The sequence below is a fragment of the Micropterus dolomieu genome, linkage group LG03, assembly GCF_021292245.1.
Source record: "Micropterus dolomieu isolate WLL.071019.BEF.003 ecotype Adirondacks linkage group LG03, ASM2129224v1, whole genome shotgun sequence".
NCBI lineage: Eukaryota > Metazoa > Chordata > Actinopteri > Centrarchiformes > Centrarchidae > Micropterus > Micropterus dolomieu.
Genome location: NC_060152.1, coordinates 18,034,108 through 18,106,196, shown reverse-complemented (window position 1 = coordinate 18,106,196; position 72,089 = coordinate 18,034,108). Strand labels below are relative to the sequence as shown.

The window sequence follows — 72,089 nt, the reverse complement described above, 5'->3', positions numbered from 1 at the left end:
AAATGGGGGACTGATGTTTATTTGACATATATGTACCAAGTTACTCTGTATTTGCACTATGTCTCCGTGCAAAGGACCAAGCTGTTTATTTCTCTATGGAGTCTTTATGAGGACCATTCCTCTTTTGCATAACAGATGTGTGCACAGAAATACACATACACTGTTTTATCAAATACTCAAACTGTCGCTCTGTTAAATAAGACTGGCATATGTCACATAAAAATGAAAGAAGTTTGATGGTCAGAGGTACAAAATAAATACACAGAATTAGTCCAAAAATAAAACTACAGGGAGTAAAAACCACCAACATCCATAAAAGGAAAAATACCAAAAAAGGCCATTCATCATGACCTCAGGGTGCTACATGTTGTCCCAACCTAACTGCTAACTTCCACCTAACTCTATCAAAACTAAATAAACACAACCCCTCCAAACCACTTTATCTTCTTTCGTTTGCTTCAGTATGTCTGTAATGTTTTTAACATTTCTCTGTAAGAGAAATAATAGGTGCTTTCTTTCTTTAATTTGCACATTGTCTATAAGGGGGATACATACTTCTCCGCTTGACCTCAGTTTAGTGGATGTGTTAAACTTGTAGGCTCCCAACATCTTGTGTTGTGACTGTCCAAACAAAAACTGAGCTGTTTAGTAAATTAATCTTGGGAGTTGCAAAATAGTAAGGTGCACTGTGGATAAACAGACCATGATGATGACTCTCTTGAAAAATAATGGTCCATAAAAGTCTCTTTCAGAAACTTTTCTCAGAAAACAAATCAGGAAATATAGCTCAATAAATGACAACTTCAGTATGTAATTCATCCATGCTCCAGACAAATTTGTAAGCATGTATGACTGAGATGTATCGTAAGCCATCATAGCTGCTTTTGCTTTAGTACCAGTGTTAAGGCTTTATGGTGGGATGTTAAGGAAGGTGGTGGGACTCTAAGCCAACTGTCCTAATGTTTTGATAGCTGTGTGTCTGTGTGTGTGTGTGCGTGTGTGTGTGTGTCTGTGTGTGTGTGAGAGAGAGAGAGAGAGAGAGAGAGCACATACTGGACATACAGGCTAAGGGCTCCCATGCTGACAGTTAACTGAGTAGACAGAGAGGAACCATAATTAGATTCATCTACTGGTATTGGCAGATGCAACAAGACTCCAGTCTAATCAATACACACACTCACCATATTGTTCTAAATACCAATAACTGTGAATATCCATCTTAACTGCATTAGTTACAGTCAAATAATTAAATGTGCCCTCTTAAACATGGATGGTCCCACGCGTCAAACGTATCTAAATACATCGGTTTTTTGGTTCACATGAAGAAAAGATCCTTATATCTGAAACAAATTACTTTTTCATTGTAATTGCACCATGATACACACAACTAATCAAAACATTCCTCAACAAACAGATCATTGTAAATTTTAACATTAATACATTTTCACCAGTTTAATTGAATGTACTGCCTAAATAAAAAATACAAAGAATCCTTAAGAGAATCAGGTGCAACAATCACTTGTGGTGATTGTGCCCAGTCGTGCAGTATTGAAGTGATTTGGACATTGTGGTTTTTACACCCCTACAAACACACACACACACACACACACACACACACACACACACACACACACACCACCAAGATAGTTGATTTTGTAAAAAAATAAACAGACGCTCACTTTTGTTTTTGCTTCACCTAATTCCACAGAGGGAATTTTCACATCTTAATCATGTGTTTGCTCTGCTTCATCAGTATGTACATTATATAGTGTTCTTGCATGAATGACTTTGGCTCTTCATATCCAACAAAAGCTTTTCTCTGTGAATGGCCCACACCCAAACAGAGAATCCATTATTGACAGAAACACTCTCCTACTCCCGCCATTGACGTTTGACCTCCTGGGTATTTTTTTTATCTATTCAGAACCACTGATGATTTTTTGTTTGCCATAACTGCCCCACTTATATTTCCACAGACGTATTAACGAATTGACTGCCTGGGAGCAATGCAGATAGCCACCATCTTTTTGCCTTTAATAATGCAGTTAAAATCAGCTCAATGGTGACATCTTAGCCGTCAAAGACACCAATACATACTTTGTGCAAGTCGAGGCAGAATTTAAATGAGAGACATGTGATAATTGATACAAATTAACCAATGATAAGCATTGTCCTTGCAAGCCATGTTAGACATGTTTCTATTTCTACTCAGTGATTATTTGTGCCTTAACTAAGGACTGAGATGTGCACCACCACATCTCCACACTGACAAACCGGATTCTGTTGAGAGGATTTCACTTCCACTTTTCTGCATGTAGGACTGAGCCACTCTTTATCCTAGCTGTCAAACAACACTACAACTTCATGAAAGAAATACAATACGTGATACTTGAGCGATTGACAAACAATTATGTGCTCATTTGTGATTTAAAAAGGTTGGGAGATCAGTGTGAAGAAAATAGATTAAAAGCAAGATATTAAGCAAGTCTATGGCTCAAGAGAAGAATATGAGTGAATGTAGTCATCGATAACAAACTTGGGAGCTTGATGGTTCACAAGTTGTGACAGGTAATTACTCACTCTAAGCGGTCGCTGAGAACAGGAGACACGCTCATATTTGATGAATGATTCACGTGTATTTTAATTTTGTCTGTCCTTTGACCTCCAGGGCAGGCTAATGTCTTTTGGGTCACCCCCTGCACACTTACAGACAGACACTGTCTCCTTGGTTTACACACACACACACACACACACACACACACACACACACACACACACACACACAGGGAGAGAGGGCTACAGGAGTCACAGTTAATGGGATTACCCCAGCAGTCCTGAGCCATCCCTAACCTCACCTCCAGGTCCTACTGTGGCAATCAGAGGCATCAGCATCCTTAACGCATCATGGAGAGTGCTTGTGATACCACGCTGTGGGGACCTCTGCTCTCTAACCTCTTAACACAGCAGCACTCTAACTGAAGTGACCTCTGCTGCTTTATAGAGCTACCCCCAGAGGAGACCTAAACGCTGCCACCACAGTCTAAGACACCATTAACCCGAAGCCTCCAGGCCGGACTCAGTGTGTTTAAATATCTCTCCTCCGGCAATCACAGCAGCATCAACACCTTGTAGGTTGACCCTGTCACACAGCAGATACTTGATCTTTAATGCGAGGGGTCACATCTCTAATGGATCTGTACTCACGCGGCTGTGATATGTGTAGCTGACAATAAAAAGACATGCTAATTTTTTATGCTGCTTTGATACTGATAACACAGGAACGGGTACACATTCCTTCCTATCCACACTCCCAACACGATTACTTAGACATGAAGCGGAAAATGGAAGCGATTTATTAACGAGACATTAGAGGCACTTTTAATAACCTTCCCATCCTGCTCAGCAGGGAGCTGCGGATTACACCACACAGGTTTCGGTGACACCAGAAAGGAAGTACCCCGCCGGGTGTGTGAAGAGCGCAGAGGGACACAATACCCAGCCTGGGGTTCTCACATCCCGCTCTGGGCCCTCACCCCAGGGGGAAGGACAATGGGTTAAAAAGGCATGAATGTCCTGCCTATCCAGGATATAATGTAGGTGGCTGCCACTGGGTTTGAATGGCCTGACAGAGCAGCGGAGGGAGAGGCACAAAGAGCCCATAATAAAAGAGATTCCTCGGGTCAGTAAAGCATTGCATTCACTTTGGCCTCCATAGCTCACAGCCTCTTCTCTCACATTCACCTTTAGTCTAAACTGAAGCAGCTATGGGATCTATTTAAAATAGCAAATACATCTGTGAAGTGTAACTTGTTCTTTTGTGTAGATATAAAGTAATATAAACAACATTTAAATTAAAGCCATCATTTATCACCCTTTCTTTCAAACTGAGGAAAGAGAAATCTGTTCCCAAAAAATATAAATTTTATTGCTACTTTTTTTCTTTGTTACTATTGTAAGCAACCGAAGTTGTACTGGTACAAATTGGACATGATATATTTAAGAAGAAATGCAAGGTGTTCATTTGAGCTTGTTTGAGTGAACTTAAGAAAAAAGGATCCAGTTTAAAAGGAAAAGTGTCACTCCCACGAAAAGTAGGGGAAGGATTAGATGAATTCCACAGTATCAGGTGACAAATGTTCGTGCAGAAGTGTGAGAAATCAACAGCTTGATTTTGTCCTTCTAAACATCTGCACATTTACAATTTGTAGTTGGCTATGTGCTCAGGTTGCCTTCCTCAGGCATGCTTATAGTGAAAAAGTTCACATTGATCTTTTATGCTGCAAAAAAAAAGCTACACAAAACCACCCACTTATCTAATATATGCAAGTGTCTCCATTGACTGCATGGAGTGAACAATCATTAAAATGCGTAACCGTCCAATTCACTGGCTGGGACAATCAGATAATGCAAGGAGACAAGGGATGATGCCCACACAGACACATGCCTTTACTGCACCCTTAATCTAATTAAGGTAAATAAACTTATAACTGATCTCCTTGGTGACAAAACACTGCTGAGGAAGCTAATTTGCTTCCTTGTTGTGGCTCCAGAAACAGATAATACTGTTTTATTACACAAAGGTCACCAGGGAAATTAACTTCTGGGCCAGCAAATAAAAGAAAGGCCCAGCACTCAGAATAACAAGTACATACTGATTACATTCAATCATGAGAGTCCCAGATGGATAGGATGCTGACCTTTCTGCTGTCTTGTCAGGAAATAAGATATGTAAACCGGGGTGGACCACTTACACAGGAGCATCTCTATGTTGTATTGTGGAAACAATCTAGCAAGGCAGCCACTACAAGTGAGATTGCGCAAGTTATCCGTTTGAAAGAAGTTTAATTTTAACAGTTGAATAGAAATTCGTGGCTTTTTTCAGACACGAAGAGTACTAAATGGATTAAGAGCACACCACTGAATTCACAATGAGTGAACAAAAAAGTTTCTTTGTCTCCCATTAAATGCAGCTGAAGTCTCAGGGTATTATTAGTCACCCTCCATCAATTAAGACGATTTTTCATGATTTACCACAAATCCACAAACTAGCAATCATTTGATGATTATTTAAATTAATTTCTGGCATTATTTATTGCAGTTTCTTTACCAAACACCAAGCTGGATGTTTCTTTTATTGTACACTTTCATTTAATTCCTTCCCTCTCCTGCTGGCGCAGTTAGTCACTGTCTGGCTGTTTCTCCATGATTGATGTTTACAGGTCATAGCAATACTCTTAACTCATTAGTTAGAAAGGGAAAGATGGGAGCACTTGCTGGAGTGAGATATTGCAGAGGAAAAGAGGGAGCTATTTCAGTGGGGAGACAGAGAAACTTAGCGTCAGTGTGATAATAGCCCCTGAACTATTGCATGTTTCAATCAATGGAGACAGAAGTAAATAAAAACCAGAGGGGAAGATTCACCGGCATCGATCCCTGCTCAACACAGACCTTGCTGACAATCTATGATCTGGGCCAGTAATGCTCCCAGTCATCCACAAAATCAATGAAACTCATCCTTTCAATAGCATCCAATTATTAGCACAAAGTAAAGGCAGCCTTCCACAATCAATCAGAAAACTTTATTGAAAAGCGACACAGACAAGATAAATGCTAATTGGAATGTGAATAATGTGCAATACTAAAAACAATACTATTAAAACAGTCTTCTAGATGGTCAGCTTGGACATTTCCAACTTGGGCTGCATTTGATTGGACAATTCTTGGATGGGAGTTTGTGTCCACCAAATGATCAGGGTCAATTTGGGTCTAAAGAGAAATCTGGTATTTAAAACTTGCCATGGATTTAATACAATACCCATTTCAAACTCATCAGTTAGTAAGCATAAGCGCAGCATATAAGAAATGCCGTAGCTCACACATGTTAGAGAAGTGCACTTGCAGTTTTAGAACATGCACAGATGGATAATTAAAGGGTAATTTCACCCAAATTCGGCGGTAGAAGAAGTATTCAAATACCACACTATTAAATACTACATTACAAGTAAAAGTCCTGCAATCAAAATTGAAAAGTAAAACTTGAAGTACCAAAAGTAAAAGTACTCATGATGCAGAATGGCTTCTCTCAGTGTTATATTATTGGACCATTATGATTGATGTATTAAAATTAACATATGAGTGGTACTAATTTTAACATTCATATAATGTTGGCTAGATGAATCTATAATAATAGCCTACATGATATTTTATAAATTGATTATTGTGTTTTGTACACACAACTCAATCTGAAAAGTAACTAACTTTTAAATAAATTTATTGGAGTAAAAATGTACAATATTTCTCTCTGAAATTTAGTACAGTAGTAAAGTATAAAGTAGCATAAAATGAAACCACTAAAGTATAGCCTACCTCAAAATTATACTTTTTTCCAGTTACCAAAAACATATTTTATCACTTACCTCTGGTGGTATCTAGTTACAAATAAATCAGATATAACTGGAAAAGTAAAACACAGCTTGGGATTTATTTGCCCAGGTTTTAAGATATGTGTCTTGCTGAGATTTCTGCCTTCACCCCACAGGATTATCTGGAGTAATATGGGTATTGTTTTGGGAAAGAGAGGTGACTGTTGAATTTGTAACCATACTTTTTCAGTGCTGTGAGAGAGACAAATTAAATTCTCAGATCTCAAAACTTGGACAAATAAAACCAAAACTATCTGCAAGATACTGCTAGAGTTAAATCAAATGATCCACAGGGTTTCTTTGTCATTTCATGAACTGTATCATAGCTTACAAATAAAAATGTGTTATTTAGTAATTTTAGGTAAACTGACCATTTAAGTTTGACATCACGACCAGCATATATGTGAACCTCTCAGGACAGTTTTATTTTTGCTCTTGCTCAGTGTGGTTTACATTAGGTGATGGGAATAGCCAATGTTCCCCTCTGCTGGCCCCCAAGTAATAACCATTAATTTCCCATCATAGTTTGTGTTAATTAAAAAAGCTACAGGTTTAATTGCCGTTAAATGTAATGATGTTAGATCTCATGTTCATGTGTTCAGCTCCACCCATCACCAGCTCGTTACTCAGACTTGCAGAATTTAATCAGACAGAGAAGGAAGACTTGTCTCTAATTATCTGCTCCATTTCATCATTTAATCTTACTAAAACAGCTCCTCACATGTGCTGCAGCCTCAGCTTCTAATGTGTTCTAGTGTTGATGATGAAACACTGGTGCCATAATAATGAGTTGTTTATTCTTTATTGTGTGTTTATTTACATCCACTGGTTGTTTCTTTTATATATTTGATAATCCGAGTGAGTACAAAGTTGGGTGGGAAAAGCAGTAAATTAGCTTAGTATACATAAAAACATGATTTGTGTGTGCTGTTGTGCAATCGTACACTAAACAGGACAGTTCCTGTTCTGAGTGTGGGAGGATCATAGGATAGGATTATCTATAACTAACTAACTAACTATGTATTCTCTGCTCTGTTCAACTGTTCATCAACACCACTGCTGTAATAGAGTAGTAGCAGCAGTAGCTGGTAACTGTGCACACAAGATCAATCAACACTTCATCCAACAATACTTTTGGGTTATGTCACCAAGCTATCAGAGAGATGTCAATCATATGTTTCTCGTTCACTACAACAGTTAGTTTTTCTCACTCGCTTTGGCACATTTCTTGAATCATCCTTAACATTTGCAAAACAGTAAGTGCATTTCTTGAAACATATCTAACAAACAGCACAACACAGTGGATTACCTTAGTCTATCTCTCAAAAGTACATATTTAGGTCAGTGAACATGTCAGTGCCATCAGAATGACCTTGAAAGTCCTTGAGTCATTGTTTACGAACAAGATAGTCAAAATGTTTAGTCATGTTATCAATATAACAGTGTACTCTGTAAGTGTTTTCTGATGTAAACTATGGCTAACGTTTTGATGACAATGATTGAAAAAGCACAAGGCTGCACTATCTCAATAAGTTATATCAATTTCAACAGTATAAAGTTATACATTGCAAGAGATTGGACAGGATTCACAGTTACGTTTTTACTGTTCGTACTATAATTTGTTGCCAGAGCCTCATTGTGATGCAGAAAAGAAAAATAACTGTATAGCACAACGGAAGAAATTCCAAAATTAAAAATGTAAGCATGTGAAACACTCCTTAGGTTGATGTTCCTGGCTGACATACATATATATATATATATATATATGGTCTGGGGGCTGTGTTGTATGTTGTTGTCTGTTCTTTATGCGCCATGGTCTGTACGAAAGAACATTTCATTCAGTTTCATTCAGGGGCTAGGTTTGACTTTATTAAACTTTGATTTTGACACTGTGTTCAGCCATTTTGCATGTAGTGACATATGCAATGAACTTGCAATGCCTATGTTTTGGGGGTAAGTCTATTCAACAGAGAACCAGTATATTTCATTGTGATCGGCATGACATAACCAATTGATAATGTAGGACACAGCAGACAATTGTACATAATCATGTGCTTCAATGTGTCAAAACATTTGCAATTTGTTCAAAACAATGAGAAATTGCTTTTATGATATGCACAAGTGACGAGATGATGTGGAGGCTGAACAAGTAGTTTTGAGAATTTCAATTCTGATCAGAGAAATGTACTAAAGCGAGTGAGAAAAACTATAATAGTCCTATGTGAAGGGATCAATGAAACATAAAAAAGTCAAATTCCACATCAAAAACTGGAGTAAAATACATGCGTGTATTTCTTGTAGTCATGTTACTAAACAACATCACATGACAGTTTGCAGCATTTGAAAAGATATCCTAAAACAACTTCTAGATGCCCTACCATCCCCAATCCCCCTCAACAATCTCATATCAAGAGCGTGGGCTTCTTTCACTGCATTGTTGGATGAGGTGCTGGTAGAGCACACTTGCTTGCAGTATGGAGGGGAAGAAAATCTGATTAAACAATTAGTGTCAATTAGCCCCGACCAAATCATTCTACAAACAATTGGTCTCTAGTGCCCGGCTTAATTACAGGCGACTTTCAGCTCCTTATCACGAGCCCCGTCGTCCGTGATTCATGTCCGACTCACGTCTGTCCCTCAAGCACCATCAATTATCCACCAGTAAACAAATCCACCAGGACTAGAAAAAAAAAACACATCTCCAGGTCCCAGGCCTGATTAGCATACCACTATGTATGCTTGTCAGCTGCTGTGCAACTACAACTGATGAGATGAACAGTGGGCTGATAAAAGTATAAGAAGAGATGATGATCAGGATTTTAAAAAACAGGGTCTTGTTAAAGTCTGATTTGAGTAAAAATCCCAATGTCTTTTGGAAGAAACTGCCCTGATTCTTAAGGGGTTCCCCTCCAGGAAAATGCTTGGCTGAATACTGGCACATGGATTAAAAAAAACACGTGCAATGCTTATATTATGCACTCATATCACATAAGGTATTCATCGCTGGAGAGATGTGCTGTGTAGGTTACAGTGACAACAGGGGGAATTTTGAAGTTTGATCATACAGACACAAAGGCATACAGGCACAATCACATCTCAAAAGGTCAAGAGGTCAGAGCTCTTGATTTCAACACATATACACCCGACGTACACAATGCACAAAACGTGTGAAGGGGAGCGACAGCAGGCGCGATGACATGTTAAATTACCCTGGTGATGTATAGCTTAATGAACCCCTTGTGTTGATCACGCTCCACATTAATCAACAGCCATGAACAGATTCCCTTATTTTCTCAATGCTGCCTTGATAAACTGCAATTTCATTTAACCTTGGACAGCAACTTTAATAGCTTCCACAGGACAACTGTCAATACTTCCCTGGGTATACAGTGATTAAATTGCAAGGCGAGAAGTGTGTCCCAGCTTCCTCCATGCTCATCCTGCGTCTCCCTCTCTTCAGCCCCCATCCCCCCAACCCACTACCACTCAACCCCCCCTTATACTTCAAATCACAATTTGTACTTTCACACATCACACAGTCTGCACTTAAAAACCAAAGTCAAAACAGACATTTTTGGACTCGCACCTGAATAATCTGTTGCTGAGTGTTGTGGTTTTATTTTATCACAGAAAGAAAGTGTAGCAACTGACTTCTACATTATATGAATACATTTTTATTTTGAAGTATAACCTGTTGATTCTATTAATTCACATTGTAAAAGTTGAGTATTGATTTCTTTTTCACCCGTAACTTGCTGTCTGTGTGTTGTTTATCATTTAGGTAATGAACACATGCCCTCAATCTAAAATACCATGTCATCTCAATAGCTACCGTGCAACTTTTATATAATGTATAAAATATATTCTCAATTATTATTTTGAAGATTTGAGGTAATAGGTCTCCGAAGTTAATATTACAATCACATGTATTTGCCATTTCTGAATTTCTTGTTTTTCCGTTAGCTCAGTGGACAGGATAAAACAAGATGGTGACAGGCAGTGACCTGAGCCCTGTCATAATGATTTTCTGTGATATCCTCCACCCTTGTCAATTTAGCATAAATTACCAACCATGAAAGACTGCTGGCTGATTAAAACCAATTGTCTGGGTAGGGAAGGACAAGGCACCCTCTTTATTATATGATAAACTAAGTTAATGGAAGAAGACAATCTCCCCTCTGGGAAATCGGACTGACTCTTAATTAAAGCATTGTGTTGTGTCTGCCTTCCTGTTATTCCAACATGCACTTGAAGGAAACTTTAAGGATAATGTGATAAACTGAAGCAGCACGTCAGGCCTGGAAAACAAGCACAAAGTTATTTCTTCTTGTGTGAATATCTGACGGGAGGGAAGAAAAAGGATCACATATTTGTGCAGCTTGGAAATGTAATCAACACCAATCAGATGATACTCACAAATAATGCAACTGTGTGTTTTAACAGATTTGTTTATCAAAAACACATGTCTGCCACTTGCTAATTACGCTGGATCTCAGAACACATTATCACCTTTGGAGAACATGTTTCATTATCACACCCACAGCTGAAAAGATTCCAAGTTGTGTGTCACATGTTAAGGAGAAGAAAATCAGTGTTGTTGCGCCGCTTATTCTCCATTCTGGAAACAATACAAGTTTGCCTTACTGTTGTGCTCCTCCGATGACATAACAGAAAAGCAAACATTTCTCTGTCCTGTGCCTCTCGTTGGCTTCCTCCACCCACACTTGAGAGGTGACAGGCATACACCCGGACTTCCATTATTATACAACACAGCAAGAATGCCTCCAGGAGGATAATTACTGAAACTTGAAGAGCCAGGGCTAATCCTAAGTACTTCACTTTGTATGACTGCCTTGCCCGCCTGTCTCTTAGGCTGCCGCTCACATTGACAAAGTGCAATGTTGGGCTCAGTGAAAGTCAATAAGAAGACCTCATGGCCCACAGATGTAGCAGTCAAGCCAAATGGCGGCGAAATACACTCTTATCTCTGTTTATCATAAACAACCTGTGTTTGAAACACTTAATCTATCACCTCAGCCAGGCAAACAAGTGGCTTTGGAAATACAGACCATACCATCCAACAGGGCTATCCAACAAATGCCTAAATTCAACAATTCCACTAACTTTATTTTGATAATAAACAGGTGTTTGGTGAGAGAAGAGCAATCAAGCCAGATAGATTGTGGTACCAGGAGGGAAGCACTGGCAGTCATTATATAACTGGACTATAACGTCCTGGACAGAGAATGTCACTGCTGCTGTCCTTTGACTGACAGGTGCTGAGACGGATCATTAGCACCCTGTCTTGACATATTCGCGTGACAACTCCCCACATGGCGCCCACTGCAATTCTGAGGATGTTCGTTATTTAACATACAATTATCTTAATATAGGAAGACAATTTTGCCCATCCAAATTACCATTTACATGGTTTCCATGTAAACCAACAACATGGCAACTGTGAACAAAGAAGCCTGTACCTGGGTTGTTAAATATAATAAGCCACTTCAATTTAAAGCTCTTAAACAGCCTGAAGAGCCTAGCAAGCTCATTTTATGATTTTATTTTATGCGCATGCAATGCATATATATTTGTTGACGTACAGGACTTGACGAACAGCTTTTTGTTTAGATTTTTTTGCAGACCCAACTTGAAAATCAGAGGAGAATTTTTTGGCCGCTCTCTTCATTCATCCCAGGAGGAACCAGAAGCGCCCGTCCTGCCAGACAAAGCCAGGAACAGCTGGCTGATCGATACCCGACAAAGGCTCAGAGGTTAGAGCAGTCAAAAGATTGTTAACTAGCCATTTTATTTGCCAGTCATTTATATCATTGTTTATGGTTCAGTGCACCCCTTCAGCACAGGCCATGCTGCACACCTGTGCTTGGAACACTTTCAGGGCCTCTTCACACACTTTTCATAACCTCATGGACAACGGAACAATGGCACACCCTCTCATAGATAGATAGATAGATAGTTTTAGAAAAAGTATTAATGTGTGTATGTTTTCGGCTAAGTGCAATGTGCAGGTGTGCATGTGCACTGATGGCAGTGGAGGATAGGATCGGATTGCATTTGCACATTCCTGCATATGCATGTGCATTTATGTTTGTGTGAATATGAGTGCTAGTGTACCATGCATCGCAGCCTGTAACACATGGCTTTGCTGCCACCACTCTGGCTCCTGTTGTGAGTGTCCCTGCAGGCTGGCAAAGTGGGGAGACCCTCTCTGTGGCTCACCCAGGCGGAGAGGGGCTTCCTGCACATCTTTTGTCACACCATTTGGGCCCTTGTGTCTGTGGCTGCCCCGCTCCGGACCCACTTGGCAGCTCCCAGTGCAGACGGACATCTGCTCTTTCCAACCTCCTGGTGAACAGAGAAAACAACAACCAACAACAGACCCTGCTCTCTGCCTGCTTTACTGCATACAGTTACACAGTGTCTGTAAGGACAGCAACAATATTTTGATGCAAATGTCCCATCTATCTAGCTAGCTAGCTATTTAGCTATCTAGTGTCTTAAAATTTTATGGAGGATGGCATGTTCTTAATTGTTATAAGTTAATACCAGAGTTTTTATTATGTACCATATATATTTCCATTTTTAAAATAACTGCCGAGAAATTGATGCGTAATGAGGCTATGACATTGTGCACCCTGAGCAACAGCGGCTTTCTAATTGCTGGTGAAAGCTACAAGTGATCAGTTTTCTTCCAGATATATCTTTGATAGGAGGCCTACAGATTATCGCGCTGCTTTGTAAACCTGCACATTAAAGTATATTTCTGCAATCTGGCTTGACTCCTTTCTCCCGGTTCTCTAAGCGGAGTGATTCTGGAGCACGCAATATTGAACACACTTTGTTCGTGCTCAGCGGCCCAGAATAACTCGGTCATTATGGTGGCGAAAGGGACAGGTTTTGAGTTTGATTTCATGATGGTAATATAGCCCATGTGTGCTGGAGAAGAAAGCATTCAATGGGGACATCTGTTCAATGCGGCTTACAGTTACAGCCGCGCGTAAAGAACAACCTGTGCACACCATATGAACTAGGACCGACCCCTAGATGCTGAACGCAACAGGCAACAAAATACTTTTTAAAAGAGGTAGTGCGAAAGAAGAATAAATTACAAAATCAGATTTTAACGTGCACATGGATTAAATAGATCTTGTACCTCTGTCGCTTCAGCAGGAAGACAGTTTCCTGTTGAGGAGTTATCACACTGACCTCTGACATCAGTCTTGCTGGTGTGATCACTTGGTAATTTGTCACCAGAGGCCAACAAGTCCGCTGCAGCTGTAGCCCATACCTTGCTCTCCGAATGCGTAAAATTCCTATTGCGCACAACATTATGAATGGCCATCCCCTTTAGGAGGAAAAAGAAATGGATAAAACCAGTTTGATCACAGATGTTTAATTGTTGTGTGCTGAAATAAAAACTGGAACAATATGTACAAATAATGTGTGTATCTTTATACACCTTATAACTTTGGGTGCATGTAGAGTAAAAAGGGGTCGCGGCATTTTTCCAGGTTATTCCTAATTGAATTGCCAGTGTAACATTTATCTGGCATGGTCCACAGTCACACCGGCAGCAAGAGATGTTGTGTTTTACTCCGCTGAGAGCAAACGTCGAGGGTCAATCAATGCACTACGGAGCGGAGGAGCACGGTATGTAGCTTTTATTCTCCTCATTACTTTGTCACATTTTATTCGCCTTTGAACGTTGTTACATAATGTCCACAGTTTGCTATGATTTTTGACAGTCTGTATGAGTGGCTAGTTTGACGGAAATAAAATAATGGAAGAGCAGAAAACGGATCGATAAATCCTTTCTTATATCCAACGTCAATAAGCCAAGTTATCGTGTGTGTTTGTGGGGGTTTTTTGTCTGATTATCTAAAATCTGTCCTTGCTTACATATAAAGTCGTGGCTTATCGTGGGTTCTCATTTTCCCTAAAATAATACTAGAAGCGTACACAGAATAGGTTCAAATAAAGATAGTGAGCCGATTTAAAAAATGTCAGAAAATTGTTGACATTGCCTCTAAATATAGGCACTAATTAACACATGTGCTGTTAGAAAAACACTTAAAATAACTATATGTTGCTCCATCTATTTCAGAGGGTTTTTTTAACTGTGAAACATTTTGAATAATTTTTGCAAGTTTTATTTTTTTTCGCTCGTTCTTTTTTTTTTTTTTTTACACCTGAAGGTAAAGCAGTGAAATTAATCCAAAAAGCTGTTGTCCAATCCTAGAAACACAAGAATTAATCAGATAGTCCATCTATCACGCTGTGTAATAAAGGAAGCGACATGGGTTAGGCAGATGATGTGATGAATAATCCCTGGTCGTTTTAATTAACTTTTCCCTGTCCTGTAATGACCAAGCTGGTCAACAGACTCGGTCAATAAGCATGTTAATATCAAACAAATAAAACTGCCGATGATTAAAAACCTCCTGCGTTATTAAATTTGAAATTCAAATGAAATTTATGCTTCCAGTGCACACTGCATGCTAATAGCGCCCACAGAGAGTCCCAGGGTTCAACACACGTTTTGCCTACAAGTTCTTATTATGTAACAGGAGCTTCCCCTATAGATTTAACAAAATGTCAGTGGGAAAAGTGATGAACCTATTCAATTTAACCAGCTTATCATTTTATTGTCAGTCTGACACAGAGTGCAATCACTTACTTTAATAAATAATCTCAGTTAACCTGCGGCACCGACATTCTCTATAATAACCCGTCTTGAGAATTTTTTACTTTTTTATTTTCTAATTTTAAGACTGAAAATGTTCTAAAGTCAACCACATCGACCCCTCATCATCTTCTTCATCATCATCTGTTGTTTCAGACTAATACAGAGCATAATAAAATGAATAATCCTCTGCTGGAATGCGCCATCTACCACTTTTAATCAAAACTGTTAAGATAATTGAACACAATTACAGTAATGTGAAAGTTTGAGAGGGTGTAATATAGGTCCGCGGCCTGAACAATGCAGCCTTTGTTTCGTGTGTAATAGTTTGTGTATATTAACTCCTAAGAAGTTAAAACATGCAAAATCCCGAGGGATAATTTGTGCCAGAACCAGAATAAGTTTCTAATATAAGGAAGACGAACACACAAAAAAAAAACCGAAACAAAACATGGGGAGGCTTTTATAAAATCAAACACCTGGGCAGCTTAAAAAGATCCTGCACTGAAACCTGTAAATTCACACGTAGGCCTGTGCACAGGATGAAATGGAGTTGACCCACTTAAACTTTTATTCACGTTTATGCCTGAGGGAAAGAGTTTGAGGATATACATCAAAACTTTTGGAGCTGAGAACATTAAAGCAGCACACAGTAAGGAACATTGAAGTCATTTAAAAAAGCGGGGAAAGCATCTTTAAATGGGAGATTAAATTTATTTTCACGGAGGCTGTTTTGCTTTTTGGAGGTGGTGTGCTTATAGTTTGCCAACCTTTTTATTTACCCCCAGTTACATCGCCGAGCACGGCTCATCATGCCGCTTTCTTTAAATTTATGGAACGTGATGTTCTGTAAAATTTCAATAAGTGGCCCCCTAATTCCTCCTTCCTAATTCACTCTCATTTAACTTTACCTTCCTTCCGCTGTCTTTTATTATGGAGGGGGCGGTGGGGGGTGGAGGAGGGTGGAGAGCTGTCTGAGGCGCTCTATTGATGACCTCATGGTAGTATGTGGCAGTGCGGCGGGACGGAGCCTCTGATTGGTCGCCCGTGTCACAGCGGCACTTCAAAGCCGGAGAGAAGCCTACAATTGTGGAAGAATGGGCGGAACACATCATTGTATTGCACACCTCTAAAAAAAACAGTGCTCTGATTCATAAATATAAAAAGATCCTCTGAGGAGGGCAGTGTTTTGTGTGATGGCAACTTCACTTCTAGGGGTGAGTCGAAAGGACTTTCTTACTGGTTTAATTAGTTCTTGTCATTGTCCAGCGGAGGGGGATTAAACTTACAGCAGCCGCAAAGAAGCAGCAAAGGCAGTGCGTCGCTTATATTTTCAGCAAGCGGTTCGCATGAGAAAGCTGCGGCTCTGTAGACTGGATAGAAGTTTGTCCTGGTGCTCAAAACACGCATGTTTTCCTTGGTTTCCTGTTTGGCATGCATTTGTAAGCGCTGTGTGTCGCATTTCAGTTGTCTGCTTTCTGTTCGTCCAGGTAGGAGGTGATAATAATCTACTGTAATCACACAAAAAAAGCAAACCAACCGCTAAAACTGGGAAAACAATTTACTAATTTACCATTATCTTTCGAGCTGAAACTGCATATCCTACAGATGTGTGTAATTAACCTGTTAAACTTGTTAGACTGAAGTCACTTACAGCTTTTCTTGTCCTTTCAGGAGGAGCCGAGGTTAGGATCGACTCCTTTAGCCATGTTAGCTGCAACATGCAACAAAATAGGGAGTCCGAGCCCTTCACCGTCGGCAATATCGGATAATTCCTCGTCATTTGGAAAAGGCTTCCACCCGTGGAAAAGAGCCGCTGCCAGCAGCTGCAGCCTCGGATCCGGCCTGTCCGGCTTCGGTGTGTCCCGGAATGGAGCCGGCATCTCGGACTCTTTCGGCACCAACAGCTCCCCTGGATCCAGTGCTTTTTCCCTCACGTCTGGTACCTCATCTAGTTCACACTTTGGAAACGATTATTCTGTTTTCCAAGCCTCGGTTTCGAACAACTCTCAAGAATCCAGCCACCAGCCGGTTTTCATCTCGAAGGTGCACACCTCAGTGGACAGTTTGCAGGGCATCTATCCGAGGATGAGCGTTGCGCATCCCTACGAGTCCTGGTTCAAATCGTCTCATCCCGGTATCCCCACAGGGGAGGTTGGAACCACCGGAGCCTCTGCGTGGTGGGATGTGGGAGCTGGATGGATTGATGTTCAAAACCCTAATGGAGCAGCACTACAAACGTCCTTACATTCCGGTGGACTCCAGACCTCCTTACACTCTCCTCTGGGCGGATATAATTCTGATTACTCGAGTTTAAGTCACTCTGCTTTCAGTACAAGTCCCTCTCCACACCTGTTGACAACCGGCCAGCACCTGATGGACGGTTTCAAGCCGGTGTTATCCTCTTATCCGGACACAACCCCCTCTCCCTTAGCCGGGGCAGGGGGTACTATGCTCTCCGGGGGTCCACCTGCATCTTTAGCGGGGTCTCCGAGGTCCTCTGCCCGACGGTACTCGGGCAGAGCCACCTGCGACTGTCCAAACTGCCAGGAGGCGGAGAGACTGGGACCGGCGGGCGCCAGCCTCCGGAGAAAAGGTCTCCACAGCTGTCACATCCCCGGCTGTGGGAAGGTTTACGGGAAAACGTCACACCTCAAGGCGCATTTGAGGTGGCACACCGGCGAGAGGCCGTTTGTGTGCAACTGGCTCTTTTGCGGGAAGAGGTTCACGCGCTCCGACGAGCTCCAGCGACATTTACGCACACACACCGGGGAGAAAAGATTCGCCTGTCCGGTGTGCAACAAGAGATTTATGCGTAGCGATCACCTGAGTAAACATGTAAAAACTCACAGCGCCGGGGGATCCGCCGGCTCTGGCTCCGGGGGGAGCGGAGGGAAGAGGGGGAGTGATACCGACAGCGAGCACAGCGCGCCGGGAAGCCCCCCGTGCCATTCCCCCGACCTGTTGCACCCACCTGAGTCAACCCAGGGAGTTGGCATGAACGGCCTCTAAAACTCCCCTCAGTGAAGTAAAACTGTAAAACAACAAAGTGCTGTGATGGAATTGCCCGAGAGGACATGAAAGTGGACATACTTTGGTGTATGCGAAGTGCTTCATCATGAGTGTTGTCATTTAATGAGAAAATAGGCCTATACGTTTATTTGACTTTTTCCAAGTGTTTAAGACTACTAATTGCATAATTCCATAGCTGTACCATCAGAAACTTCTCATTATCTGCGGTGTGAAAGTGTAATCAACTTATTGTGGGCACACTGGGACAGGGCACAACAACAGAACCTTTTTCTGCGGCCTCGTCCTGAATTCCTCCTTGATGTTGTATTTCCCAGGGTATGAGAGGAGAAGATATAAAAACACTGCTGTGAAAATAGGCTTGCAAAGTTGTGCTACTGCTGTCACACATATTGTTCAAAACCAAACTGTGGCACTTTATTATCGAGCAGGAGAGATTGTTCATTTTTGTCCCCGTGGGTGGACTGCTCGGTACAGAACAAATACCTGTAGTGTGTGGTAAGGTAGGCCTATGGGATGAGATAGTTTCGTTATATCTGTCTGATCCCATCAACCGTTTGATAATGGAGGAGCAGTTGTAGGTTTATATCACATATTGCTATTCACTCCACAGCCTACAGTGTGTGCGCCAATATTGTAAGTAGGCCAGTTGAGGTTACTTACAACTTCGCTGCAAAATGTGTTGTACATAAAGAGAAATGTAGGTTAGAATAATTACAGACCAATGTAAAGGTGAGTAATGTATTTGTCCAGGAGACGATTTTGTATAGGTATTTCTAGTTGTATATGGACTCTAGTAAATATTTGAAAATATACGGAAATGTACTTGGATTTTTCTTTGACATGATATGAAATGTATTGTGGGGAGTTATATTTAACCACGAGTTTTCTTGTATTTAGGGGTCTATCATTAGGCGCACTTTGAATTTATTTGTAAGGTTTGGAAATCATTTACTGTTTACCCACTCATTTAATTTAAGTAAGCATGTTGTAAAGTGATTTTAATTTTACAATGATATTTTTTTCTTCCCTCCGAGAATGGCTTTTTATGTGAGCCACTCAATAAAGTCGGTATGAATTCAGAAGCAGTTGATCGACTCATTTTGTTTGATTGTTGAGTCGATAAAATCTAATCTTTTTAACGGCACACAAGATAGTTTGGAATTATTAGATTGCATATAATTTATTCATTTATATTATAACATAATGATGTATTTTTAGCCTAATTGATGTGAATGAATACAGATATTGCGTTTCATGACCCCGAGTAGAGCTGGTGGTTTATAGCCTACACGTTTTTCAGGCCAAGGTGGGAAAAGGGCCTGCAGCAAGATCAAGGCCTCACCCAGAAATTCATTACAATATCAATAATAAAATCAACAATTAATTGGAGCGCATGCTTTAATAAAAAAGATAGGTACACGTCAGTGTTGTGGGAATTTAAATTCACGCTGAATTCAACTATTTCCGGTCTATGTCTGCTTTTCTGTTGAGTGTGAAAATTAAATTTGCCTGAGGCCGAAGTTAACACAGGTCAAACACACCTAATTGTATTAACCCACCGCTTTATTTAATAGTTGCATGATAAACATCATGTAATTTACTGTATTTCCAAATATAGCCTGCATACTGTAACTTTTCTTTAAAATGTATATTTTTTTTTCCCAAATTCCAAAAAATATTAATTCAGAAGTTGTTGTTTTTTTCTTCAAACTTTCTTCCTCAACAGACCTCCTTCCAAAACAACCTTTTCCTTTACTCCGAATTGTGTTGTTAATAATGCGCAGTGGCTTCAGTGTGTACAGATAAATGCTTTTATTATTTACAGTAGTCTGTAAACATTTAAACAGTGAAATACAATTTAAGAACACATCATCCTGTGGCAAGGATTCTAGTTCCCCGTTAGGTTGGGGCTTAATTTGACTTAATCTCAAATTGGACAAAATCTTTCCCTTTTTAGTAAAATTCCAAATTATCAGTAGGCCTATAGGCTTTCAGAAACTACAACTTGAATTATTTTTTTCATGATCCAATTTGGCCTATTTATCTTTATTTGTTGTTTATTTTATCTTTTATAGGCTAATAATGTAGGCCTATATTTAGACTTAAATACCTGTTTGAGGTCACACAATTTGGCATTTATTTCCATTTAGGCAACCTGGATGTTTGATAATGTTGTATTTAACTGATAACAGAGATAACGCCAGTTTTTCATATTTATATTCTGGTTTCCGGGGGATTTCCGCATCAAAGGGCCTCCTCTAAAAACTCATAGTGTGCGCGTTGACGTCTAAATCAGCCTCTAAACTGAGTAACAAAAATGAAAAGCATGGAAATTATTTTTACTGTGTTTTCTGTGTCTTGGGCTTACCGTGACGGGCAAACGCAAACCGGTAGGCTATCTTTCAAACGTCTGGTAGACTGCTTTTTGTGCACAGCGTTGTAGCGCCATCTAGCGTTTCCCCGTTCAATAACAGTAATTCAAAGTCCAACCGTGATCCACTTATCCTAAGCAATGGGTTTGGGTTCTTGTGTTATTTCAGGTAGATGAGAAAGCTTATCCTTATTATTTAAGTATGTTCTCTTGACGTCTTGCTGCGTCATACCAATTTTAATTTAAAATTTTCAGAGATGAACACATTTCCACATCATGAGATGTGTATGTTGGATGAGGACAACATAAGGTGATCACAAGTTCACCCATCTGACCATCTTGAATCACCCATGCTGCACGTCTGGCTTACTGTAGATGTGTGTCAGTCAGGGTGGATGCACAGTCTTAGGATAGAAGCTCATTAGAATGAAATGTACTCAAAATGTTTGAAACAATAAGCAACTTGAAACTCTCCAGTTCAGAGGATGCCTCATTTTGTTGCAGTTCATGAGGACATCTCATCAAAGCTATGTCCATCACCCACACTCTTCAACTGTTTTGTGTTGGAATTCCTGGGAAAGATCCACAATGAGCATTTGGCGGTCTGTTTTCTTTCTTTCTCTCTTCCTTTCTCAATTGTATTTTATATTTAGTGCAGACACATACATACAGGAATACAGGACGTTGCAGCTAGGTCCACCTTCGTTTCCTCTTCTCCTATTTCCTCTCTTGTGTACATGCTTTTCTTGCGAGGGTGCAGTCAAGCAGAAAATGCTGCAGGGACAATAGCCAAAGTTAGAAGTGAAACCAAGTTTCAGGGGGGGACTAAAATAGCAGAGCAGAAGGGCTTTGGCTGAAGAAATTCTGCCTTTGCTGGGTCACAGAAGCACTCTGGCATTTGGGATTTAATTATAGAGACATTTAAGGCCTGCAGCATAGTTACACTCTGTAGGACGTGGATTCCTCAGAGCTCAATTTAAAAAAATAAAATTTGATTCCTTTATTTTTAATATTCACAAAATAATTAAACTCAAGGTTATAGTTGTTAGATGCCATGTGTACTTACAGGCTTTATTTTGTCTTTGTTGTAACACAAAATACAGTTCAAATTTCTGTGTCTGCTGCATTTATTTCAATAAAGTCAGAGACGAGAAAAATATTTCTCACCACTCAAGGGAGCAAATATACTGTGGGGAAACATTACTACTTGCTTATGTAGTCAAGTTCTTTTAGTATAAGGTTTGACATATTAGGTTTAATGTGTATTTTAGGACCCCCTCGAAAACGTGATGGTTCATCTCAAGGGATTTGTCCTATTTCATAAACTTGTATAATTTATTTCTGGTTTATTTATGATTTAGGGGAAACGTTTTCAAATTCTAGGCGAGAGCAAACCTGGGTTTAAGATTAATTTGACAATGTTATTTCCTGATTTATCATATTACCATAAACTGCTATTAAAATGTGTGAAATTATAAATCCTTTACTGTTTTTCTCAAACTGGCCTTGAACATCTGAGAGAGAAAAACAGTCCTGAAGTTTTCAACTGCCTCAACAGATGACTCAAATATAAACAGTCAAAAAACAATAAATGAATAAAACAATTCAAACGAACATAGTCATTTCAGCCTGACATCTCAGAGTGCACGGCTCTGTGTTGACATGCTATTAACACCTTCCCAGACTGTTGCAGCATCACCTGGTCCTCAAAGGAATTTGAATTACGTTGGCCCCAGCACACGTGCCAGGATGAAGACGGTGAGTTGCCAACTGTGGATGAAGGCCACAGCAACAGCTATAGTCAGAGCACACAGTGTTGGCAGCCAAACCCAGCTTTGAGCCAGTCACTTAGAAAGCATGAAAGAGAAATAATATTATTCTACAGTGGATAATAGAATATTTTGAGGTTAATAAAAATTTAAGCTGAATCACAGTCTTGACTGAGGCATCATGGAAATGCCAGCTGTTACTGATATTACGAGATATGTTGGGTTTTTCTAGCTCTACCAGCAAATCATAGTGTTGTGGTAACACCTCTCACCGATGATGCATCTGTGGCCAATTTTGTGGTTAAAACCACCAACCGCACTGTCATTGTCATCAAACCAACCAATCTCATGGGAAAGGCAATTTGACAAGGTTAGGAGGTTAGTCAAAATAATTAACAGTAATTGCTGCAACACTAACAGGGGTGCCCTTATACAATGCCTTCAGCAATTTAGATTCATTTAAGTCACAGGTGGTGTTTCACCTGTTTCATCAGTGAGTGGAATGCAGACTGAATCTCAGTGGGAGAAGCTCAGTTGGTTTTCAATTTATAAGCGTCATTACATCAGTGTCTATAAAATAAATAAGTTCACAACAGCATCAAAGTGCATACTGTTCTACCTGAAAACAAACTTCTGAGAGAACACGTTCAATGAAACAGAGACAAAAACATGAAACAGACTGCTGCACTCAAGATGTAGGTTCCCACAGCAGGTTAGGCCTGAGCCAGCATCCTGTCAAAGGTGATACAAGCTAAAACAAACAGGTTTACCAAATCCTTCCTATCACTATGACACTGATGGACTGTGAACACTATACTGCAATATAAATCTGAAGATCTGTAACAGCAAATATCACAGTGAGAGCTGCAACAGTTAGTCGATTAATCAAGTCGATTTTCAAAAAAATACATTTGAAGACATCAGCATGGACACTTTTCACTGTTTTCTGGTGTTTTATAGACCCAAACATTGATTGATTTACATTTACAATTACATTTACGCTTTTATCCAAAGCAACTTACATCTGAGGAACAATCATCTACAAGAGATCTACAAGTAACAACAGACACTAGTAAGAGCAGCAATAATACTAGTAAGAGCTATAAATGCATACGGCATCAATGGGATAGATACCTAGGGGAAGCAATAGGAGTTAACAAAAAGTGCAATCGAGACAAGCAAGTAAGAGACAGAGGATGAAGAGCACAGGAAACGCGTGTTAGAGGTTATGGGTTAAAGGTGTTGTGTTATAAGAGAAACTGTACTTGGATTGTAAAAATAAACAGCTGATTAATCAATCAATAATAGTTGCAGCCCTAATCACTAGGCTTGTGTACCTTTTTATACCTGCTGTTGTGTTTGTATTTCATCCTCTCATAGCTACAGCATATAACAAGTTTTAAATATTTATTTTGGCCTTTGATTTTTCTAAATCTTGTAATTTTCTGAATCACTGCGTCTGCTTTGTTGTACGTAGACAATTCCTGACTTGTTGGATTGGTAAAAAATCTTAAACAGACATCCGCTCACTGGTTTTAGAATAAAAAACTAACAAATGAATGGTAGAGAAATGGCTCCACATAGTGGTAAAAACATATCAGTGACAGACAGCGTGTCTAAATTGGAGCTTTAAATTTCATTTGTCTTACTATTAACTTGATGACAATGCATTTCGTTATCCAGGGAAAGTAGGAGCAAGGTAGGTTGGCTTTTTTTCTCATTTCTCTCATGTTAACCTTCACCTCCAGTGAAATGTGAACATCACCAGCATTCGTTTCTATGCAAAAAGTGAGATTAGCGGGCTTTGACAGAGGAAATTACACAATTGTGAATTACAAAGTGATAAATCTAATCTGTATGAGATATTTAAAATAGAGCAGAATAGTTCTTTAGATGCAAAGTGCACCCACACAAAAATGTACTTTTAGCCTAAAAAATACATTTTCCAAAGTATAAATACTAAATTAGCCGCAGGGAAGTGGCATTAACGTTATACTGTTGTTGCAACCCACTCTATAAAATAATCTGTTCCTTGATTTTTTATCTCAGTTGGATGTAGTAACAGCATCAACATGAAAGTTGAAAAATTAAATTCTTTTAAGAAATAAAGGACAATGGCTCGTTGTTGTGAAGAGATTAAAGTAATTTTAAAAAACACGTTTCACTATTGTTGATAGGCCCTTTTCCCACCAGACATTTTGACCTGTGACAGAGGAAAAGCACAGTTTTTACTAATAACGTTAACGATGGTAAGTCATGACAGTGCAACAGTGGGTTATGCACAATACCAGAATCCATCCATCCATCCATCGTCAACTGCTTATCCTGCATACAGGGTCGCGGGGAATACCAGAATCCTGAAATTTAAACAGCTAAATGGAATTCATTCCTCATTCATTTTATCATTTCACCCCTGCTTTTCCTACTTTGATGGAAACTGTCTAGTTTATTAAATTATGAATCTGGAGTTATTCTAAACTTTTTTGGTGTCAATGAATTTTATGAAAACAGCAACAACAATAACAATGTGTTTATCTGTGCATCTGACTTTCTACCTTCTCCACTCTACTTTTAAAAAAGTAAATAATTTCCTAAAACAGTTGGGCACAGTTTTTAGCAAAAAATATTCAGGGAGGAGTAAATAGCCACCTTTTATGTGGCACAAAAGAATAAGCTATATCAGGCTTTGGATACACAGGCAATACTTGTTTATAGGATTAATTAATTCATTCATGTTTGTCTTTTCATGGGATTTGTTGAAAGTTAAAATGAATCAAAAAAATAGAGCATGCCAACAAGCTACTTATCCCGTCAATATTCTAAAAACAGCCACAAGGGAGCAGAATTTGCACACAGATCAGTCCTCTGTTTTAGCAAATTGATACACATTGATCTGACTCAGAGCTGATAAGGAAATTATTGTGTTTTGGTGTAATGCGGGAAATATGCAGATTTAGTATGCTTCATATTTAATTACTTAACACCATGCATGAATGACATAAAACAATGCTACAAATTAAAAATGGTCACATTTCAACATTCAGTGGGTCCTACGCTTGACCATACATTTTACAAAATCATTTTGCCTGTAGGGGATGTTAATTAGTCACGCTGAGATCCAGGATACTGCAGCCACTGACCATATCTGCAACATGAAAATTCATAATCTCCTCAGGAGTGATTAGTTACATTCCTTGGATGCCAGGGCCTGCATCCGAACAGTTCTGATAGGCCATTTCAACTTTAGCTTGGATATTATTCATCAGCGAAGATAACAGCTACAATACAAACAGAAAGCATCTCCCAAAGATATAACTGAATGTATAACTTTTCATACACTTTGGTATGCGACTGTTACATTTTAGAGGTAATCTGTGAGCTGTTGAAATAGTGGTTTCCTATTATATAATATCTATAAAGATTAAATATGATCTAACATACGAACAACAAGAATTTGTGATCTGTTCAGGCATTTACCAGAGTAAATGTGTTACCTGTTCACTGAGACGACATGAATTGTGTCCTTGATGAGATTAAGTTCTGTTGACAGTTCATTTTTGGCTTTGATCTGCGGTCACTCACAAGGGCAGTGATAATGTCACACAGTAGGAAATCAATAAAGCCCAACAATCTCTGTCTCTTAAATAAGTATCAAATGACCAAGCCAGAAGAAGATATACTGTTATGACACTTGGCTTTCTATTGTTATATCCGGCTTATTACTACACTGCAACAATCAGAGAAACGCCTGCTTTTGTCGCCAAATCCTCCCAATGATGTGTGGACTGCAGAAGCCGTATCAGTGTTAATATAGGCTAGCCTATTTAAATAATAAATCATCTTTAGGCTAACTGTCCACTGGGTGGATAAACTTTGCTTTTTGTGGGTCTCCCCGTCGAACTAGCGTAATAACCTCCCTCCTGGCAGGTATCCATCGTGCTTATCACTGAACTCATACTTCTGTCGAAACTACAGGTATCGCTCAGTTTCAGGTGTTGTAAGTCTCACGCGTAAACAGAGGGGTGCATTGTGGGTACTGTAGTTAACCAACACCCGAGAAGCCACTCCTCCGCCGGGCTGCCTGTATTGTTTGAAACTTCCAGTCCCAAAATGCTCCGTGTCTGAGAGCAAACAGAGCAAAGAGCTGGAAAAGCGAGGAGGAGTGCTTAGATCCGCCCTAGAAAAGAAGTGTAAATGACAGTGGATCGGCCTCTTTTCCTGCCAGCGCACTGATTGAAAACTACAACCATCTCATGACAACGGTGAGATCAAACTTTGTTTACTTTTCACGTAGGCTATTTGTTGTTTTTTCTTCTGGTATTTTCATTATATGAAGTAGCCTGTAAGCTATAGGATATGCTTTATTAATGGGTAACTACTGTGTGCCTGCGCACACACAAACGCGCACACACACACCTGTTCAGACGCTGATACTTGTCAGTGTGGTTGTTGGATGTTAGATGTGGTGAGTGAAGCTAGAGCTGAGGCAATTTATATTTGAAACTGTGCTGCAGAGTGTTTGCTCTGTTTGGATTATTTATGAATGTAAGATTTGTTTGAGAATATTTTCTGCTGTTTTAAATCTGAAAAATAAATGAAACACGCACAAGATTACGGTATCAGAATAATTTGCATAGGCTATGAGTTAATCTACTGTACTACAGCAATCACAGAATACAGTGTATAGCAAATAACCTGCCATATTTCATCAGAATAGCAGTTTTTACTGTCAGTAGGACAGTGTCACTGCACTTCAAAGTGAGAAGCGCTTAGACTACTGTCTACTGTGTCAAGGCTTGACAAGACCAACCTGTTTTTGTGCACTCGTGTAAGAAACCACATTATTAATGACTGACTCACTGTGACAAGTCATGAATGGGCAGTGTCCTTTTACCAAACAAGTGACAGTCAGAAGAGTTCAGGCTTTATTCCGGGCTTTAGAACAGTTTCCCATAACAAGCAGAAGCCCTGAAAAAGAGCCTGCGGCTTTGATATTTTTAATGTATATGAAAGCTGTAACCAGAAAAGTTAGCTGATTTAAAAATGACTGATAAGATGCAGATTCTTTTTTCCATTGATCAACTAATCAATTAATTTACTAATTATTTATAACAATAAATAAGGAATACAATATTTATTTAATATATTACCTATGACGTTTGTTTCACTTCAGGACCCCTGGTTGCAGCATTTAAGGAATAATATAAGTATCAAAGTAAAGGTTTATAGACAAGTAAAATTTGCAGGTAAAATGGCAAACATTTTGGAGAAATTAGAACAATACAGTTTTTTTATGCTTACAGATGAAAATATGGCAGCTGGAACGGTAAAGACTTTCAGTCGTGTTGGGAGTCTTATGCGGAGTAAATCTGAGGGGACGCTGATTGATCTGGATGACAGTGCCTCAGCCAGTGACAACCTGAATGGTAAAATTTTAAAATTTCGAGAATATGAATCTAAGTCTGCTCTCTAAATCTGTAAACGTATTTTTAATTTTAAAAGACTTGCTTCCAGAGTTCCTAATCAAACTCTAATATTTTTTACAGGTGGGTATACAACACAAATTACACAAAACTCCAAGTGGCCACTTTTACAGCCAGAAGTCGCACTTTCATCTCAGCCAAAAAATCCCTTTTGGGACAAACTGTCTGGATCAAATCCTTTCTTAGATGACATCGTCCACAACAGCTCCGACAACCACAGTTCCAACACATCAAATGTAAAACAAGACAACAAAAAACATTTGGACGCAAATATCTATGACAACATTAGCACATCTTCTGATGAAGGCAATGTGGGGAACTTTTTGGAGAACAAACACAAAGTCAGTCACAGATCTGGGAGATGGAGAAGTGCTTCAGACATCCTGGATGATCTGGAGAGAAAAGTGCCAAAACGGGAGAATAGTTTCAGACCACCAGGACCGGTGCTGAATCCAGATTTTGAGTGGCTAAAGAATGACAGAGAGGCCTATAAGATGGCCTGGCTGAGCCACAGGCAGCTCACACGCTCATGTCTGGACTTAAATGTGATGAGCCAGAGTCCAGGGTGGGCTCAGACCCAGGCCACTGACTTTCAGGTTATCTGCAAGATTGGCCACACCGGAGGCTCTGTAAAGTTACCAGACTCAAAAATTAGCATCCAAATCCCAGAGGGCCATGTTCCTCCTGGAGAAGTCCAGGAAGTTACACTGAAAGCAATGCTAGACCCTCCTCCTGGACTCAATAACAACTATATGACAACCATGAGTCCACTTCTAGAGGTGGTCCTCAGCAACATCAACACAAAAGAGCGTATCTGTCTGGAGATTAAAATGTCTGGAGAGGTGAAGAGTGACCCCTTAAGTCAGGTGATGACAACTGTGAGCGGGCTGGTGTCCAACAAAAGAGAGGGACCTTATCTTAAAGTGAACGACTGTAACATTTACAAGAACATGATGCAGATGAAACTGCAGGACCTGAAGACACATTTTTATGTGATTGCAGTCGCAGAAGCCTCTGCAATCCAGTGCCCTGCCACATCAGTGTGGGATTACCTTGACCGCCAAATCACAGTAGCAGTTTACGGCCCCAGGTACATCCATCCATCATTCATGGTTGTAATAGTGGTTTGCTGTCATGAGGACGTTCCATCAAAACTTCCATTTTCAGTTATCTGCAGAGGAAACAAAAACCTGCCTCCGCTTGTGCTGCAGCTTTGGGGAAAACATGGGTTTAAACCAGACAAAGTGAATGACCTGCACATCGGAATTAGCCTCACAGACCCGATGTTCAGAATCAAACCTGAGGACAAACTGAAAGAAGTGAGACAAAGTCAGCTCAAAATAGGGACAGTTTTGCATCTGCCAGTTGCGTTATCTTGTCCTAGTAACGCAGTAATGACTCCTTTTAAATTAGATATACAAGTAAAGGAATCAAACGCAACTGTTGCACATTTCCAAGTGTCTTCCCCCCCAACAGCTCCCATCAGATCAGAAAAGCGAGTGCCAAGGCACACAGAGAAGAGGATTGAAATGGCGAGATCCTCACCTATTCCTGAGGAAAGTGTTCCATATCTCCCCAAATTCACAGACAGACCTGTGAACCTACAGTGGTATGGTGTAGCCCTAAAGTCAGTCCTCCGTCAGCCACGTGTAGAGTACCTTCTAGAGTATTTCAAGGGCGACACTGTTGCTCTCCTATCCAGAGAGAGTGTTAAATCAGTGGGTAACTCAAAAGTAAAGGAGTGGTATATCGGATTCCTCCGAGGCAGGACCGGTTTGATTCACTGCAAAAACGTCAGAGTCATAACTAGAGACCAAGTGATCGACTTCACTGGCATCCAAATCACCACAGAGGTTCTCTTGGACAACATGACGCTGCCCTTCAAGAAGCTTACTTACATGTACTCCGCCATCCAGACGCTGGTCATCCAACACATAAGCAGCTGGAGAGGTTTTGCTGATGCATTAGGGTACAGCAACCTGTCATTAGACACCATCACACGGAGGTACGCTGAAACTGAGGCTGACAAAGTGGCCTGCGTACTGGAAAAGCTGAAGGAAGACTGCCATACTGGGAAGACCAGGAAAAAGTTTCTGCATGAGCTCTTGCTGGTAAGTAGGGAAAACAATATATTGGCATTCCTGATTAATTCATACTGTTAATGAAAGAGTTTATTTTTATTTAACGTTCAACATCCAATCTTTGTGTGCAGTGTATACCATAAAAATGTCTTGTTGCAGTACATCTTAAATTTCCCAGCCTATATGTTTTGATTTCCTGTGCTGTCCATGGTTTTGTGACCGTTTATCTCCGTGATTATCACCCTAGGGTCTGTTGAAGATGGACTCTGTGAATCCCATGGCCCAGCTGATTCAGAACACTGTCATTCTGTCCACTGCTGTGGAGCTGGGAGTTCGATGGCGGGAGCTCGCTGAGAAGATGGGAAAACTCTCCAGTACTCAGATAGCGGGCTATGAGGCACCACACCGAGGGAAGAGCGGAGAAATCTGTCCCCAGGTCAGTTTAACAGTATACACTGACACAACGAAGTAGTAGATGTATAGACTCGTGGAATTCATTACCTGCTGCGAATATGCTATTTCATTCTGCAAATCCAGCGTTTACTGTTCTGTTTCAGTCAATGTGGAAGCCTGCCTATGACTTCCTGTACTCTTGGAGTCTGCGTTATGGAGACAGCTACAGGGACATGATCCAGGATCTGCACTTGGTCCTCGACAAAATGAAAAACCCCGTCACCAGAAGTTGGAGGCAGCTGACTGGTGCCCTCATCACAGTGAACTGTCTCGATGTCTTTCGAGCCTCTGCAAACCCACATTCCTAAACCTTATGCAAACGCACTCTGGTGGTGACATTAACCTCCACGCACTTGGGCAAAACAGAGACAGAGAGCTTTTTGTTACACAGTTTTTTTGTTTCCATATTGTTTTGCTTGCTTTGATATCACACAAAACAACTTTATTGAAATTCAATCAAGTACTTGCACTATATCTCTACATTTACTGTAGTTCTCATTTAGCGAGTGTAAAATATATTTCTCACGATGTGTGAGCTGTGAAGGTCACTAGATCTTGAAAACAGAAGAAAATGCAGTGTAGTTTGTTACTTTTCTCTATATGTCTGTGCACGTGTGATGAAGCCTTAAAGTGAAAATTCATTTTGGTAGGTCATTTTCAGTCAAATGTTAAGAGGTCAGTAGTTCAGCTTTCTCAGGTGTCAATAATCTCAATTGTTTTATTGGCATTTTTTTTCATCCTTTACTCATTTGCCTTTCAACAATAGGCTAATATTATGCAATTTAGATAACTCTTCATTTTTTTAATTAATACATTTACTGGTTCTGCAAATCTTCATTACCTAAAGAGAAGATTTTTTAATTATTATTTATGTATACTTAAATCAATAAATATATACATTTTTTATTAGGATCCATGCATCCTGTGAACATTTGTGTCAGTGGTATTTTAAAGTTTTAGTTTTCTGTAGTATGTTTTTTAAGAAATAGAATGGATAGCCAGCAAACCAATAAATGTGAACACTGTTGCTGTACTGACAATACATTGATCGTTATTGAAGTGTGTGTGCCAAATTAAGAATGTTGTACCAAAGTGAAAAGTTTTCTGATGCCAGTAAACAAACCATAAAGATGCTACTATACAGGGGTCATAAACTTACGTCGTCTTAAATATTAATGTATTTGCTATTTTTGTAATGTAATTTTGTGGATATGTACAAAGCAGATCATTTCACAAGGTAGAGGATGTAATGTTACGTATTCATTGTGTTGATGTTTGTATGATCATGTTTTTGTTGCCAAACAGAAACCTCAGTGTTTAGAGTGTTGCAATATACAGGACGCTGGGCCTTCAGTCACTGACATTTTAGACAGCAATTTATATCTTGGATACTGGAATGGAAATATGTTTCAAGTACACTTTCTGATCTGTTAACCTTTTAATGAAGACACTAATAAATGGGGAGATGAAATAACTAATAGCTAATTAGATTGAGAGCAGTCTGTCTGTAAACATGCATGTAGGACAACAACAGAAAGTGCTATATGTGTTATTTAGATCATATTTTAAAAATTGTATCAGTTTCCAAGTTAATAATAGTGTTAAATGACTCTTCCCTGAAGTGTTTTCCACAGATTTCCTCTGACTGTTTGCTTTTCCCCACACTGTTTGTTTAAGCTAGTTTCAGCTGAGAGCATTGTGTGCTGCTTCTCTAACAAACAGAGAGCTCAGACTGCTGAAGTGACATTACTTTGGCTCATTGAATGCCCCTTAGGGAAAGGAACTCAAATAAGGAAAATGATATCAGGAAACAGAGTGAACTGATTTAATCTAGAAGCTGAGAGTGATTATTGTATAAAGTTGAACTTGGGAGGGTTTTGTTGTGTGTAAAGGCTGATGATACACAGAGTTCACAGGGAACATCAAAGACAGTATCAGGGATATGAAACGTTGGATTTGATGTGTATTTGCACATCACTCCTGAGTTTTTTTCTCTCAATAAAATAACTAATTTTGTATAAACATCCTTTAGACAAACTAGTCATATGCTTATGCTGAATTATGTCACTTCTCTAGCAGCAAAGTAAGGGAATATCAAGGGACGGTACCTCATAACATAGTTTTAAGTTTAGTGCTCGGAATGATATAATTTCCTGATCATGGCAAACTCTTCTAGATCAATTGGACATTTTATTAAAACATAGAGGAATTTTTCAGTAGGCGAAGCACAGAGTTGCTGTGATACTGACTAAATAAAAACTTTATACAAGCTGTAAAGAGCATTCAAAACATACCACACAGAGAAAATCAAAAAGTCTTTTGTCCTGACTTTCAAAACAAATGAATTTACCTAATTGTTAAGCATTTAATAGAAGACTCCCTCCGGCATACATTATGTACAACACTGGTCTCTCATGGCATCCTGTTAAAGGGAACACAGAAAACAAAGGTTTATTGTTTTAGTGAGAGTTGAATAGGAGTGAGTGTCAGTTCAGAGGAAGGATTCTCCCGTCAGTTTATCTACCTGAAGTTCTGGCTCAAACAAGTGAGTCATGATAGATAAATAACCCACAATGAGTAACAGAACCAAACATTAATGATTAACTATAAATACTAAACATTGTTGCGGATAGCAGTGAATATCTAAGATTATGACCCCAGCATCATGTGCTAAGTTAAGGAAAACAAAAAACAAAAAAGGTATATATATATTAGAGGGAGCGAAAGAGAAAGAAACAATGATAATAAGTGTTGGGTTAGTAAGTAAGTTTTTTAAATATATTGTAAAGGATGTAGCTTTTGCAGTGAAGCACTAATAGTATTACAGTGAAATGAGGGAAACAAATTAAAGATTTTGAGGCATAAATGGCCACTGCCTGTTTAGGCCCCCATTTTTCAGATGCAGTGAGGCGTTCAACGTTGTGACTAATGAAATGTGACCACTTTTGTTTTGGGAGCCTTTTATAGCAGCACTGTGAGAATGCAGATAGCGGTTAACTATTATGAAAATTGCTGCCCGTCTGGGGCTTTTTGTAAGATAGACAATATGTCACCTCTTGTCATTTAGTTATCCTTAGTAAGCACATTAGTAAGTGCATTGCTGTGCAGAACTGACAACATCTTTCACATTGATTTTAGTGTGAGAGGATAAACAACACTGTTCAATATGTATTTGTCCTTTACAGCCCTTCAAATGTCCATGAGGGTGACGCTAGATAGCCTTAGTATTGGAAACTGCTTACCATCACCCCAGTTCACCTGCTGACAAGCCACTACTAAACATCAGAAGATGCTCGCCACAAAAACAGAAAAAACTATAAATGGTTTTTGCACATATACAAAACATACTGGCCTTTATGTAATTCAACAATACAATAATCTTCATCGGATGTTTTAATGTTGGGGGTGTAAAATTGTTCAAAATATTTTACCCCTTCAGTCTCAAGTTGTTTTAAAATTAGGTTCTCTTTTGTTTTATTAGATAAGCCTTTGTTCACTATAAGTATGGGCATTGTTATTCTGAATGACTCAGTTCCCATTAGGACAAAACTATTTTTGCTTTGAATGTTCTGGTGTTTACCCAGTCTATGGACCAGGAAATATACCCCAGGAAAATTAAGTCTGTACCACAACAGAGCCACCACAATGCTTAAGCAATAGTTTCTGACATACCACATTTACTCATCCACTGTTTGAGAGTAGGCTGAAGTTTGACTCATCTTACCGTAATTTTTTGTCCACTTCTCAGTTGACTGCTGTCTGTTTTTATTTTTACTGCTTTGCTCACAGAATAACGTTTTTAGCTGTAAGAAAGGCTGACTGTAGCATCTCTCCTCTGAACAAAATGGTCTCAGTGAAACGATATGATCAAAAAAGATCATATACAGTATAATAGTCACCACAGAATGTGTGATTATAGCTGTACAGCTGTAGCTTCTCCAGACTACTGCTGTGTTTCACTCAGAACTCTGTGCCATGCATCCATGAGCCCACTGCTGTTCCTCATAACACATCAACAAATGAACACATTAAGTAGTCCCTCTCACTAAGACTTCTGCCAAACCTGTGCCAACACAGAGTCCTGCTTTTAGTTTGTGAATATTTAACATATGACAGAAAATGCAGGTCTGAAATATCTTCTCTCTGCTGTGGATTCTTTGCAGAATAAAATGTTACACTGAAAATGTTCTCATACACTCTGAAGTGCATCCCTTGACTTGCAGAATTAAAATTCCCAAAATACTCCCCACAGATTGCATTAATTTCAAGAAGTGTCCCCGACAGACCCTATTTATCATCAGGACAATAGACAAGGTGAGACCTCACAAACAAAGCCCATCTAAGATCAATCTGCTGTAGTGATCCAGTTGGGATTAGGGAGAGGTTGGCAGTATTTTATTTTCTTTAAGAGAAGAAAAAAAATGAAATTGCTGTTTCATCTGGCTCTTATCCCAGCTAACTGCCAAGAAAAATGTAGTCCATTAGTGCATTTATTTTCATAGAAATTTGGATGAAGCACTAACTGAGAAGATGTACTTTACATTTTGCACAGGAGAGGTTTAGGCCTGTTGCAATAAACAGCTGCTCTAAAATACTAAATTTCCAACCTTTTCTTAACACTGACTTTTCATTCTGGCTTATTCACATTTGCAGTTGGTGTGACCAATAAAAAATATCTTTACAATGTAGAAGCTTGCGTTGTACATCTGCAATTCAGTAACGCCAACTTTGTTTTTTCATTCAACACCTTTCAGCGTCACAGACCCTGACGGTGTCGATCCAGTGGGTGGCGCCATTGTATTGATGTTGAGTTCAAGCAGGTCTTGTCCATAGTTGCATATATGTATCAACACAAACAGCAACACAAATAAAGAGTTTCTTCAAAATGCTAGAATTGCAGTGTTTCATACACTTTTTAAGTGTATTTTAAAAAGGAGAAGGATAAATAAAGAGATAAACTGTTGGATAAGTGTTTTTCCTAATAAACTAATTTCAATATGCTGATAAATATATATGATATACATAACCATGCTGCTATAAGGTAAGAATGCTCAAAGTCCAAACAGTTTGACTCTGATTTCTGAAGCCAACAGCCATGGGAGCCATTCACAAATCACTGTTATGAACAGAAGCATTCCTCTGTCCTCTAGGGTATATAAGGCTTCATTTGGTTTGCCTCTATGATATATGTAGGGGCCAAGAAGTCATTTAGCTTTCAATTTATTAGGCTAGTGATTTATGCATGCTGCAAAGGTGCTGTTGGTGTCTCCAAGACCACCATCCTTCTCTTTACCCTCCTCCTCATTCTCATTGCACCATAATAATTTGGTAATAGATGATGTGAGAGAGGAGGAAGTTCAGAAATTAGAAAAGTAAGGAAAAAAAGGACAAGGGTATACAGTTTCAATGGCTGCACTTCATTTATCACTGGTGTTCTAACCACTCAGTAAAGGATTAAATGCTGAGACCACAGCAACCTGTACTATGGTTGGAGTTCACATACATTAAGAAAAAGAAACCCTAGCACCGACAACACAATTCTTGCTGAAAATCAGATGGTGATTTGATTTAGTCCATCAACTACAACAGCTTTTTAAAATAAGAAATATAATTTGCCTTTGTCACACATACTAATGCATAATATGCCTGAAAACAAAGTTGTTCCAAATTGTTCATATCACACTGTTGCCATTTTGTAAACCTGTTCTGGTCTGTATGTTTCCAGTTTTAGCTGAAAATGTTTGTGGTGTGTTACAAGGTGTCGATTGTTGCCCAGAGTTCAATGCCTTTCTGCTGACTAACAGCCTGCCTGGAGCCTCTTCCCTTGGCCACCGCTGGGAAGGAGGAAGCTCTGTTACTAAATGACTCACAGGGAAAAAAACAACCTGAAGTGTTTGGCAGCATTTGGACCGACTTTGTGAGTAATCACATCCACATCCTTGGACACCTCGCTTTGCTCTCACTCTCACTTTTTCCATCAACCAACCTCACAGAAACTAAGTTTCGTCATGGCACAACACTGCGATAGAGATTAAGGAAAATGGGACACAAATAAGCCCCAATATTCTTGATAAACATCTGAGAAAGCATCTGCACCTCAGACCACAACAAAGTCCCTGAGTTACTTAGATTACTTGCAGTGGAATGATGGTAATGTCTTTCTCCAGCTCCCCCTGTTAGGAGACTGGTTTATTTTTGTTGATGTGATCACATCCTATTTGCGTAAGAAGTTTTGTCAGGTGTACCATGATGGTGTGGGGGAGGTGCAAAGACCGGGTCTGCTGACAGGTCAGATGTACCAACCATGACACTCCCAGTTCTTCAGTAATCTAAAAAACAGATGGAAGAGGGCTGGGAACGAGACTTGGGAATGGATTGCAGCCCAACATTTTAATAACAAGCACTTCACTATTGGTCCTCTAGTAATCATTGTCTTCCCAAAAAGTGCAACAATCTCAGAACACAAGTTCTATCAACAGATTGTGTTCCATCCTCAAATCTCAGGCCTGCTTAGCAATCACAAACTATTCAAGGAAGGTTAAGTAAAGGTAAACTGGACTTGGTGGAAAGAACTTCAAGACGCTTTGCTATATCTAACTATGACCTGGGTGACTGAGAATCTTCACAGACATTATTAAACTATTGGCTTTCACATAAACTATTACTCTGAATACCTTTAGTGTACCAGTTGTGGAAGAAGTATTCGCATGCTTAATTTAAGCAAAAGTAAATAGAGCAATGTAAAAATACTCCTTTATAAGTAAAGGTCTTGCAAAAGCCTGTAAGTCTATAAGTATTATCAGCAAAGAAAACTTACAGTAATTCAACATAAAAGTAATTGTTTTGCAGACAAAAATGCCCCCAGTGAGTGATATATTAATATATATTGCATTATTCGATTGTTAATACTGACATATCAGTGTGTAAGCAGCATCTCAGCGCTAGTTTTAACTACTTTTACTGGGATCAAGATAAATCTGAGCGGTCGTGAAGTTATTATTGGGGTAGAACAGAGGAAAAAAAGGAAGTTCTGATACACAGATCTGTCTTCTCTGTATCTTTGCCTTTTTTGTTGAATATTGGCCTGAACATTTATTTTAATGAAACCGTTAGAGACGTTAACAGGGGAAATCAGACACCACCTTTCATACATAAAGGTTATTGCAATTCAAAGTGCTTCACATATGACTGACAAGTTAAAATTGCTTTTTTTTGCAAAGGGGAACAAGACAAAGGGCTGGGAAACGTTGATTAATCTTTAATAACGTTTTTTGTAATACTTGTTTTTTCATGTTGATTCTTAATCTGTAACTAGTAATAACAGCGTAGCCATCAAATAAATATAGTGGACTAAAAAGTTAAATATTTCTCTCTCAAATATAGTGGAGGGTACAATTGCATAACAAGAAAATATTACACCTCTAAATTGTAATTGACAGTTCACACCACAACCACTGCTGCTTATTCCCCTTACCTGCTGTTACTTCAAGAATGTCCAGCAGATGGTGAGAACAGCCATAGGGTGCAGGTGTCTATACTTCACAACAGCAGTAATGTCTTTAACAGATTTGAACCCTCAGTATCTGACTGAAGCTTGCACAATCCACCTTCACTTTATCATAACAGCTCTGTAAGTCATCCTGATGAGAAGTTATCTACTGTTGATAATACTGATGAGGAAATCAATCTGTTTTGTGAAAATGAAATCAAAACCTCAATTATAATTTATTATAGTCCTCTTAATGCATGTGCTATTCTAACTGGAAACATTAAAGGTGATAATCAATGTGAATAACACATTGAAGAGATCCCCAGCTGGGTGGTCATTATCACACAACACACATTCATGAGTAAAAGTAAACACCACCCTGAGAGCAAAAAAAAAAGCATAAAATCTATATTCAGCCGAGATAAATCCGTCAAAGAAGAGTGTCTTCTTGGCTAATTTCTGTCAACCAAGAGGGAGAACAAGCGGAGCTGAAGGGTTCCCATTCCAAAAACAACATAGCTGGAGAGGTAGCCTATTGTGTCCTGACAGATTGGTCTGACTGAAGGAGGAGGAGGAGGTCGCCTCTAACTGACACACAGGGAGGAGCAGAGGTGAGCAGAAATCTGGGGGAGATGGGAACACAGCTGCAGTTCAGAAGAGAGTTAGTGTCGTTACTACCTTACATAATTTAGAATTGACTGCCTGCAAAGGTTGTTTGAGTGTCTCTGAATTTATTGTGCTGTATGAGTGTGGGGCTGAAAGGTACATAACTTGACTGAAAGTAATGGCAAAACCATAAACCATCACATTTATCTCCTCTATCTATCTATCTATCTATCTATCTATCTATCTATCTATACAGATAAGTAGTCGGCGTGATCCTCCCCACTCTTCCTCTGTTTTTTGTTTTTTTTGGCAAAGGATGGGAGACCCTCCTTATGTCCTGATCACTCTCTGAGGTCCTTGCACCCCGCCCCCACACCTCTGCCCATCATCCCCCTGTACGCTATTCATCCTCGTGTGCAGCTGGAGCACTCTGTTTGACCTCCCCTCTCCTCACAGAGTCCTTATTAACAGGGACTGTGGTAGGACTCCACGCAGCACTTGTGGTTAGAGTGAAGAACCACACTGGACTACTGACATTATGCTCATCACTTACATAAGTCTATGTGACATGGCATGTTACGCTGCTTTCCACCATGTGCTCTGCCAGGGTTATTTCGCTGGGCTTTGAGCCACAGACAGAGATAAAGACACTGCTGTTGAATTCCCAGAAGTTAGTTCTTCTTTATTCTTTCATATTAGGAGCATGAGTGATGACATTCCAGCAAGGTGGCCTGTGCCAAGTAATCTTGCCAGATATGCTCAGTATATGAAATAATAAAAGAAGAAGTCGCTCATGGGAATGTGACAGCAGTGCACTTTTGGATGCAGGGGGAAAAACTCCCTTTCACAGATACCATCATTTGCAGTGAGCGTTTTGTAAGCAGGAATGGTTTTAGAGCAGCATCCTTGGTAACACATCTTCAATTAAAGGGTCAGGTTATCGTCTGTACAGTGCAGTCATTAAGTATCAGGAAAGACAGATTTCTTTTTTGTGTTAGCACTCTCTTCCCTCAGCACATTTAATCTGAAACTGAAAAGCAACAACTGTGAAATTAAAGTGCAGACAGCCAGCTTTTATTCAAGGGCATTTGCGTCCACATCAGATGAACTGTGTAGGATTTGTAACCTGTTTTATATTTATGTAATATGTACATTTCAACGGGGTTATTTCATCAGCAGGAAATAATTCCAATAAAAACAGTTGCCAGAGAGGTCTGTGGATTATCAAGAGTAACTGGGGCATTGTTTCTGGAAAGACATGCCGCTGTTGAGTTTCATCAGTGTTATTTTTCAATGTTATGAGCACCACAAACAAAATTCCATTGTATCATGGTGGCGTCATGCGTCCGTCCAGAACAGACACGTCAAACTTCAGCATATAAAACCAAAACAATGTGCATAGACACTACTAGCTCTGAAGTTGTTGTTGTTAGTTCAGTGAAATGATCCTTAACTGTAACACTGTTCACTGCACACGTGCAGCAATAGCTAGTACTGTTCACTCCACTGTATATTCCTATTTAACAGGCCTTTTAGTGTATGTGGACATCTTTATTACACAAAGTAATCTATGCATTATACAATATCCTGATATTTACTAGAACTCGGTTTGTCTACCCTCATTGATATAATATGGGGTAGACAAAATATTAGAAACACCTCTCAGTGTAGCACAATACAATTCAACAGCACCACAAACTACAGCCTCCAAAATTATGTTGAATTAACGTCTCTCTAAAAATGTATTATAATCTTCATAAAAGTAGAGTTTATTGCAGGACTGTTACATCAGGCAGTATCAATTTTAGCAAGGTGTATTCAATTTAGTGTATTTCTCACCTATGTAATGTTACAGATTTCCTTGTGAGCTACACATAGTCACGGTATCTCTTAACTCACAGTAGCACCTGTCAAGCTCCTGTAATCCGACCAAAATACGATAAAGCTACTGTAACTTTGTGAAGAGATATTTTCAGTGCATGGGTCAGTCCACTGGTGTCTGTGCTGCAGCAGCCAGAGTGAACGTGTGTGGTCTGCTGCGTGGCAGCGGGCTGTATAGGCAGTAGAAGGCATGACTCAGAAGTCTTGAGGTTTAAGATTTAGCAATGGTGAGGGCACAAAATGTATGAGCTGATGTTCATCGCATAGTCGTCATTGACAGGAAGTAAGGTTATGTGGGTTTAAAGTAGAATTCTGTGATTCTCTAGGATCTTGATTTTATTTAATACATGGCATTGTGTTGTTGTTGTTGTTGTTGTTGTTGTTGTTGTTGTGGGAGTGAAGTTGGACTAGCGAAACACTTTCTCAAGCCCTTGGAGGAAGCCCTGAGTTTGTTTTTTTTGTGTGTGTGTGTGGGGTGGGGGTATGAGCTGATGGGTCAGTCCACTGGTGGGGGGTTAAACAGAGATTATACTACTGGGATGCCAGTTCTTCCACAGACCCCACATCGACCTGAACTTCCAAGCTGTGAAAACATACTGGAGGTTTGTTAGTTCTTAGTGGCTAATAAGGTGTCATTGTGCGGTAGAGCTGTCTGATATCCCACAGAGTCATTAGGCCAACATGAACAGATTTAACAGAACATCTATTGCACTTCCCGCACGTGCACATACACATGTACACCTCTTCATGCACATGATCTGCCTTTCCTTTTACAAAAGTCAATGCTTTTATGAGATAAGATTCCAGGAATGGGCAGGCTTCACTCACTTTTCTCTGACAAGGTTAAATTGTGCTCTGCTACAGGAATACCGACTTGAAACCACGATTAGAACCTGCAACATCAAAGCACTCCGCTTTCAAAGGCTTTCTTTTACAGCAAACTTCAGGAGTCCTGGCTCCTATGTCTACAGACAGCTTATAAAGGGCTGTTTTCATCCTCACCTCCCAATTCAACGCCCCAGATCCTCTCTCACCACCACTGGACTGCTGTTATCAGAAATCCCCCTGACATGATGTCTGGATTTCTCCACAGAATGGGACATTTTGAGACTGTTGCTGAGGAAAAAATGCAATCATCCAACTCTGTCGTTTGACCTTGTTAGTCCCGAGGGTTTATTAAAGCCTATCTGGGACTGCTCTTTGAAGAACGCACCCCTGTCTTTTCTCATCCCATGCAGTTGATCCATCTCGGCAAGCTGGCACTGGACTTGTTGCGGCTAAACTTTAATGGAGTGAGCATGAATATCACTGTCAATTGTGGGAGCCTCGTACATATGGAGGACTGTGGTTTGTTATTTCAATAGATACGAGTAGGCTGATAGAGAAACACTGCCTTCCAGGGCTCGAGCAGAGAAAATAGACAGGTCTCTGTGGATCTGGCTCTGGCTCAGGACTTACTGAGTGAGAGCCTGAGTTGTGTCTGCCTTGATGTGACCTCGGGGAGGGGTGGTTAATGACGTTCTTGGGTCACTCATGACTGGTGTGTCAAGTTGCATGAGTCAGTAATATACACTTGACTTTATCATAACACCCACTCATTGCTCATTGATAAGGACAAAGGCTTTCTTCATCTGTTAGTAGCCATTGCTCCAGGCTGAGTAGACAACAATGTCCGGTAAATCAAGCTGAAAAACAATCAATGCTGTTTATATCCTCTTCATGTTCTTGTAATTGTCATTCCCTGACACTCTCTAATTGACTGATGAAGGTTTTGTCTTTATTAAAGATCAACACTGGAGGAGTTGTCCTGTGATGACATCATATTCCTGAGAAGCAGCTGTGTTTTGTCAGAGTCACTTCAGCAGCAAAGAGCTGAACTCCGCAGAGCAATCTGCCAAGAAATGTAAATGTGGCGTGGGTGTAAATACTGGCTTTTGCATTATTGTTATTTTTTAAATAGGGGATGATGGTGTGTCCTTATGGCCTAGGGGTCTGAGATGCTGACCAGGCAATCCTAAAGCTCAACTGACATGTGCAGGCGAGGAAGGCAGCCAACAGGCTCCTCTATGAAAAAAAATCTGAAATTCAATAAAGTGTAATCATAAATATCAGTTAAGAGGAAAAAAACAAAACAAAACAAAACAAAAACAAGAGCAGGTAAAAGAAAAAAGGAAACAACCTGTCATCCCCCCTTATTCGCCCTCATCTCTTTACTGTGGACAACCCTATATATACAGATACAGATAAATGCACTTTACTAACAAAATACTATCCTACAGGTAAACATCCTCTATTGAAAATGTAACTTAAGTAAAAAAACACAAAAAATGCTTAAAATATTAAAGGTGCTGTAGTGCAGAGGTGGAGCTAACTTGAACTGCTTCACTGGGTATTTTAATCTAAAACAATGTTTCATAACTGATAAACTGATCATAGTTTTTGTATGATTTTTTTTTTAATCTGAAAAGTAACCAGTAACTACAATTAATATTAATGTAGTGGGGTAAAAACAACATATTTTCCTCTGAAATGTAGTAGCATCAAAAAGTGTTAAATATACTCAAGCAGTACATTAAGTACAACAGTACTTCAATAAATGTACTGTAAGTTACTTTTCAACACTGTAAATGCAAAACTAAAGCTAAATATGACTTTAAAAGCACACATTGTACCGGAAAAGTTAATTCTTTGTTTACAGTTACATGAAAAATGTAACACAGAATCAGTTATTATTTTAATTTTAAAGAAGCCGCAAAACAAACTGTTAAGATTAAGTAAAAGCTACTCACCTGCTACTTTTGTTATAAGATACAGCAGGGAAAATGATGGCAAAACATTCAGACAAAGGTGTCTGCTTACCTGTGAGGTGCAGCAGGTAGAGTGTGGCGCATGCTGGGATCAGGACCATGGACAGGGCCACCAGACAGGTATACTCACCTTGAAGCGGTTTGAGCTGCTCTTTCATGAAGTTTAGCGTAGGTTCAATCAGGAACACTATCCTACTTCTTTGTATAAATATGGGCGTTTACTCTTCCAAACAGATTTCGCAACGATCTCCATCAGCCAATCATATTGTAGCTGTCAAACTTTCAATCTGTTCTCCTCTCTGCTGGTGTCAGCTGTCATTTCATTGTGAATCACTGCAACTCTCCTCCACCGTATTCACCTCCAGTTTTACCACATCCAGTACCCAGGTCTGAGCTCACCATATCCATCCAAGTCTCAGCCATTCTCTCATCCCATCCCCCTTGCCAGTGTCTTGACTCTACCAGGGGGTTATCCCACACAATGCACGGCTTCACTACCCCTTAAAATATGATGACGTCATGATGGGGTCTAATCGACTCTTCACATTATTATCATGCATATATCATTAAATATTGTTTACTCCGAATGAAGTCTTTCTTGATTGTAATGGGTTTTCTTCAGTCAGCGTCAACATCCCCATATACAGGTACATAAGCCTATGTGCCAGTTCTAAACTTGAAGTTATGACATTTCCCATTTATTTTGTCACTGAGTGATATAACTGAAGGAGCATGCATTTCTGAGTCTTAAAATGTTATAAATGTGGCTATTTCTTTAAAGTAAAGTAAAATGTGAATGTTTAATTCAAAAAGACACACTTAAACAAGCATGTGTGCTTCCCCTGGAACAATACTTCAGTCTCAGGCGCTCCACAAGGATGTAAATGGATGTTCACTGGTGTTGTGACCTCTGACCCCGACTGCCCCCCTGTTTCCTGAACCAGATGCTGCTCCTGTGGACCACAGTCTTCTCAACCTAAACAAAGTAATCCTCCACTAAACAAGATGGATATTGTATCACCAACCTAGTAAATACCAGAGGGTCTTAAACATGGAGCTGCCCTCTCTCTTCATCTCTGACTAGAACCAACAGGAGAGAATCATCACTTCTTGGATTGTTTTATGTATGAACAAAGAAATGCAAACTTTATCTTAGTTTTACAAACGTTTTGTGGTATTTTACAGTATACATAAAAAACATGCCCTCTTGTGGGGGATATAATCAGAGCATGCAACAGTCCTCCAAGGAAAAGTCTGAAGAGCTGCAGTACTGGCTGCATGTCAAAAATGTAAGATTGGCATCATATGTTGCCTATATGAAAGTCCTTTGATCTCACTTGATTTAAGTAAGACTAGATGGAAACGTAAATCCCACGTGCCTGTAGGTTAGGCCTCCAGAGATGTGCCAAGGTTGCATAATACTTGTTTTTTTTTTAAAAGAAGTGTCATCTCATACAGTTGCTGCATACTATAGCAAACATATAGCAGCAGTCATTTGAAGTGGCAATATCTTATTGGGATGCCGATGGATGGATGAAGGATTACAAAATAGGCGTTGTTTGCTCTCAGTCCTGCACGAAAAGCTATTAGGCTTACAACATGTTATTTTCAATTAGTTTTGTCTGATATTTATTTTATTTTCGAAGTCCCTTTTTGCATATACGTAATAAGGCAATTTACTGCTCGATTTCCCCTCACTTATGTGAACTTTATTACAAGAAAATGTAGAGATTATTTCATCTAATGAAAATCAAATTGGAGTCCTAATGACTAATATTATAACAATCTTCTGCTTGCTTTTGTAATAATACTGTAATGATGTGAGATTATAGCGCTACCCAGTTATCTTTTCCAGCTTTGTATCAGGAGGGTTTCTGATAGTTCCACAGATGCTCCCACCCCTCGCCTCACGTAATTCATCTTCTTGGCCAATCCTGTCCCACCCCAAAAAAAGTTTACGCCATGCAGCCTATAAGAACTGCCTAAGCTTCTCAAGTATCGGAAAAGGCTTGTCCTCCCAGGAACCCATCTATGGATACTTTGGTGTCTTCAAAGCCAGACAGACCTACAGGTGGACTAATTCTGTGACTTCATGAGAGGGGAATAATTTTGGGGGGGGACACTTTCAGGCTGCCATCTACCCAAGTGGAGATGTCTGAGGAAAATCTGGGGGAAGAGTCGGGCAGCTCCCCTGTCTCTCCTGTGGACAGCCTGAGCAACAGCGAGGGGGAGTTGGACAGACAGCCGAAGAGATGTGGGAGGAAGAGGAGAACGAGCAGGAAAAACGGGGAGGACTCAGATAGCCCGACCCCTGGGAAAAGAGGGAAGAAGTCCAGCAGCAGCAGCCCCCAGTCTTTCGAGGAGCTCCAGTCGCAGCGGGTCATGGCCAACGTCCGGGAGCGACAGAGGACGCAGTCTCTCAACGAGGCTTTCGCCGCTTTGCGGAAAATTATCCCCACTTTGCCCTCGGACAAACTCAGCAAAATACAGACCCTAAAACTCGCAGCCAGATACATCGACTTCCTCTACCAGGTGCTGCAGAGCGACGAGCTGGACTCCAAAATGGCAAGTTGTAGTTATGTGGCTCATGAGAGACTGAGCTACGCCTTCTCTGTATGGAGGATGGAGGGCGCTTGGTCCATGTCAACATCTCACTAGCACCTGGAGAAATTATGCCCTAAATGGTACGCTAGATTTTCAACTAAACCAGGCCTTAAAGTGTGGGGAAATGAACTCACTAGAAAATGTTTATTTAATTTTTTAATGGCTGCACTGTGGTGTAATGCAACCGCAAGCAGCGATATTTTGTATACTTCTATGCACAGTTTAGTGATAATGAATGCCTTGTCTAACCCACAGGTGACTGCTGATTCTACGAATGACATTCTGACGGGACAAGTCTGGAGTCCAATGCTGGATACATGGGATCACTCTATTTAAACCAAAGACGACAGAAACTCTGGGGAACATTCTGCAGAGCCCAGGGACTTGCAGCCGTGTTTTGTTTGTTTTTTTGTTAGCTCCAATCACCCCAATTCTGGTGTGTTTTCATGTTGTTGACGACGAATGTTGAAAAAATCATGTGTTTTTGTTTTTTTAAGAAAACAAATGTTTTAAAATGCATGCCTTTGGACTTATTTCTGTGGAGGTCAAAGTGCATTATTGAAGCAGTTGTCTCAGTTTTTGGTGTGAGACTGTCAACTGGTGGTGTAGCTCACATTATAGGCAGACTGTGTGGATCTAACCTGTGCAACAAAAAAATATTTTCAGAATACTTTTATTTATTTATTGGTGAAACGTGTTACAAGGAGGAAAAGATCATGTGTCTGAAATACAAATACATTCCTATTTTTTATTATCGTTTTTTGTAAATGTTTGTAAATGTTTTTGCATTAAAGAAAATGACGATGAAAGTAATTGCCTTTTGACTTTTAACTTTTTTATCAATCGAATTGAAATGTTAACAACAGATAGCTGAGGAGGCCAAAGTTAAAATTAAAATACACTGAAATCCCGTGGACTATAATACTTCACATCAGATTTAATGACAAAAGCTTTCACTGTATCGCCAGTCACGTGGGAAAACAGATGGAGTTATCATTGGCACAAGCAAAAGTTTCGGAGAAACATGCAGCTATTTTTTTATATATTGTAACACATCCAAAAAGAAGAAAAACAATTCAGGGTTTATAATTTCCCCCCATCATTCATAACTAAAACTATTCAAACAAAGTCCAGTATCAACACATCAGTTTAACGTGAGAAAGAAGTTTTTTTGCTGCAAAAGGGGAAAAAATCTGGTGTAGATAAAAAAAAAAACAAAGTCGGTCTGCATAAACTAAGTTAAAATTCCATTTTAATTAAAATTTTAAAAGCCTCATGCAGTCTCCAGTTTCCCTCTCCTCTCTCTTTTCCTGAATTTGTTTACCGTTGGATTAAGGATTGGACCTGAAGCTCACCATTAAAAGTAAATAACTTGGGTCATGTTAACCTGCTGTTGGGCCCACGCTACAGTCTCTCTTCTGACATAAACAGCAAAGCAGTTAAGTGTTGACATTTTGTCAATGAAGAGATCAAACTAACAATGCTCTCTTCTATATTGTTGTTATTGCAGCATAGCAGTGCATGCCCTATCTAAATTCACGATGACAAAATCAAACAATGCAATCATATATCGGATTGTTTTGCCTACTGGATGGGCAATAATCCCTAATGATTTTGCAGATCTGCAGCGCAGCAGAATAAGCAATAGACTTTCTGTTTTTTCGCGCACATCGAGCAAAGGAATCCCGATTATTGTCACTAAATAAATCTTTCATACTGTTATCGTGCTGTGATTGATCTCAGTGATCTGCTGGGAATGTGTTTCTCACTGTCCAAATCAAAGTGTGTGCCCGTTTGAAGGTGTGTAATTGGCTTGCGAGGCATGTATGGAATTCCCAGATGTCTATGAAATTTAAGGAGGCCGTGAAGGTAAAGGCTGTGGGTCTGTACATAGAGGCTATTCTCACTGAAAGTTTTGAGGGGGAAATGCTTCACACAGTTTAGATCAATAAACAGCTTTTCTTGAACCTTTTACAGTTGATGGGTTTTCACTCAGTAGGCTACAAGATAAATAAGCAGGGGCTACAGTAAATATGAGCTGTAACTTATTCGTGCTATGTATCAAAGCTTTCCTACTTTAAAACAATTTTAAATTATATTCAGCCTCTACGCTATGCAATAGTGCTTAAATAAGTTTCCTCTCCCTTTTTTCAGGAGAGAGGAGTTGGCAATTGACACGATGCAGAGGCACAGAATGAAACCTATTTAGAACAGATGTTAGTATTTTTTAAAAAGTCACGTGAAATGAGCAGATGTTCAGACTGTGCAGAGGCTCGCCGTGCAGTGCATTACTCTGCAGAGTGAGAGCTTGGAGGAACTTTGCCTCCACACAGACACGGACTGTGAGTCTTTGGTCCTACATTCAGATCATCCAGTATGTTTGATTCAAATGGATTTATAAAAGGGCCACCTGCAGGGAGTTCTATGGATCTGACTGACCGCGCTGAGACAAAGGTAGGCTGCAAGGAAAAGGTAGATGGTCTGTAAAACTTGAGTGTATAAGATGTTGACTCATAGAATAGGCAATTTGGCAGTAAGATGAAATAAGAAGAGCAGGATGTTTTTTTAAGCTTCCAATCTATACTAACGGGCCTACTGCCGTTGAAGTGTCAGGCTTTTAAACGAAGTGTAGGCTATTCTCTCTCTCTCTCTGTCTCTCTCTCTCTCTCTGTGTGTGTGTGTGTGTGTGTGTGTGTGTGTGTGTGTGTGTGTGCGTGTGTGTGTGTGTGTGTGTGCGTGTGTTTGTGGGGAGGGAGGAGGCTTAATGGAGGGGAGAAATGGAGAAGAATTTATCATCCAGCTATTGGGAGACAAAAGAAATGCATGACACATATTACCCTCTGACTAAGCCTATACCAGAACTGTTGTGACAGATATGGACGATAAGTCCAATTTTAAAAATGACTAAATTGACAGCACTCTCAAATTACATTTAAAAAAATTTGTCCATTTATTTATTTATAATTTATTATAATTAACACGTTTCTAAATGACTAATTTGCTGTGATATCTTTCTGCAGCTTATTATAAACATAGAACTGCCATAATGTTGATGTTTTAAATACTTGATTTAAACGTATAACAACTATTATTATTATTATTATTATTATTATTATTATTATTATTATTATCATCATCATTATTATCATTATCATTACTGTTTAATTAATTTAATAATATAAAAGGTTCTTAACATTTTACTAGGCTATAGTAATGGGCGCCTGCATGGCGCAAAAAATTACAATTATTCTCTGGATTTGTTTTGATAATGAAATCTCACGGTTTTGTAACCAAATATAGCAGTTCATTCACATGCAGCTCACTGGTGATATATCATGTGAGGTAGGTTACTCATAAATTATTCTGCAAAAAAAGATTTATGATTTTGGCCTCCAAATTTAGCCTCTTTTTATTTATTTCAAGTGTTTTCCTGTACCAGGTTGAAAAACATAGTTGCATTTACTTTTTTTTTCATTAATTAAATCTTTATTTGGTCAGTTTTTTAAAGGGATATTGAAACTGAAAAAAATGTTGTGTAACTGATTATTTATAAGAACAATGCATTTATTCTGGACAACTTAAGTTTGTTTTATGTTGTTACATTAAAATTTTATTTCTGAGCTCCACAGGACAGAACAGGTGCAGACTTTACTGCCAGTTCCATAATTATAAGTGAAATTCCAGATTTTCCATTTTACGTCTCAGTCAGAAATGAAAAGTCCTCTAGTTGGTAATCAAATGTCAGGGCCACACACAGTTTCATCCACACCTTAACAATGCCTCAGAAAGTGAATATTAAAACCATGAGTACTTAAGTTGCATGGAGATAAGATCAGAGCACAGGACTGCACTTGAGGCAAGGAAACCGAGGAGAGGCTAAACAGAAACAGACAGCTGCATCTGGAGTCTGTTGATTATTGAATACATTAACATCTATAATGCAGCTCTTTGTTGAGAGGATTTTAATTTGCTACACATGTGAAAAGTCAGATCAGTTGTTGTCCACAAAAAAAGAGTTAAAACAAGTTGAAAGCAGCCACATTGTGAACAGTTGACTTCATATGGATCAACACATCTGTGCCAGATGTTATGAGCATATTTTTTTTGATGCAGTAATATATGGAAACTCTGACATTGGTGTGTGATTGCATTTACAGTACTAACATTGAGTCTGTACCTGTATTGTGAAAAGTTGCAGCAGGTTAAACAACAGAGGAACTTCATTTAAAGAAATATTTGATTGGAAATGTGATATGAATATAAAACTAGATTGTAATCCATGAATTTTGTATATCTCTGAGCAAATGGCAGATATATGAGTACCTGTGGGGTCTGCTGACCTTTACTGCTGTTGAAAATGAGCAGCTACCTGCAGCTGTGTATACTATTTTTTCACATGACAGCACCATGGGATCAGGCATTCGATTATGAAAAACTGTGTGTCAAAGAATTTCACATTTTTACATTTCCATCCCTTTCTCATCGGGTCACTGCAAAGAAGGAAGACAATAACAATAATTTGCACAACCATTTTATAATTTTTACCGGTTTTGGTTTAAACATTTGTTTGTATTCGTTTGTATCTTGGCCAGGACGCTCAAAAGGATATTTTCAATCTCAGTGAGCCTTTCTTGGTTAAATGAAGGTTTGATAATAATAATAATAATAATAATAATAATAATAATAATAATAATAATAATAATAATAATAATAATAATAATAAACATTTAAAAAAACACAAAAGTGCAACCGTAGACACTTTTATTAAGCTCAGTGTGCAATTCCTTGCGCACTGAGATGGAGACTCGCTTTTTAAAAAAAGGGGCACAGGACCAAATGTGACCAAAACTTGGCTGAAAGTTTGAAGACATTTTAAAAATTCAGAATGTTTCAGGTGTTCTTTTTTTCATCATCAATTCAGGAAATCCAAAATGCATCGGCAGTGAACTGTTGCTTCTAGAGAGTTGTCAGCGGATAACAAAGTGATCGAAATCACTGCAAAAACACATGGGAATCTCGCTTCTCATATTAAAACATTGTCTTAATATCTGTCAGTTTTATCCAAGACAGGCTCTAATGCCATATATCTAACCTGGCATAGAGAAGTGAGGATCTTTCATGCCAAAAAAAACATTTCTGTGCGGGTTCAGCAGCATTTGACATTTAAATAGCGCAGACACCTGTGGTGCACTTACTTGATTTATGTAAATACATGAGAATAAATCAGTGAGAGGTATGATTGGGTGTTTGGCTTCAAATACAAAATTGGCAAAATTATTGACTAAAACCTTTGTTGATTTACTGATCACTGCTCCTGCTTTCAGACAAACTCAAATACCAATTCTTCCAAAAGCAGCTGCAAAAAGGGTTTCACATATTTTTGCATTTATTAATAATGCAGCAATTAATAATTAAGGTGAACTTGCAGAGAACATCAGGAAGAATACCAAAAACTTTAGTATTTAATGAGTTGTCTTCTTACTAATAATGAAACATTCATCTGCGAGATTTAAAGATTTCTATCCATCATATAACAACATCAAACTTTGTTTGGCCCTTGAGGTAATTGATATACATTGCTGAAACATTGTTTCTTGAGCTATTTTGATAAAAGTGGACACAACAAAAGGAATTGTACGCCTTTGGCTTGTTTAAATCTGGTTGGAGGCTTGTGGACATGCACCATGTTTAAAGTTGGCAAATTACAGATTACAGCTGAAAATGTGAAACTATAACAGGTCAGCATTTCATCACAGTGAAAAACACACTGGTCATGAAGAATGACACCATGATTTAGGCATGTGATCTGATCGTATCCAAGACCAGAAATGTCCATGAAGGCATGTCCAAAGAAAATGTGTGCACCTTGTGTTTAACCTTTTTTTGCGTGTGATGTGTGCCACCCAGGCTGCAGACAAGACACGGATCAGTGTGTTTTAGGGAACACAATGATGTCACAGACAGGAAAAGGCTGGAAAAGGCTTGGCACCTTTTGGAATTGGCCAGATCCCCATTGGCTCAGCAGAAACGCTGTAATAATAAACAGGCAATCAGAAGGCAGCGTGAGCATACACAAAGGCATTGCAAAACTTTGCAGATAATAAAAGCAGATTTTTCACCCTAGGGGGATGATTATTTGTGTTCTTCAGTTGTCCATAAATACAGGGCCTCTTACAGGAAGTCTAAACATACAGATGAGGTGGAGGGCAGCCGTAGTCCAACGTAGTGATTTCAAACATTCCTGTTTATGTTCAATCAAGATGAAGTATATATATTACTGTAGCCCCAGTTTGAGCATGAAATACAAAGGATTATTTTCTGAGGGAAGAAGGAAAAAGAATACTTCACTATAGAATGTAAACTGTTTGAAGAGTGTTTTACTCATTTTGGAAACGGAGCTACACATCTACAAAAGCTTACAAAGGATATGAATCAGTTCCCAGAGTAAATGTCCCAACACACTGTGAAAAGTTAAATCTATTCAAATTATTACACATTCAATATCATTCTCTAATAGTAAGCATGTGCGTGGCGTGATCCATGCTGCCACATAAAAGTTTTAAAAAATCTCCACTGAAGTAACCTCTTCCTGGATATGAACACAGGCAGAGCACAATTTGTCCCTTATTGAGGCACTGTGTGAAATATGCAGTCCTTGTGTACTGCCCGGGGGTTAATAGGGCTCTAATGATGCAGCATCCTTGCTTCTGTCCCTGAGGGCACTCCACTCCCAGGGTATTAATCCCATTGCCTTCATTAACCTGTTGGCCCAGCAGTCCCACCGACACTGACTACCGGGACTCTAATGTCACGCTTTTAACTGACGCTGTGTTGTTACCTTGAGTTACAATGATCTCCTTATTCCTTTGGAACCATCTCAAATACTTGATTGTTATTCAATGTAGTGAATTTTTAGCAGACAACAGTATTATGTGGAACCATCACTGCAAAAACCTGCCCTAATACAGACTATGGCAAATGATGAAAAAGGATCATACACAACAAACCACTTCCTTACAGTTTGTAATGGATACTATATTTGGTAATGGATAAAAAAATCACAAAATTCAATGTAGACAAATGTAGCATTAAAAAGCTAAATGTCAGATGACAGGTTCATGCCATTCATCAAGGTGGAATGATGCCAAGCCAAAACTGAACTTAATCAGTGGACCTATGCTGTAAAGAATCCATTCAAATGCCCACCTCATTGAAATTGAAGAGGCGATTTGTTTCCTAAAAAAAGGATTGTGTTTCTATTACAACACATAAAGTGTGCTCAAATCAAATCAAACAGCACGAACAAACTGAACAAATGTTAAGAGTGAAACCTTACACTTTGTTTAATCTGGGGGAAAAAGAAACTATGTGGTTGAACTGCTTATGGAGAGTAAATAAGCAAATTAAATTACAAATAGCTGTGATGTAGTGAATAAAGTAGTGAGTAAATCAACTTCAGCATCTTTTGATATGTGTTGCTTTGGGCTAGTTCCCGCCTGGCATTAATGTTCTATACATGTTATGACTCATTATGTATTTCCTCACATCCCAGCAGGAACGTCGGTGCAGGACGCTAACTCTTCCCATGTGGCATCAGGATCCTTCAGTCCCAACTGAGGAGCCACCTGCTCAGATGACCAATATGAAATACAAGTTTTTGTGTTTAAATCTCTCTCTATATATATATATATATATATAGATAAATAGATAGATAGTTTTATTGGTTGTTAAGTTGATCAAATGTGTTTCATGCTAATTATTAAAAAGTATTTTCAGTATGATGTATTTCTCTTATAACTTGTAATGTAATTCTGATGCATTAATATGCTGTGCAATACCAGCAATGAAAAACTATTGATTCAAGAGTTTTTACATTATTGGTATGAGTTGTTTTTTTCCCACTAATTGTGATGCGCATTGCAGTGGCACATAACTGAAAAAATGTGTTTTACATAGTATTATGACAAAAAAAAAGTGTTAATATGTATATCTATTTTTTAAAATGCTATTTACACACATTTAATGAATATTCTCCTATTTATAAAAGTTACGTCCAGAATAATAGCCTGAGCAGTTATTAGGAATAAACTATTATAACAGTGAAGTCTGAGACCCCATTAAGAACCCACTGAACCCACATAAATCTCATCTCATCTCCTCTATCATCATGTCATCAGGGTGCTGGCTTCATCCTCTACAACAGGGGACCGGCTGTTTGTGACCTTAATGCTAAATCAAGTCCAAGAGGACCGCTGGTGTTTGGCAGATAGTTTTACATAAGGGCAGTGGGAGAACAGTGTGTTTGGTCAACCTCTGGCTCCCCCTTTGATTCGCAGCTCTCTGTGACCCCTGGCAGAGCGACACCACTTAAGGCTCTTCATTCAGTCACACTGGTCAGGCTGATAAGATCTGGGTGATAACTGACTTGGCTTTCAATCTCTGTTCAGTTAACCAAATTGTCACTTAGCATTTTTACACAAATGTTCCATCCTTTTATATATGCTGTCGCACATTAACACTTTCTTTTGGCAGTATCACATAGAGCAGTCCCACTCTAGTAAAAGACAGAAATTAGATTAGAGAAACAGATAGTCCACTCTGTCACAGAAAAACCAAGGCATTTATAAATTCCCACTGTGTCATTAGTGTAGTTCATGTAATGAATATGAATATTAATTAGTTCAAGTGATCATAACATATTCAGTTGAGATGAAGACATTTTATTTCGCAGTTTGTCCAAAAGTTTCCATTCATACATGTAAAATCACCAATGCATGACTGTATAAAATCCTTTTGGATTGAAAGTGGATGGTGTGCATTGTTGGCATATGCATCTTTTGTTTTTATCAAAGGGATAGAAAAGAGGAAATAAAATTTCAATCACTGATGCAATGAATTAAATCCTTGTTTATCATTTGAACGACCTACTTTGGTGCAGCTGATTGGCAGGCGTTCACTTTTCCCTTTTTAAAATATATGAACAAGATGTCAGAACCACAACGTCTACTGTGTGAATGCCACAGTTTGGGCCACGTTCTGCTGTTTTTGAACCAAACAGACCAGCGCACAGTACATTATCCAAAGGAATACATGTGGCACATTAACTTTCCACAGACGACGTCTGAACACAACTGGAAACCAATCAGGAAAAACAGCACTGTGTTTATTTTGTATTACAAGTGTATTATCACATTATAAGAATGAGTAATGTATTGTGTTTAGGCTGCTGTTTGTTTAGGACAAAGCTCAAAGTATTAATAAAATAGTTCTCGGAAGCAGGAGAGCGGCTGAGAAGGCTGATTTTATGTGTTTGAAAGAAAAAAAGTACAGTGACACACTATTAAAAGTGATCGAAAAAAGCAACATCTAATAATACAAAGAGGTTCTTTACTGTAACCTTGACAAAATACTGCAGTCAACAGTCCTTGAGAACATATGTTTAAGTGAGTAACTCAAGAAATGTTTCACAATGGAAATGCCTGTAAAAGTATCAGATGTGTTGCAGTGAGTCATCTTTATTTCTCACACACGCATAGGTTTGCTCTATAGTATTCATATTATGTGTTATTTTGGTTCATTCCTGTGACCTTTAACACTTGCCCTAGAGATATGCAAATGCCCAAAGAACATAATGGTTCCTTTCCTGTGTAAAAACTAGGCCGTAAAGGAAGATAATTAGGGTTGTCATGACAACCGGGTCCAGCAGGCTGCCATTTTCGCTTGCAGAACTTCAAACTGTATCAAAGCACCACCGGGGCTGGTGTACAAGCTCTGGTTTGAATTAGGGAACGACTTCCACAGTCTCTCTTCAAATTCAAGATCAATATGGAACACCCCCTTCAAAAAAAAAAAAGGAGGGAAGGGAGAAAAGGGCCCAGCTACTCCTCGTCCAGAAAGACCTAGAGATCTGGATTTCATTAGAGACAATTATCTTATCTGTTTCATCTCAGTGCTGCCCCAAGGGTTGGCAGGCAAACCAGTGGGCTCTTTGCAGTTTGTGAAAGCCTGCAGCCAGCCAGAGGCCTGTGGATCAGGTCATTAAAACACTCCTGCCCCTGCTGCTAGTGATAAAATATTTTCAGGCTTTTGTAAATAGATTTTCTTCTTTCAACCCCACAGGACACAAAAAACACAACTTTTCTTCTCTGGATATCCCAGCATAAGGATGTTCAAAAGATTGTGAGGAGTCAGCCAAAACATTGTTTGTTTTGCTCTCAGGTGAAGCTGCATGAGCTTGTCTACACTTTTGTTGGTTTTCCCTTACCAACCTGTGGCTGTACTTCATCATCAGCTTGGAGCCTGGTTTCCCCAGTGCCCAATCGGCTTGTCAAGGTCAGTGTCATGGCACATGGCATGGACACCTGTCAAAGCACCATGCACAGTACAATTATAGGCACTACTCTTCACTGAAAGACGGGGAAACTCTACGCCAGCAATAAGATCAAGTAGTCATGCTGTCTAGTAGGAACTATTAAAGGAATATTTTGACATTCTGGGAAACACTCTTATTAGTAGAAGATTGATACCGCTCTCGTGTACCTCGATTCCAAATGTCATTGAAGGCAGGCGACGATTAGCTTAGCTTAGCACTCAGACTGTAAACATGGGAAACAGCTAGCCTAGCTCTGTCCGAAGGTAACAAAATCTAACCATAAGCATCTCTAAACATAATTTTTTTACCAGCATAATTTGGAAATGCTGTTAATCCACGTATCTGGCAAGTTACAAATTGTGGATGCCAGATGTTAGTGCAAATCGATCACTGTTAACCTTGATAACAACTAAAGCACTATTACATTTTTTTTGGTTGTGTTTATGCACTCCCAGCACTTAGTGAAGCCTAGGGAAAGATTGTGGTCTTGGCTTAATAGGCTATTGAAAAAGTCCTCAGTGATTTAAAGCTAGAACTTGTGGCTAGAACTTCCATTACATTCAAGCAATGGCCAAACAAGTTCACACAGTCTTGATTAAGCCTACCACCGGCAGGTAAATCTCTCTGTATTGACAGTATACCAGAGTTTTTAAATCTGGTTTCTGTGGTGCAAAGTTACCTGTGGTGATGTGCCTTTGCTGGCACACAGGTAGTGATGGGTTTCATGCCAACCAGCAATGATTGGTTTGCCAGAGTTGAAGGGGGAGTGACCATGGGGACAGCAGCAACTCAGTATGGCAGTTACGTCATAAGCACGTAACGACTTTCAGAAAGGGAAGACAAAAGTTCTGCACAGCAGGTTTAAAGCAAGCAAGTTTAAAGACATGATGGCATCAAGACTTCAACGTTCTTCAAGACTTCAAGTTACTCCCAGCAAAGAAAAACGTTTTTTTTGCGTAGATTAACCAAACAAGCTATAACAAGTTGAGAACTAAGCTTTAGAAATTCTGTCTTGATACCTTAGGATGAAGTTAGGCTAGCTGTTTCCCTTTGTTTCCATTCTTTCTACTAAACTAAGCTAACTGGCTGGGGGTAGTGTCATATTTACCGTACAGACTTAATTATCATTTTCATCTAACTCTTGGCTAGAAAGCAAATAAGCGCACTTCCCAAAACTATTCGTTTAAACAAAATGTCAAGCACACTCAGGCTCTGATGGCCAGCATTTGGAACTCTGGGGGCAGTAGGGACAGTTTAGGTAATCTGGTGCAGTTTGGCTCCGAAAAATAGTTGCTTATTCAAGGAGGGGATCCCCTTTGTGGTTGAATGGGGAGGGTGGAACAGAGGTGGCAAAGGAGCAGAGAGGGATATGGGGCCCATGCAGGACCTGGAGCTGAAATTGAGAACCCTCCTCATCAGGGGTTAGGGATCATGGGCAGAGACTTCCCTTCATCACAGACAAGCTGGGAAATGCAGAGGACAGCATGGGTCATTCCATACAGCCCGCTGTGTGCTGTTACCATGGCAAACATCCCAAGGGCCAAAGAAAATAGATGACAAGTACAATAATATGAGGTGTAATCACGAAGGTCAGTTGCCTGCAACACGCTGCTTCCACTCTCAAAGCACCATTTTCTGCAGAAGTGAAACAAAAGTCAGTGTACTTTGAGGGAAAATTACTCAGTAATGTGGTCATTTTACTCCATGCCTCTAGAAATCAGGAAGCCTTGAGGGACATGCTCTAGAGACTCTACATGAGCAGCCATTGAGAGATTCCAGTCCACTTGCGAGATATTTACTTTCCGGTTCTTTGTACTGGGTGCCCTGCAGATGGAATCTAGCATCCTCTTTAAGGAGGAAATTTTATGACTTATTAACTGTCAACAGTTCATAACCTCCAAGGAGCTATTAAACTTTTTCCTGTGGTCACACCAGAAATGCCAGTGTTTGATTTGGACGGGAAAGATATTTGAATGTTTTTGCTCTTCTCCACCCTGCGTGCAAGTGCAACAAAATACTCGAATCAGCTTCAACATCAGATCCTTCTGTCAAGATAAGGACACTAATGTATTTGCTTTGTTTTGAAATTAAAGAAGGCATAGCATGGATTTATTGTATAAGAATGTAGTTAATCACAACAGAGAAAACACAGTGAGGAGACAAATCAAGCAACAGAGTGAGGCTTAGTGATGATACAACCCTGCAAATATTTAATCACCAATAAGCCATGCAGTCCTTAGGATGATTATAAGATTTCTTCCTATAATTTAATAGTTCTTCTCACAGCTGCAGGTGAATAACTGCAACGTTCTCCTAATCTAACTCCTTCTCTTCTCTCTTTTTACATTGAGCTGTATCATAGATATATTTGTACTTGAGACAGCAGTGTGACTAAATCATTTATCACCAGCCAAAAACAACCAGGATGAATAATTGAGTCCAGATGTAGCTGATTCAAGCTTGATACCAGGGTTCATTTCCTGTCTGTGCTTTGTAAGACAACCTATTACACCTCCCAGGCAGCTGCCGGGTATACTGGCCCAGCCTGAGTATCAACACTCCTCAGGTGTCAGTGTAAGAATCACACAACACACACAAATCCTAGTTTCCTATTTTTAAGTCTCCAACCACTCCAACACTGAGGAATACAGAGGGATGATGCTGCATATTTGCCTAACTGTGTGTCCTATTGTATTCGTGTTTTAGTTACATATTAACTCTGATGGTTGGATAAGTACATGTACTCAAGTATGGCACATTTTGTACTTTACTTGACTATTTCCTTTTTGTGCTGCTAGATAATTTTACATCACTACATTTAAGTGGCTAATATTGTATACGTTTTATTCCCCTATTTAGTTAACTAAACATAAAAAGCTTAGACCTTAATGCATAAGTAATGACAAGTGTGCGTTTTGAACATTATCTTCATATTATAAATACAAGAGTTTTATTTCTAGTGATGCTGTATTTCCACTTTCACTTAAGTTAAAGACCTAAAAACTTCTTCTACCACCGTTGTAACTAACTTTCTGTATTAAACTGCCAATAAGCACAGTGTGGTTTGCAGACAAACATATGGGTTCAGGTATTCTGCAGTTATCATAAAATGAAAAATAAAACACAAAGGATACAAACAGTGACACACGCACACACACTCGCACGCAGTGGCAGTTCCCAGGTTTATTTTATATGCTAAAAGATCTGGGAGGCCATAACTCTCTGGCTGCCTTAAAAGCATTCTCTTCCGGCCCTTTGGCTCCATGTGGTAGCAATTACAACCTCTGGCTCGGCCATGCAGGTGACTGACACTGAGTGACCACTCCTCAGCACCCATGCATGTGCTAATGAAGCAGAGTTTCCTGGTTGTCTTTTTTGAAAAATATTTTTTGAAAGAGTGAGCTATTCAGTTTTGTGTTCAGTTGTCTCCCTCAAGCGTCTAACTTCTTTGACAGTTATATAATGTATTGTATCTGTTGAATGTTTTGGCAACTTGAACGTTGGTATTTTCTGCTCTTTTTTTCTGGAAACCTGGCTTTGCTCAGATGTGGAGTGAAATGCAGTTGCGTTTTGCAGGTGGGACCGACTCTGCTGTCTTTCAAAGTGAGCTACGGTGTTCATGTTCTCACTGAACTCTGAATCCATCCATTTCAGCATGAATTGCATGCAAGTTTGAAAACAAATAAACACCAGCAGAGGTGGTTTCTATGGAGAAAATCAATCTGTGGAGAAATGTCAAGATTGTTAGGAAGAAAAAGTAAATAGAGAAGTGGAGTGGCCTGCAGACTTTAATGTAGTGTTTAGACTGTAATTAGTCTTTGCAAAATGAGATTCCTGACAGTCGGTCTGAGACGGCGTGGCATGATAAAATAAACACTAAACAGAGCTGTTTCAAGACATCCTCCATGGACCATAAACCAAAACGGCCTCCACAGACTACAACCACCCCTCTCTAATTTTCAAAATGGGTGGTCGGATTTTTTCTCCATCTTGCTCTTTCTCATTCTTTGTCTTTATTTTCTTCCTTTTTCACCCCAACTTTTTCTCCCCTTTTGTTTTCCCTCTGTTTATGCCACTCACTCTCCTCAATTCTTTACATTTGGTAATTTCTCTCCATTTTTGTTTTTTTCCTCCCACAGTTTGTCCCTCGACTTCCTGCTCCCTCCCAACCAGAATGAACCCGGGTTGGAGCTTCAACTTCCAGCTCTCTGCAGGCCCCTCCGGACTCTGACTTGATGACAGTCTACAACCATGCGTGCAGAAGGGGGGACGACTGGGGCTCATTCAGAACTGTGTCACTGTCCACCTGAGCAAACAGAGTCTAGGGGAAGCAGAGAGAGAGAGGGAGACAGAGGCGGAGGAGAAACTGGTAAGGAGACCAGGAACCAATTGGTGAGGGAGGGCTGGCAGAGTGACAGCCAATGTACAATAACATTAGTCTTCCGCTTTGGCCCAAGTAAGCGTTCCTTCTTGACACAACTATGCCTTAACGTTTCTTCTTCTTCTTTTTTTTCCTGTTCTCTTTTTCTTGTGTGGAGCTCCCTCCAATGGAAACACATTCCTGTCATGCCTCACTGCTGTTCCCTGTTTAGATTTCTCATTACAAACAGCATTACACGCATGGGCTGGAGCTGGCCGGAGCACAATCCAGGCAGAGGCCGGGGACCTCAGTCCTCCACAGCCTCCAGGGGAGAGATGAAGGAGCTGGGTCTATGACATCGAGACCCAAAGCCCAGAACCACAGATATTAAGTTTTTGTATCCATTAGTTCTGATGATAATCAAACATTAGCAGTAATACATGTCTATCATCAGAGGAAAATCCATCCATCCATCCATCCATCCATCGTCAACCGCTTATCCTGTTTACAGGGTCGCGGGGGGCTGGAGCCAATCCCAACTGACATTGAGCGAAAGGCAGGGTACACCCCGGACAGGTCGCCAGTCCATCGCAGGATCAGAGGAAAATGTTTTTTGCAAACAGAACTTGCATTGAACTCCAAACATTCTGCAGCTGCCTTCTCTCATAGCAAAACTTCAAATAAAACCGAACAGAAACTTTGTGAAATTTCAAAATCTTTCCTTTGATATTAAACTATAATGAAAACGGCCAGTCCATCTTTTGATTTTGAAACTTCCCTGTTATGTTGGGATATGACAAACCCCCATTTTCCATTCAGACGATTTATGATTATGAAGTGGAGCTGCCTCACAGGGTACCAGAACTTTATGGAAAGCAGACCTCCTTCTTTCTCCCTGCGCTCTCTCATGTCTGTCCAAGTGCAGCACCAGAGGACTGGAGCCATGACTCCCTAGGCTGTCTGAGTATTGTTGACTGACACCTGACTGTGTCTATTAGTGTGAAAGACTGGGCTGACAACATGCTACCTGTGCTAAAATTATGCTGAAGGGGTGTATAGCAATAATCGCTCAAGAACCGCTTGGTTTCAGTAATCGGTTTGTCATTCTGAGGGATAAGAGTGAATTTCCTCATATAATCGCCAGTCAAATAAGGCGTAACTTAAATCTGCAACTCACCATGCGTTCCACCCAATATAGAACAAAAAATCGCTTCCTGTTTTCATCAAGTTTCCACCAGAAACATTTCCAAGACTCCACACAGCGTCAGTCCATCTTCCCCTAGTCACAAAGTAAATGAGCTTTCTGATTTTTTACCACTTTGTACATCCATGACGTGTTTCTACCCATTTTCTCGTGCCAGAAGGAGTCTCACAGACAATCTGCTATCAATTTCTTCAAATCCATGGAAATGCACTCTGTGCTGCGGCCAAGATATAAGTGATAACAGTGGACTAGATCTTTTGAAGATATGATGTGGACATTCTTTCAGAAGAGACTGCCAGTTGTCGTTCATGTACATGGAGTAATTTATATACAGTTTATGTTATGTCACGTAGATGTGTTCAGATAACAAAGAGGTCTGGATGTCTTTATGAATGCTTTTGGAGAAGTGGCTGATGGGAAACATGGATGAAAAATGTTAGAGATGACAATATAACACAATCAATTGGAAATATGGAAAAAGGGACAAAAAGCTGTGCCAGAAACTGCCTACCTGCACATCTAAAGAGATGAAACAAATGAGCAATGACATGTAATTAGTAAACGTCAGAGGTGCTGGTAGGTGGATTTTGTTATCTTTGGACAGAGCCAGGCTAGCTGTTCCCCTTGTTTTCACTCTTTGTGCTGAGCTAACCAGCTGTTGGTTGTAGCTTCATATTTGCAATACAGAAATGAGAGTGGTATTGATCTTCTCTAATAACTCTGACCTAGAAAGCAAACAAGCATATTTACCAAAATGACAAACTTGTCCTTTAAGCCCAGTCACAAAAATTTAACAAAACTGAGTAATATTTGAGGTTTATTTTCACTCACTAATAAAGTGGCAAGGGAGGAAATTCCCCCAAAGAATGCAAGCTGCCCAACTTTGCGTCCAGAAGCCAGCGCTCAGACCAGGAATGAGAGAAAGTCGAGGCCACCTGTTTCCTACTCACTTTTACTACACACTTGGCATAATGCAGGCTTGTTCATGGCAGATTAACACCAGGCCATATGAGGTGGCAGTGCCAGCTGAACTTCAGAACATGAGGGGAAACTGTAATTTACTCCAGTGTTCCAGAATTTGGGGCATCCTATGCATTTAAATCAGATGATCCCATGATATAGATGGTGATTTCCCACTTTGCAAAAAGAAATGCCCTGTCACGACTCTTAGCACCAGTGTGGGCACACATTCCCGTCTGGTCGGGTAACACATTCTTACATTACATTAGTAGCGCGTTATGTTCAGTCAACAACATGCCTACACTGTGCTGTTCTGTTAAAACTGTGATGTAGCACCATCACAGCGCTGTTTCACAGTCTGGCTTCCAACCAAACCAGTCACACAACATGAAGTTTGTGTTGTTCGTTCCTCATTTTAAATTATGTGAATTATACACATAACTCCAGGGCACATCAAGACCATACTGACTTCTAAAACTTTTCAGAGCTCATATATTGTCCAGAAAAATTTACTTCAAACTTTTCCTGCTCCGTCAGGATTCCACAGTGGTTTCACATAAACAACTTTTGCCAAACTGAAGCATAATTTAAATACGTGGCTGCTTTAATTTGATTTGTCTCCTAGAGGAACAGATCCATAATTAATTCCATACATCAGGCTATGCTTTCGTTTACAGACGTTAAACATTAAATGAGGTAATAAACTATTTAGACTGAGCGAATGATTCAGTTTGACAAAAGAAATTTCAACACAAGGTCCAACTTTAGCTCTTAACCACATCTCATGCTGTACTATCTATTATTCTATTATTAAACCATCCTAGGATAATACATAAAAATTTAAAAAATAAAAATAATAAAAAAACAAACAAAAGTACCAATTCAATACCCACCCTCCCCACACACACAGTTATGTTTCCATCACTTCAGAGGACATTGACTTACCCTAACCCTAAAACAAGTCTTCACCCTAGAATTTAATGATTTATGATTTTATGGGGACGTTTTGCCCCCAAAAGGAAGGCGACTCCCCACAATGTGACTGTGTAAACAGATTTATGTCCCCACAACACGAGTAATAAACGCTCGCACACATACACACACACGCATAAAGCAACATCATATCAAAAAAAATAAAAAATAAAAGTAGCAGTAAATTTAACATGAGACAGCCCATAGGCATCAGGCATACCCTAGTATTTGAGTGATGACGTTATTGGAAATTGCACAGATGAGCAAACATGGCAGCAGCAGCATTAATGGAGCTTGGAGGCCTGCTTTTCCCACTGTCTCCGACCTGCTGCTCAGTTGCACAAACACGTGCCTCATGTGTCCACACACAGATGATTCCCTCTGAGATTAGCCTGTGATATAGTGTAGCGTGAACTCCCTTGCATGCAGATGCCTCTGGGGCCTTTTCAGGGGCCCTCATTTTATTCTCTCAATATATAGTGATAATGAGAGAGCCCTTAAACCATCCTTGAAAAATATTTCCCCGGAGTAATGTTCCCCCCGGCTGCATTCCTCATACCACAGTATCTTGTGTCTTGTGTCTTAAATCTCCTGCAACATCTTAAAATATAAAAATGAACCACAGTACAAGTGCTTTGTCATGCCTTCCATGATATGGACAAAGTGTTGAATGTTGTTAAATGATTATATTCTTGTTATTTAGAAGTTAGACATTGACGCAGATCTGAATATTTTTTCAAGAAAATGTTTTCTTTGAAGACTGAGTTTATTATGAGATGTGTCACTCAAGCTATTATTACTGGCTTTCTGTGTTGCCCTTATGATTATGTCCCTAGTTAATGCATGGTGTTGCCATATGGATCATGAGACAAACCCCAGTGGTCCATGGTCACAAGCCACAGAGGGCAACATCTTAGAAGAACTGAGCTGGAACTCAAAATGGTCTCTTGGTATGGGCTTGGAGAAGAAATCACAAGTCTTACGAGCCCTCCGGGTGTCATTTTGCCTGGCGGTGCATTCAGGCAACACTTACAAACACGTCCTGTCCAACTAGCCGGAGAGCGGCAGACTTGCTTTATGGGCTCTGGATTGGACGGTGTGAGGGAGGTAGGCACGTAAAAGTGCCTTGGTCACGGGAATCAAAGAGAAGAGACGGCTACCCAGGGACGCCAGAGCCCCACTGATGGGATTCTCCTAGACAGCAGAGGCCAAGTTTGCCAGTCTCCACCTCTTCAGTGGAGAGGCCACTTCCCTTGGCCACTGTGGTTCCTCAGTATCACCTATCAGCCAGGTCAATCAGTGGCTGAGATAAAGCAGTTCCTCAGGCCGGATAGTCTTTGAACACAGCAGGAGGAGAACTCCCCCAGGTCTCTTATCTCGTTAAACTTGAAAAGGTATATTAATCCTTGAAAGGCTTAGATAACAGTACAGATGACACCAGTCAGGGAGACTGACAGTAATATAAACACTATCTATGTTGGGTCATCAATGTTTCAACTCAAGAGACAAGAGAAGACGTGGAATTCTTCTTGAAATTATGTTTTTTGAAAATATTGTCTTCTGTGGGTCAGGTTGTTTCACATGGAGTGTGAAAGTGGTATTAGACAAAATAAAACATATTTCATTCAATTCTTTAAAAGGCTTACTGAACATATGAAGCAATAAAATACAGTTTTTGATGTACTTGATTTAATGTTAAATGACAGGCACACAAGCCATCAAAGAAAGAAATCTTGGCCTCACACACATCACAGGCCACAAAGAATCCAACTGAAATGAGTCAACAGCACACCCGTCTGACATCAGTCCTTTTTTCCCCCTCCTTTCTTTTTTGTGGTGCACTTTTTCACACCGGCACACAAAACCGTCTCCTCTGTTTGTCTCCGCTGTCCTACACCTCAAGCATAGTTAACAGCACATGGAAAGAAAAACACTGTGTTATACAACTAGATGCCAGATTCATGCAAATCTTGACATGCACACAAGAAAGCTGGAAAATGTCCATTGTTTGATGTTTCTTCAACTTTGGTGGGCAAGGTTTGAAAAAGCAGGGGTTGGTCTTAACAAACGACTTCATCGTTTTCCTCCATTGATGAGGCAAACATATTTATACACTATGTCAAACTTAACATAAGAAAAAAAGATGAAAACCCAAACAGATGTCATTTGTTAACAGCTACCATCAAATACATTCTTTAGTAGCTTTTGTGACAATGACAGCATTAAGCCCCATCAACATCACTACAAATTCTGATATAAGGTCAAAATTTTAACTACATAAACCTGTTAAAGATTATATATATCACAACATAGGTTATATGCCACTTCTTTGCCTTCAGTATTAGGGCTCAGATAAAATGAAGTCTTGCAGCAAGGTTTTCCTCCTACCTGTCAATTATCTGCATATGAATTGCTTCAGGTACACTTGGTAGAAGAAGAACAAGAACAAGAACAAGAACAAGAGGAGCATGTTAAATCATATTAAATATGTCCCATTGTGATTTAAGATCTATGAGGAGTGGTTCAATAACTTTAGTAAAGTAGTATAGTGTTTGCATATATTATTGGGGGTTGAACCCTTTCTTTTGTTCCCTGACACCAACAAATGAGTGCAAACAGCTTTCAAAGGCTGTAGTGAATTTGTTTCTTGATCCTTCAACTCTTTGTTCAAGTTCTAGGATTGTATAGAGCTATGTCAGCTATCTTCATTGAGACCACATTTACTGGTTTTCCTGTCTGTTAAGGTCTAGATAGTATCAAAGGATTTTTACAAGATCTTTCTGTGGAACCACTGGTCATTGTAGGACTTGGTTTTCAGGTTTCTAATCTGTGAGTTTAGAACAATGGACTGAATCAAAACGCAGCGGCAGGTCAACCGAGTTGTTTTGCTTACACCACTGTGCAGGGTCATCAACAAAGGTCTGTGTGCTAAACTTACCATTTGTTGGGTAGCCAACTCCAGGGGCACCTGGGACCATCATGGGTTGACGTCTACTTATTAGAGACCACAGAACGTAACATTTCCACAGCTGTTCTGTGTTAGCTTCGAAACGTTGGCTTTGCTTGGCCAGGATGACCACAGCTGCGAGGTGAACCTTAAGCCTCTACTTTAGCAGTTTAATTCCATTTCCAAGTTTGTTTTCATCCGCAGGTTCATCAAGGGAATTCTCCTTGCAAAATCTAAACCCTTAACTGTACACATGTTACTACTAGTCTGGGGAAAATTAACCCATTACTAGGTGGCCTAACTAAGTTAGCCTCACATCGTAACCTACACACTTATTGCATGTGTGGTAGACTTTAGCCTAACTCACTAATAGGGGGAAATTGGTTTCTCCTCTTGTATCTACAAGAGAAGAAACCACTTACTCCAGAGCATCAGTTGGGCTGCCAGCTCCTCTGCCTGGCCTTCTCAACAGTCTTTGGGCAACTCACTCCTGGCACTGTTACATATATAGTTGTTCTCAGTACTTGTGGCCGTTGAAATTATGACATATATGTGTTATGTATGCAGAGTGGTGTAAGCGGTAGGTTCATTCTGTTGTGTCAAATGCTATAGGTATGTGTTTTACAGCAAAGCCCCTAAAGCCTAGAGCTGAAAACCATTTGTACCTGGATAGCAAGTTTATCAGTGTCTCTCTGAGCACCGCGAAACACCCATCTCCAGAAACTACACACCCTACATCATCCTACACACCCTGCCATGACATTATACACCTTGAACATATAGGAATCCAATTGGCTCCTCAGAGTAAGCTGTAAGTGGACCATACTATCACAGTCAGGAATTTCAAGTCTAGTTTACTGATGTCCCAATACATACTCTATGATATGCTTGATGGATCAGATGGTGCAGACAAACTATCGTAACCTAAGGTTAGGGTGTAACGTGTGGAGCAATAGGGGGGGCAATACGGGGATAAATTGAGTATTTACGATGATCCTGAAACTTTTAACCTCTGTTATTCAACCAGTTCAGGGGGTCTTGAAGATTGCATTTACTTTGGATCTCCTGGTGTAGTTGAGATGTTTGATGATGGTACAACGGTTGCAGAAAAACTAAAATCCTGACTGAATTTTGATAAAGGGCCAAGTTATTAAACTAGTTTAGAATTGGATTGTATGTGTTACCACAAAAACATAGTTTATTGCCTAGGCTAGGCTAAAAACAAGCCTTACGTGGTGTTTTGCGAGCCACATTTTGGTCTTTGTTGTGGTTCAAAAACATGAATAAAAAAATTTTGGTCTTATCTTGACAAGCAACATCTGCAGATTAATTCCCTACCTATTATTTTATGATCCACCAAAGTTAGGCACGATACCAGATGAATAAATTCCCGTTTTGTTATCTTCACCATCATTGTGACTATAAGGGAGCTGGGAAGGACAATTGAGTGAGACTTGCAAGGGGACAGGAAGTTTTAGTATTTCATTTTGTTTGGTGTGTGAGTTACAACAAAATGTTCTAAATAAATAACAGCCTTTTTAAATGTTTAAATTCACAAGTTTGGTTTATTGTCACATTTAACCTACTAAACCTACTATACGAAAAACTTTCTCCCCTTCATTCCACAACTTGCATGTTCCCCACACACACGACCCCAAACACACCTGGCGGAGATCTGCACTAAATTTCACTTTTCTAGTTCTGACAGTGTTTGTCTCACCATGCTTCAAAACACTGAGACATTATTTCATGATGATGCAGGCTTTTTGAGATTAAGAATATGTTTTCTTGTTTATCTTCACGCATGATAAATAAAGCCATTTGAGTTGATGCCTTAAGATTTTAGTCACCATTAACATCATCCATCACACATTCTTGCATGTATGTGCGCGCTGCATCCAAATGCCTAGTTTTTATAGCGCTGTAGGTGATAACACAGGTCTCACTAATCCATTTATAGGAAATAGGCAGGCTTATGTCGTCCTTACTTCCTTACACCTTTAAAAATGCCTGTTTTGTTTTACAACTGGCTCTGTGGGCAGTTGGGGAGGGGCAGCGCAGTTGGAGTTGGGCTTCGTTATTTTTTCTACCTGTGTAACAGCTCATTTAAAATCACAAGGGCCTGAAGCCCAAGACAGATGGAATCTACTTAAGAGTCAGTGTCTAATTCAACTCAAACACTTCCTAATGTGAAGTAACTACACCTTCTTGAAAATACTTCAGGAGCTCTCATGAAAGTTTCATTAAAAGAGTGAGCCTGTCTGTACAAAATGTTTTTCATATACTATCTATTAAAGGTCTTACTTGATCCATTATGTACAATGTGCAACAAAGAGCTGGCCATCTAACTTCTATAATCCTATAATCACTGGACATCATGGTCATTTCAAAGATGTTGAGTGGTGTTTTGCGGAGAGACTAACATTAGACTATGAGTGAACTTTTTCAGTCTCATCATTGCGTGTATAGCATATCAGGCCAGTCCCATGAAATAGGCTTGCTGTGAAATTGCTTAAGCTTGGTTTGAAAGGACCTGTGCAAGTAATATATCACTCTCTCACAGCTCACCTTATCTTGACTGCTCTAATACTGCCACAAGAAGCCTTGCTCGCTCACATCAAAGAAATGTTTTGAAAGCCTCTTAAGCTCCCTTTAAAGGGGTTACACAGATCCCCTGAAAATAAAGAGCTGGGTTAGTGTGGGAAAAGCAGGCAGGGCTAATGATTTAGGAAGTCCATTTGAGATGATGATGTAAAAGTGATTAAGAATGTAAATTGTGAAGTGAAACATAAAACAGAACATTTTGAAAAGGTTTTAGAAAACTTAATGGAGTGTGGTGTGTTTTGCTTTTTTTCCTCTGCATGCAGCCTCTTAAATGAGACGGACAAATGTGTGATCTGCAAAACGCAAGAACAGACGACAGAGGTAAATGAACTTTATTTTAAAAAAGAACGGTTTATCACACAAGGCAAAAAAGAGAAGAAATACAAACTGCTATGAACAGACCACAGGACCCACTATCCCACTGCACCCCCTCCCCACCCCCACCCCCACTCCCCCACCCCCGCTGGCAGCAAAGGGGTTCTCGTTACAACCAAATCAAAGGAGCAAGACAACAAGACTCACATTGTTCAGACTGTGTTTACTTACACTAGAAACATTAAAACCGGACAATCTGAATGTACTGTATAAGACAGACAGTTTTGATTTTCACATGAATCCAAACACAGAACCTCATACTAGAATTTTTTTACATTTAGTCGACGGTACAAATGAAACAGGAAGGTTAACGGCTATGCAATACATTTGATTGATCACTTTAAGACGGACTATACATGTCGCAATGGGCACTTTAAGGGGAAAACAGGCTCGAAAAAAAAATGAAGAAGCAAGGTCCCCATCCAGGGTTTTTTATTGAAGTAACATCAAACCTGCATGTTGAGGTAAGCTTGCCACTAGGGAATACAAAGGAAGCGATTCCCTTAAAAAGGGACTCCCTTAACCATATCCCCACTCACTTTGTAATTCGCCTTGACAGTAAATCAATTCTCAAGCCTGGCCCCTTGGACTCGTCCAACCCTAGGTCCTCCTCTCTCAACATTCCTGCACACATGAATCACTCCAAGTCCTGGCTTCTAGAAGGCATTTCCTGCCCGGCCCTCTCTCTCTCTTTCTCTCTGTCTGACTCCTCTGCTGAAAGCTGGGCAGGAACCCGCCGAGCTTTGATTTGGACCCAGAGGGAGAGAGGGAGGAGAGCTCGACTTAACACAGGGCCCTGGCTCTGGAACTGCTACGAGAGAGAGACATGGAGACTCAGGGTGTGTTGGGAGATGCCTGCACACCCAAGCAGGGATTTAGTGCTTTATCCTTCAAATTGCAATATGAGCAGCGGACCATATTCCAATGGCAATATCACTCAGAGCGCAAAAGTCTGCCCTAAGGGAGAGTCCTGTGTTAGGATTTAAGCATACATTCTCTCTAAGACAGTTCATTATTATTTCAGTTCTGAGACCACTTAACATGGAACATCATCACAGATGTTTGAGAAGAACAGAGTTTGTAGTGTTTTAAATTCTTTAACACGCTGTAAGGGCTTTAGGTTAAGTCTCAACGTTAAAGTGGATCAAGAGCATTCAACTATTTTATGGCAAAAAATGTACACAGTGGGAACATAATTTGGCTCTTCAAAGCTGTACACCTGTTCAACCTCCCCTCTAGAAATCACCTTTGATGCTAGATCCACAGTATATGTACATACAACTTTTTGTCAGTTGAGCGAACTCGAGACAACCCGAGTCGAAAGCAGCTCTTAAAAAGAACGGTCTAAATTGTCTTCATATTATATACACAAAAGTGAAACATATTTTACAGAGATCACTACACAAAGATCACAAACAGAGAGTCTTAGAGTGTGGGACAAGCGAGGCTGCAGCTGAGTGTAAAGGGGTCGTATGTCGTGACAGGGAGAGCTGGCCTACTGTGCAATGGCTGCTGTGTGTGTGTGTAAATGTGCGTGTATGTGTAAACTGCAGGGATGTAGATGTGCATGTTTGTAGAGGCTTGTTTATCTGCGAATGTTGCAAGTGTGTGATCTTATCCCTTTCAGATCATGGCTCTTATCACCAGTCTTCCTTTGACCTGGTGAAGATAGGTGCTCTGCTCTGCCTCTAAGCTCTGGTTGGTCAGGGCCTCATCCTCACTATCAAGCGGCTCCTCCTTGACCTTGATAACCCCGTAGTGAGCGTCTGGGAGCTCGCTGCTCGAGCCACTGCTGCTGCTACTGCTCAGTGTGTGCTTCCGGATGACTCCTCTAGGGGGCAGCCTGTCCTCCTGCATGCTTTCCGTCTGCTCTCTGCGCTGCTGCTCCTCCTGCTCCTCCTCTGATTCCTGCAGGTGTGCGCTGGGCTGACGTAACTGCTCAATGGACTTGGACAACAGCTGCAAAACACATTGGCGCCACATTAATGATCACAGCCTGCAGCCAATGATCTTTAACAAATAAACTTTTTATCAGAGCAAAAATCCATTTGAGGTTTCTTCCACATAACCAAAAGTGAGCGTGCAAATACATCCAAAGATTAGCAGAAGGCTTTGTTTTAAGTTGCCGAAACAAAAGGTACGGTCTTCATCTGTATATTCATAGTCATTTAATAATACATGCTATGTTCAAACTATCTGGATGTCAAAAAACTTAAGCATATCTTCTTTTGTCAAATCTGTAGTCAAATCAGTCAAATCAAACTCTCTCTGTAACTATATGAATAACTCACAAATCTGTCATATCCACATTAACTTAACTATTCATTTTTTTTCCTTTTCAGCCACAAGTATTTTCATGTTGAAAAATCCAGTCTGACACTGTACTTTGCATAATAAAGTGTCTGATATTGGAAAAAAACACAAAAATTCCAAGACTTAGAAAACAAACTGACATGATGCAGGATAAATGCTACATTTGTATAGACAACTGCTAATATTAATAAAGCTACTGTAACTTTAATAATGTGACATGGCATATGCCAAACTGATTTCGTTTCTGGTCAGTGGCTTTAGTAAACAGCATTTTTATGG

General features: G+C 39.7%; 4 protein-coding genes across 11 annotated transcripts in view; 3 read left to right on the top strand and 1 right to left on the bottom strand.

The window, feature by feature from the left end:
• The first annotated feature begins 16,210 nt into the window (after positions 1-16,210).
• Positions 16,211-19,272, top strand: sp8b (sp8 transcription factor b). Its single transcript, XM_046045385.1, has 2 exons — positions 16,211-16,343; positions 16,801-19,272. Exons 1-2 carry the CDS (start codon positions 16,323-16,325, stop codon positions 18,136-18,138), a joined length of 1,359 nt encoding a protein of 452 aa, XP_045901341.1. The 5' UTR covers positions 16,211-16,322; the 3' UTR covers positions 18,139-19,272.
• A 7,226-nt stretch (positions 19,273-26,498) lies between these two features.
• macc1 (MET transcriptional regulator MACC1) lies at positions 26,499-31,651 on the top strand. Of its 2 annotated transcripts, XM_046045560.1 has the most exons (5): positions 26,499-26,561; positions 27,603-27,725; positions 27,846-29,893; positions 30,111-30,299; positions 30,421-31,651. In XM_046045560.1, the coding sequence occupies exons 2-5, from the start codon at positions 27,611-27,613 to the stop codon at positions 30,622-30,624; spliced, it is 2,556 nt and encodes an 851-aa protein (XP_045901516.1). In that variant the 5' UTR covers positions 26,499-26,561; positions 27,603-27,610; the 3' UTR covers positions 30,625-31,651. The 2 variants fall into 2 exon arrangements, with proteins under 2 accessions (XP_045901516.1, XP_045901515.1); XM_046045559.1 differs by lacking the exon at positions 26,499-26,561 and having other exon boundaries at positions 27,575-27,725.
• A 13,497-nt stretch (positions 31,652-45,148) lies between these two features.
• Positions 45,149-46,516, top strand: twist1b (twist family bHLH transcription factor 1b). Of its 2 annotated transcripts, none has more exons than XM_046045476.1 (2): positions 45,149-45,664; positions 45,959-46,516. In XM_046045476.1, the coding sequence occupies exons 1-2, from the start codon at positions 45,251-45,253 to the stop codon at positions 46,037-46,039; spliced, it is 495 nt and encodes a 164-aa protein (XP_045901432.1). In that variant the 5' UTR covers positions 45,149-45,250; the 3' UTR covers positions 46,040-46,516. The 2 variants fall into 2 exon arrangements, with proteins under 2 accessions (XP_045901432.1, XP_045901431.1); XM_046045475.1 differs by having other exon boundaries at positions 45,149-45,783.
• A 23,064-nt stretch (positions 46,517-69,580) lies between these two features.
• The window catches only part of hdac9b (histone deacetylase 9b), an 89,553-nt gene continuing 87,044 nt past the window's right edge, over positions 69,581-72,089 (bottom strand). For all 6 annotated transcript variants that reach the window (XM_046044693.1, XM_046044691.1, XM_046044696.1 and 3 more), the window contains one exon: positions 69,581-71,456. In XM_046044693.1, coding sequence (XP_045900649.1) covers positions 71,121-71,456 — 336 coding nt within the window. In that variant the 3' untranslated portion in view covers positions 69,581-71,120. The remainder of the gene's footprint in view (positions 71,457-72,089) is intronic.

What these genes read in the sequence shown, in the direction of transcription:
- sp8b (XM_046045385.1), top strand. Translation starts at nt 16,323, where the DNA reads ATGGCAACTTCACTTCTAGGG. An exon ending in TGGCAACTTCACTTCTAGGG is followed by an intron (nt 16,344 to 16,800) that starts GTGAGTCGAAAG and finishes TTGTCCTTTCAG; the next exon opens with GAGGAGCCGAGGTTAGGATC.
- macc1 (XM_046045559.1), top strand. Translation starts at nt 27,593, where the DNA reads ATGCTTACAGATGAAAATATGGCAGCTGGAACGGTAAAGACTTTCAGT. An exon ending in AGCCAGTGACAACCTGAATG is followed by an intron (nt 27,726 to 27,845) that starts GTAAAATTTTAA and finishes TATTTTTTACAG; the next exon opens with GTGGGTATACAACACAAATT. An exon ending in GCGGAGAAATCTGTCCCCAG is followed by an intron (nt 30,300 to 30,420) that starts GTCAGTTTAACA and finishes GTTCTGTTTCAG; the next exon opens with TCAATGTGGAAGCCTGCCTA.
- twist1b (XM_046045475.1), top strand. Translation starts at nt 45,251, where the DNA reads ATGTCTGAGGAAAATCTGGGGGAAGAGTCGGGCAGCTCCCCTGTCTCT.